This window comes from Hemiscyllium ocellatum, unplaced genomic scaffold (genome assembly GCF_020745735.1).
Source record: "Hemiscyllium ocellatum isolate sHemOce1 unplaced genomic scaffold, sHemOce1.pat.X.cur. scaffold_152_pat_ctg1, whole genome shotgun sequence".
Lineage (NCBI taxonomy): Eukaryota > Metazoa > Chordata > Chondrichthyes > Orectolobiformes > Hemiscylliidae > Hemiscyllium > Hemiscyllium ocellatum.
The window spans coordinates 1,653,981-1,726,069 of NW_026867800.1; the positions used below are offsets into that span (position 1 = coordinate 1,653,981).

The 72,089-nt window shown below is 47.4% G+C and overlaps 1 long non-coding RNA gene across 1 annotated transcript; it reads left to right on the forward strand.

Annotated features, from left to right (window-relative positions):
• The first annotated feature begins 9,150 nt into the window (after window positions 1-9,150).
• LOC132810130 (uncharacterized) lies at window positions 9,151-50,051 on the forward strand. Its single transcript, XR_009642735.1, has 3 exons — window positions 9,151-9,343; window positions 46,776-46,841; window positions 47,875-50,051. It is a non-coding gene; the product is annotated as an uncharacterized LOC132810130 (long non-coding RNA).
• Window positions 50,052-72,089: the final 22,038 nt, after the last annotated feature.

Consider the following 72,089-nt stretch of genomic DNA (forward strand, 5'->3'; position numbering starts at 1 on the left):
AAGGGGCAACGTTTTCAAGCTGAGTGTGGTGTGTGGATGGAATGAGCTGCCAGATGAAGTAGTGGAGACTGATACAATTACAACATTTAAAAGGCATCCGATTGGGTAAGTGATTAGGAAGGGTTTTGAGGAATTCAGACCAATATCCGGCAAGTGGGACTCCGTTAGTTTAGGATTCCTAGTTGGCATGGGCGAATTGGTCCATTGTTTCTGAGCTGTACATCTCAGCACAGATAATTCTTGGATCTGAGGAGGTTAAGCAGTGATTTCGACATGGGGGAGATTTGTTTCTAGGATATTTCAATTTGCAGAGAGGGGAATTGTTAACAATGTCACAATATGAGTAACTACTTTAAGTTAAATGGAAAATAATGTGAATATGTGACCTATATTTTACTGAGTCCATTCTGAGCATCTGGAACAGTCTGAACAGCGGGTGGACACAGATTAAGCAGGTGTTCTCAAACAGATTTGCAATTTTACTTTTTACGGAAAGATTGGGAAGCTGTGGGTAAATGCGAGGGGAGTTGGGACGGATTTGCAGCATCTCCAGAGGGAGAGCGTACAGCCCCAATGGACTGAATAGCCCCCAGCCCCTGTGCTCTGTGATACTGTCCCATTCACTGTGAATGATGAAGCTCATCCCAAGGCAGAGAGAGCGAGGAGCCCACCACTCGCCTCACAATGGGGGAATGGCTTGATTGACGGCAGCTCCAGACCAATGGGAGGATAGTCTGTGTGGTCCTGCAGCCAATGGGAGTGAATGAGGGGTGTGGCCAGCAAGACGACACCTGTCCATGAGCTGTGCAGGTGCAGTGTCACTGGGTGGGGGTGGGAGAGACAGCAGGGACTGGGACAGAGGCTGCTGGACCTGAATTACAAACTCCCGGTAAATTAAAACCAAAAGAACTGCAGATGCTATAAATCAGAAACAACAACCAGGAGGTTCTGGAGAAGCTCAGCAGGTCTGGCAGCATCTGTGACGAGAAATCAGAGTTAACGTTTCAGATCCGGTGTCCCTGCCTCACAGCTGATGTTACTGTGAGAACAAATGTTGGTTTATATGCAGAAGGTAGGGTTTAGGGGAGGATGTAAGGAGTAAAGGATAGGTAGGGATAGAGCGAGAAGAACGGTTGGATAAAGGAGTAGATAACGATCTGGCTGGGGGAGGGTGACTAGCTGTTAATGGAGACTATTAGTGGCTAACCATAGGTAGTGTGTAATGACAGGCTGTGAGACCAAGGCCTAGTGTGTGGGGTAGGGGGCTAGGACATGGGGTTGTTAAGCTATGGTTAACCACTAACTGTCTCCGTTGTAAGCTGTTCCCCACATACATCACTCCACGATTGGAGCTGCAGATGGGCGGCACAGTGGTTAGCACTGTTACATCACAGCGCCAGAGACCCGCGTTCAATTCCCACTTCAGGCAACTGTCTGTGTGGAGTTCGCACATTCTCCGTGTCTGTGTGGGTTTCATCCGGGTGCTCCGGTTTCCTCCCACAGTCCAAAAGTGTGCAGCTTAGGTGAATTGGCCATGCTAAATTGCCCGTAGTGTTAGATGTAGGGGATTGGGTCTGGGTGGTTTGCTCATTAGGGGGTTGGTGTGGGCTTGTTGGGCCAAAGGGCCTGTTTCCACACTGTAAGTAATCTAATCTTTAAAAAAAACTCTTGAATATCTTTCCTGATCCCCTCTGTCCTCCTTAAATATGTATCTTAAAGTTTTTCTCTTTAATCAATGTTTCCAGCATTCGTGAAACACTTTAGGAGAATTGTCAGTGTGAAAGGCTCCATACAATGCAGGGAGTTGTTGTTAATGTCTGACATCAGGAGAAACAGGAATGAACCCTCACTCTTATACCTGTTATAAGAAGATGGGGATGGGACTGGAAGACCAGGCAGTGCCTGTCGGTCCTCCAACCAATCGGAGTGAATGAGGGGCGTGGCTATAAGCAACCACGTGATCAGCTTCACTGATAGCACAGTGTGTGTTGTGACCAAGGCATTGGGAATGTGTGAAGGTGCAGGGCATGGTTAAGGAAAGACATATTGACCAGAAAGGGAAGGAAATTTTAATGGAACGTGCTGAGACATTTTACAGAACTTAGTGCACATCAGAAAACACAAATTTGAAAATCACAGGACCGTGTTTGTGGCAAACGGGAAAATGCTTCAAATGGTGAATGGTGCGAGTGAGCGCCGCCACCTTTATTGGGGGCAGTGATTCATGGGACAGGAGTGTGGCAGCCAACTTTGTGAGGGGCAAGCTGCAGGGGGACACATGGGCAGCTTTGCATGGCAGGGAGTGATAGGGCAGGGTTTACAGGGTGTCAGAGTCAGGGTGTTTTCAATGTCAGAAAAGCACAGCAGTTCAGGCAGCAGCCAATCGATGGGAAGGAAGATGGACAAGAAGGTGGTGCCGAGTTGGAAGGCTGGATCTGGGATAAGGTGGGGGGAGTGGAAATGAGGAAACTGGTGAAATCCACATTGATCCCATGTGGTTGGAGGATCCGAACACAGAAGATGAGGCGTTCTTCCTCCAGGCATCAGATGCCTGGGATTTGGCGGTGGAGATGGCCCAGGCCCTCCATGTCCTTGGTGGAGCGGGAAGGGGAGTTAAAGTGTTGGGAAACAGGGTGTTTGGGTTGTTCAGTGTTTTACTGTTACTTTCACAGACCTTTTGTGAGTTAATTTTCCTCTGCTGCCCAACCGCTGACAACGTACTGCTCTCTAAACGGACTGAATTTTCCACAGTATCTTTGCCAGTGAATCATTCCTTTTTACAACAAAAGAGGGCATTTCCCTTTCATGTCTGACCATCAAATTCTGCAACATTTTCATTCCCTATGATGCATTTAGCACTCCCTGAAACATCAACTGTGTTCCTCCTTCCACAGATCCCAGTGATTAATGCCAAAGCCCCATTGCCTGTGGAGAGGGTGATGTTTGACTTCCTGTACAGCTGCAGTTTCTGTGGTGAAGGTGCTCCCACAATGTGGTTGGGTAAGAGATGCTACAGATTATTCACTCAGCGACAGAGAAAAGTTGACAATGTATGTGCAACTCAACAACAGTTTGTATTTTTATCATTTTTATAATTTCGCAGAAATACTATTGATAATTTCTGACATTAGGCAACAGATGGGTATGTTAGATCAGGTGATCAAAAGAATTGCCAAATAAGCAGGTTTTCGGGAATACCTTAAAGGAGAAAAACAGATATGAAAGGGTTAGGATAGGAATTTCAGACCGTGTTGCCTTGGCAACAGTAGAAACAGCCAATCCAGTGATACAATGAATAAACACATCGTTGGGACTCTGAAAGAAAATGATTTGAGGTCTCAAAGGTTGTGTGGTGAAGGGAGACAGGGATGTTCACAGCCAGGAATTACATCAAGAGTGAGAATTTTAAGTTGCTTGTAAACGGAAGCCTTATGTTGGATCAAAAAGTTTTGGAGCAAGTGAGCACTCGGGCAGTAGAGTTTTAGATATTCTTGATATTATGTGTAAATTGAATGTGGGAGACTGGCCAGGAGTGTGTTTGGATAATGAAGTCTGGAGATAACACAGGGATGGACAAGTATTTCAGTAAATGAGCTGAGACTAGGGTGGGGTTGGATGAACTCACGAATGAAGAAATAGCAGTTTTGGAGTCAGGCTTCTCCTCCTCATCATCATCATCATCATCACTTCCCCTCACCGATTCACAGATATTGTTCCTTGTTCTGTCTGTCTTTTCTGGTTATGTCCTGCTCACACATTCTGCTACTAACTAATATTTGACTTCAAGGTTGTTGGAAAATCCTTCTCCATCTCCACTCTCCCTTTCCTTTCTGAATTCCTTGTATTTGGTGTCCCTCAAGGATCTATCCTTGGTCCCTCCAGTTTCTCACCTACATATTGCCAGGAGGTGACATCGTCCAAAAGTACTGTTAGGTTTCACATGTACACTGACAATGTCCCGCTCTCCCTCCCCGTCATCCCTCTCCATTGCTCCACTGTTATTCTGTTATCAAACTGCTTGCCACACTCCCACTACTCGATTAGCTGCAATTTCCTCCAATGAAACATTGCAATGGTTAAACCCATTGCCTTCAGTTGCTGTTACAAATTCCTTTCCCTTACTACTGGGCCCCCCTCTCTCACTGGGAACTGAGGCAGAACTACACTCTTCACAATATTGTTCTCCTATTCTGACCCCAAGGTGATCTTCTGATCAGACATCTACACAATCACCAGCACCAGGAATTCCAATCTGTAAAATGTTGCTTGTCTCCCCCTCGCCTCAGCTCCATTGTTACTGAAACCCCTTGCATTAAAGTTGACAAAACTAAAACAGAACCCTTGATTCTGCGACTGACCCAGAGCCTGGTTCTAGGTTCCCTCATGCTGGGACACATCCTGTCAGTCTTTACCTTGTCAAACCCCTGTTTGGTCTGCCTGTTTGGTCAGAAAGGTGACAACTTGCCCCTGAAACTACATGAGCCTTTCACCCACCCACCCCCGCCACCCCCTGTCTTATTGATGAGGCACAGCGGCAGCACAGAAGGAAAGAAGCAGCAACAAATCCTGGTCGCCACATCTCACTAACACTTGGAACATTCTCTCCCATGTGTCCAAGATCTGCCCTGTTTAGTCACATGAAGTCCCAAGATGGAAACTGATAGAAACCCACGTAGATTACCCCTTGTGGAGGTCAGCAGTCATTCAGGGGGCAATGTGTCCGGTCATCCTGGGCCAGGAGGAGGGGATGGTGTGAGTTTCTAACCTGATCTGACAGTGACGGATTTTATAAACTTGTATTACAGGTGGACATTCAGATGGTAACCTTAGTCATTGTAACACCAAACTCTGACAGAATTACTCAATTCACCAGGACCTGGATATTTGCATTTAGTTGTGAGTATTGTGTTCCAGCTCATTCCTATTTGATGCATAAAAGTTCTCCTTTGAATCAAACCATCCTGTCAACAGATCTCCCTCCAAGTCTTTCATATATGTCTTGTCAACAGTTTATGATGAGCTGATGACTGTAAGGTTGATTATTCTAATGTATAATTTCTGTAAACCCCTCTGTCACAGTGCAGCCACAATTTCCTCTGCTACAAGGAGAACAATCAGTTTCCCCAAACCCCTGATTCCCCAATGTCTGTTTGCTCTCTATAAGGCACACATCAGGATTGTGTTGGAACATTCTCCACTTGCCTGCATCAGTGCAGCCCTCAACAATATTAAAGAAAGTGAACATCCTCCAGGATAAGGCACTGTGCCTGAGTGGTGTCCCATCCCCCCACCCCTTCAGCATTCCCTCACCCCATCCCCGGGGTACAGTGGCATCACTGTGTAAAAGGGAAAGGCAGCATTGTCCTCCCAGACCATAGGGCTGCTCTCTCATTAGGGAGAGATGGCTGGTGGTGGGTTTAACCTGAAGGTTACCACAGCCCAGGCAAGGGGAGAGGTTAGAAAGGAGAGTCCATCTATTGTAGATGGATATTTTCTAAGTATTAAAATCACCAATATCATAAAAATGAATAGGATAAAAAAAAATCCAAAACGCACTACTAAAATCCACCATTCCTTGAACCATCCTGGTAAATCTCCTGTGCCCCCTCTCGGGGACCCTGCCATCCTTCCCAATGTGTGGGCGATCTCTGGTTTGCACAGACCCAGCTGCTCTGTGTTCCTGTGGGTGATGGCATCATCGAGCAACATTTGCACTAAACCTCACTGTCTGTCAGGGTGGGAGACACAGAAATCCCGAAAATATTTGGGATGTATTTAGGTGCATGCTTGTGATGCCATGATAGATGATGCGAATGACTGTGTATTGAAAAATGGATTAGGATCGTTCGGTGATAGTTTTCTTTACTGGAATAGACTCAATGGCCCACAGAGCCTTTTTCTGTGCTGTAAACCTCGAGACAATTAATATAGGGATATGACAGGCCACATGGCTTGGAAAGGGTGGATACTAGGAAATTGTTTCTGTTAGGCGAAGAGACTAGGACCCGTGGACACAGCCTTAGAATTAGAGGGGGTCAATTCAGAACAGAAATGCGGAGACATTTCTTCAGCCAGACAGAGGTGGGCCTGTGGGATTCATTGCCACGGAGTGCCCAGCCTGACCCTCACTACCACGCACTCACCGCACCCAGCCTGACCCTCACTACCACCCACTCACCGCACCCAGCCTGACCCTCACTGCCGTCCACTCACCACACCCAGCCTGACCCTCACTGCTGTCCACTCACCGCAGCCAGCCTGACCCTCACTACCACCCATACACCGCACCAAGCCTGACACTCACTACCACCCACTCACCGCACCCAGCCTGACCCTCACCACCACCCACACACCGCCCCCAGCCTGCCTCTCACTACCACCCACACACCGCACCCAACCTGACGCTCACTACCACCCACACACCGCACCCAACCTGACCCTCACTACCACCCACTCACCGCCCCCAGCCTGACCCTCACTACCACCCACACACCGCACCCAGCCTGACCCTCACTGCCGTCCACACACCGCACCCAGCCTGACCCTCTCTGCCGTCCACACACCGCACCCAACCTGACCCTCACTACCACCCACTCACCACACCCTGCCTGACCCTCACTGCCACCCACACACCGCGCCCAGCCTGACCCTCACTACGACCCACACACCGCCCCCAGCCTGACCCTCTCTACCACCCACACACCGCCCCCAGCCTGACCCTCTCTACCACCCACAAACCGCCCCCAGCCTGACCCTCACTACCACCCACACACCGCCCCCAGCCTGATCCTCACTGCTGTCCACTCACCGCCCCCAGCCTGACCCTCACTACCACCCACACACCGCCCCCAGCCTGACCCTCACTACCACCCACACACCGCCCCCAGTCTGACCCTCACTACCACCCACACACCGCCCCCAGCCTGGCCCTCACTACGACCCACACACCGCCCCCAGCCTGACCCTCTCTACCACCCACACACCGCCCCCAGCCTGACCCTCACTGCCTCCCACACACCGTCCCCAGCCTGACCCTCACTGCTGTCCACTCACCGCACCCTGCCTGACCCTCACTACCACCCTCACACCGCCCCCAGCCTGACCCTCACTACCAGCCACACACCGCCCCCAGCCTGACCCTCACTACCAGCCACACACCGCCCCCAGCCTGACCCTCACTACCAGCCACACACTGCCCCTAGCCTGACCCTCTCTACCACCCACACACCGCCCCCAGCCTGACCCTCACTGCCTCCCACACACCGTCCCCAGCCTGACCCTCACTACCACCCACACACCGCACCCAGCCTGACTCACACCACCATCCACACACTGACCTCAGCCTGACCCTCACCGCTGCCCACATCCTGGCACCAGCCTGGTCCTCACCACCATCCTCCCACTGCCCCCAACCTGACCCTCACCTCCAGCTAAGACCGTCCCCAGCCAGACCCTCACCAACGTACACACACCGCCCCAAGCATATCCCTCACCGTCGTCCACACACCACCCCAAACCTGATCTTCGCCGCCGTCTACACACCGCCCCCAGCCCAACCCTCACCAGGGGACTGGATGGAGGCAAATGTAGTTCCTCTCTTCAACAAAGGAATTAGGGAAATTCTGGGCAATTACAGACCAGTCAGTCTCACGTCTATCGTCTGCAAGGAGTTAGAAAGGATTCTGAGGGATCGGATATATGACCATCTGGAAGAGCATGGTTTGATTAAATGCAGTCAGCACGGCTTTGTGAGGGACAGGTCATGCCTCACAAATCTTATTGAGTTCTTTGAGGATGTTACTAGGCAGGTTGATGAGGGTCGAGCGGTGGATGTTGTGTATCTTGACTTCAATCAGGCATTTAAGGTTCCCCATGGTAGTCTCATTCAGAAGGTCAGGAGGAATGGGATACAGGGAAATTCTGTCTGGATACAGAATTGGCTGGCCAACAGAAGACAGCAAGTGTTAATGGAAGGAAAGTATTCTGCCTGGAAGGCTGTGGTGAGTGGTGTTCCACAGGGCTCTGTCCTTGGGCCTCTACTGTTTGTAATTTTTGTTAATGACTTGGATGAGGGGATTGAAGAATGGGTCAGCAAGTTTGCAGATGACCTAGAGGTTGGAGGTGTCGTTGACAGTATAGAGAGGGATGTTGTAGGCTGCAGCAGGACATTGTCAGGATGCAGAGATGGGCTGAGAGGTGGCAGATGGAGTTCAACCTGGATAAATGCGAGGTGATGCATGTTGGAAGGTCGAACTTGAAAGCTGAGTACAGGATTAAGGATAGGATTCTTGGCAGTGTGGAGGAACAGAGGGATGTTGGTGTGCAGGTACATAGATCCCTTAAAATGGCCACCCAAGTGGACAGGGTTGTTAAGAAAGCATATGGTGTTTTGGCTTTCATTAACAGGGGGATTGAGTTTAAGAACCGTGAGATCTTGTTGCAGCTCTAGAAAACTTTGGTTAGACCGCACTTGGAATACTGCGTCCAGTTCTGGTCACCCTATTATAGGAAAGATGTGGATGCTTTGGAGAGGGTTCAGAGGAGGTTTACCAGGATGCTGCCTGGACTGGAGGGCTTATCTTATGAGGAGAGGTTGACTGAGCTCGGACTTTGTTTCAGTGGAGAAAAAGAGGAGGAGAGGGGACCTAATTGAGGTATACGAGATAATGAGAGGTATAGATAGAGTTGATAGCCAGAGATTTTTTCCCAGGGAAGAAATTGTTAACACGAGGGGTCGTAGTTTTAAGCTGTTTGGCGGAAAGTATAGAGGGGATGTCAGAGGCGGGTTCTTTACACAGAGAGTTGTGAGAGCATGGAATGCGTTGCCAGCAGCAGTTGTGGAAGCGAGGTCATTGGGGATATTTAAGAGACTGCTGGGCATGCATATGGTCACAGACATTTGAGGGTTTGTACATTAGGTTTACGTTCCATAAGGATCAATGGTCGGCACAACATCGTGGGCTGAAGGGCCTGTTCTGTGCTGGACTGTCCTATGTTCTATGATCTATGAAGTGTATCTGTACCTTTCGACCATCTGCACCCTGTACTGACAGATAGTGCTCCCTCAATACCTTAGAAACCATCCCCCAGTATGTTTATCCCCAGAACACCTCGTAAACCTGTTTGTCAACTTTCAGCAGAAGCAGCCTCAGGGCATTGAGCACAGACTGAATGACTCAGTGACGCTTGGATCAGGTCAGATCAAATTCTCAAGCAAACAGATGGCTGGGGATATTCAGTAGCAACGGTGAGGAGAGAGAGGAACAATTCACATTTCAAGGGACCCTTCCTCAAAACGGTCTGTTCTGAAGGAGCTTTCCCGCAGAAATCACTGGATTGAAAGGTAAACTCTGTCTGTCTCTTTCTCCCTCTCCCATCAGAGATGCTGCCGGACATGCTTAGCTTCTTCAGCAATCTCTGTAATGATGTTTCAGGTCTCCAGCTGGTCCGTACAGATTGGTTTTAGTGTTGAATTCTCAAGCTTGCTCTGTTCAAGGGATTGAATCCCTCGGCTACAAAGTGGGGTCAGTTACCTCAGCTAACTGGATCGTGATGCCAACACTGTTGGTTCAATCTCTATCATGTCTGAAATTACCATGAAGGCCCCTGATTCTCAACCTCGCCCCTCACCTGAGGTGTGTGACCCACCAGGCCTCTCTCTCTGACAGGACAGCAGCTCTCGGGTCCTCCTGGTCTATACTAACTTCCCAACTTTAAAAAGGACACTCCAGGAAGAGAGCTCTTTACATGGTTCAGGTCAAAATCCTGGAGCTCCCTCCCTAACATCACTGTGGGACACCCAAGGACTGCAGTAAGGAGAGTACAGCTCACCCCCACCTTCCAGGTAACTATTAGAGGGGGTGGGAATCACATGCAAGCCCCATTTGAAAATAAGTTTATTACCGGGTGCCGGTGGATGGTCACTAAAACTGTTTCTGTACCTGTGCTGCAATCAGCATAACGATGAAGCAAAGGGTGGGTTGAAGATGACAATGATAGCCTTTTGTAGGTTGGTGTTTATTGGAGTTTGTATCGACAGTATGAATGTTTGAGCACTTATTCAAGGGCATGCAGGTAGCTGCCAGAGGAAGTGATGGGGGCTGGTACAACTGTGACATTTGAAAGCCATCAGGATGAGTATGTGAATAGGAAGGGTTTAGAGGGATATCAGCCAAGTGCTAGCAAATGGAATGAAATGAGATGAGAATATCTGGTTGGTATGGTCGCGTTGGACAGGAAGGACTGTTTCCAAGCTGAGTATCTCTGTGACTCTGTGCCTCTGAATAGACTATTACAGAGAGTTTCAGACAGGGCTTGGGTTCTGTGTCTCGCTCATACTTCCGCAGAATCTGCAAACCCTATGTCTCCACATTTCCACAAGACTCCATGAAATAGAAAAAAGAGGGTCAGTACTGAGGGGGTGCAGCACTGTCAGAGGGTCAGTACTGAGGGAGTGCTGCATTGCCAGAGGGTCAGTACTGTGGGAGTGCTGCATTGCCAGAGGGTCAGTACTGAGGGAGTGCAGCACTGTCAAAGGGTCAGTACTGAGGGAGTGCCGCGCAGTCTGAGGGTCAGTACTGAGGGAGTGCCGCGCAGTCTGAGGGTCAGTACTGAGGGAGTGCTGCACTGTCAGAGGGTCAGTACTGAGGGAGTGCTGCACTGTCAGAGAGTGAGCACTGAGGGAGTGCTGCACTGTCAGAGGGTCAGTACTGAGGGATCACCGCACTGTCGGACAGTCAGTAGTTAGGGACTGCTTCATTACTAGAAGGCCATTTCTGAAGATTACTACACTGTCAAAGGGTCAGTACTGAGGGAGCACCACACTGTCAGAGGTTCAGTCCAGAGGGAATGCGGCACTGTCTGAGGCTCTGTACTCTGAGAGCATTGCACCATCAGAGGGTCAGCACTGAGGGAGTGCTGCACTGTCAGAGGGTCAGCACTGAGGGAGTGCTGCACTGTCAGAGGGTCAGCACTGAGGGAGTGCTGCACTGTCAGAGGGTCAGCACTGAGGGAGTGCTGCACTGTCAGAGGGTCAGCACTGAGGGAGTGTTGCACTGGCAATGGGCCAGTAGTGAGGGAGTGCTGTACTGTCAGAGGGTCAGTGTGGAGGGAGTGCAACATTGTCAGAGGGTCAGTGTGGAGGGAGTGCAGCATTGTCAGAGGATCAGTGTGGAGGGAGTGCAACATTGTCAGAGGGTCAGTGTGGAGGGAGTGCAGCATTGTCATGAGGATCAGTGTGGAGGTTGTGCAGCATTTTCAGAGGATCAGTGTGGAGGGTGTGCAGCATTGTCAGAGGATCAGTGTGGAGGGTGTGCAGCATTGTCAGAGGATCAGTGTGGAGGGAGTGCAGCATTGTCAGAGGATCAGTGTGGAGCGAGTGCAGCATTGTCAGAGGATCAGTGTGGAGGGTGTGCAGCATTGTCAGAGGGTCAGTGTGGAAGGTGTGCAGCATTGTCAGAGGGTCAGTGTGGAGGGAGTGCAGCATTGTCAGAGGGTCAGTGTGGAGGGAGTGCAGCATTGTCAGAGGGTCAGTGTGGAGGGAGTGCAGCATTGTCAGAGGGTCAGTGTGGAGGGAGTGCAGCATTGTCAGAGGGTCAGTGTGGAGGGAGTGCAGCATTGTCAGAGGGTCAGTGTGGAGGGAGTGCAGCATTGTCAGAGGGTCAGGGAGTGCAGCATTGTCAGAGGGTCAGTGTGGAGGGAGTGCAGCATTGTCAGAGGGTCAGTGTGGAGGGAGTGCAGCATTGTCAGAGGGTCTGTGTGGAGGGAGTGCAGCATTGTCAGAGGGTCTGTGTGGAGGGAGTGCAGCATTGTCAGAGGGTCTGTGTGGAGGGAGTGCAGCATTGTCAGAGAGTCAGGACGGGGGGATTGCTATGCAGTGAGAGAGTCAGCAATGATGAAGTGAACACTCTGCAGGTCAGTGCTAATGGATGGCCTTGCTGTCAGAGTGTTGCACTGTGAGAGGGTTACTACTGAGGGAGCGCTGCACTGTGAAAGAGTTAGAAATGAGGGAACACCACACACTGACGGGGTAATTACTGCGGGATCAGCGCGCTGTGAGAGGGTCAGTACTGATGGAGCGCCACACTATGTGTCCGACAGTCAGTACTGAGTGATTGCTGCATTGCCAGAGGGTCAGTACTGAGAGAGTGATGGTCTGTCAAAGGGTCATTACTTAGGGAGCGCTACTTGGTCAGTGTGTCAGTTCTGAAGGTGTTGTTTCAGAGGGTCATTACTGAGGGAGTGCTGCACTGTCAGAGAGTCAGTACTGATGGAGTGCTGCACTGTGAGAGGGTCAGTACTGAGGGAGTGCTGAACTTTGAGAGGGTCAGTACTGAGGGAGAGCTGCACTGTCAGAGGGTCAGTACTGAGGGAGAGCTGCACTGTCAGAGGGTCAGTACTGAGGGAGAGCTGCACTGTCAGAGGATCAGTGTGGAGGGAGTGCAGCATTGTCAGAGGGTCAGTACTGAGGGAGTGCTGCGCTGTCAGAGGCTCAGTACTGAGGGAGTGCTGCGCTGTCAGAGGGTCAGTACTGAGGGAGTGCTGCACTGTCAGAGGGTCAGTACTGAGGGAGAGCTGCACTGTCAGAGGATCAGTGTGGAGGGAGTGCAGCATTGTCAGAGGGTCAGTACTGAGGGAGTGCTGCACTGTCTGAGCGTCAGTACTGAGGGAGAGCTGCACTGTCAGCTGGTCAGTCCTGAGGGAGTACTGCACTGTCAGAGGGTCAGTCCTGAGGGAGTGCAGCACTGTCAGCTGGTCAGTCCTGAGGGAGTGCTGCACTGTCAGAGGGTCAGTACTGAGGGAGTGCAGCACAGTCAGAGCGTCAGTACTGAGGGAGTGCTGCGCAGTCTGAGGGTCAGTACTGAGGGAGAGCTGCACTGTCAGAGGATCAGTACTGAGTGAGAGCTGCACTGTCAGAGTATCAGTGTGAGGGAGTGCAGCATTGTCAGAGGGTCAGTACTGAGGGAGTGCTGCGCAGTCTGAGGGTCAGTACAGAGAGAGTGCTACACTGTCAGAGGGTCACTACTGAGGGAGAGCTGCACTGTCAGAGGGTCAGTACTGAGTGAGAGCTGCACTGTCAGAGGATCAGTGTGGAGGGAGTGCAGCATTGTCAGAGGGTCAGTACTGAGGGAGTGCAGCACAGTCAGATGGTCAGTACTGAGGTAGTGCAGCACAGTCAGAGGGTCACTGCTGAGGTAGTGCAGCACGGTCAGAGGGTCAGTATTGAGGGAATGCTGCACTGTCAGAGGGTCAGTCCTGAGGGAGTGCTGCAATGTCAGAGGGTCAGTACTGAGGGAGAGCTGCACTGTCAGAGGATCAGTGTGAGGGAGTGCAGCATTGTCAGGGTTCATTACAGAGAGAGTGCTACACTGCCAGATGGTCAGTATTGAGGGAGTGCTGCACTGTCAGAGGGTCAGTTCTGAGGGAGTGCTGCACTGTCAGAGGTTCAGTACTGAGGGAGTGCAGCACAGTCAGAGCATCAGTACTGAGGGAGTGCTGCACTGTCAGGATCAGTGTGGAGGGAGTGCAGCATTGTCAGAGGGTCAGCACTGAGTGCTGCACTGTCAGGGTCAGTACTGAGGGAGAGCTGCACTGTCAGAGGATCAGTGTGGAGGGAGTGCAGCATTGTCAGAGGGTCAGTACTGCGGGAGTGCTGTGCTGTCAGATGGTCAGTAGTGAGGGAGTGATGCACTGTCAGAGGGTCAGTACTGAGGGAGAGCTGCACTGTCAGAGGATCAGTGTGGAGGGAGTGCAGCATTGTCAGAGGGTCAGTACTGAGGGAGTGCTGCACTGTCAGAGGGTCAGTCCTGAGGGAGTGCAGCACTGTCAGCTGGTCAGTCCTGAGGGAGTGCTGCACTGTCAGAGGGTCAGTACTGATGGAGTACTGCACTGTCAGAGGATCAGTTCTGAGGGAGGGCCGCACTGTCAGAGGGTCAGTACAGATGGAGTGCTGCACTGTCAGAGGATCAGTGTGGAGGGAGTGCTGCACTGTCAGAGGGTCAGTACTGAGGGAGTGCAGCACAGTCAGATGGTCAGTACTGAGGGAATGCTGCACTGTCAGAGGGTCAGTCCTGAGGGAATGCTGCACTGTCAGACGGTCAGTCCTGAGGGAGTGTTTCACTGTCAGTAAGTCAGTACTGAGGGAGTGCTGCACTGTCAGAGGGTCAGTACTGAGGGAGAGCTGCACTGTCAGAGGATAAGTGTGGAGGGAGTGCAGCATTGTCAGAGTGTCAGTGTGGAGGGAGTGCAGCATTGTCAGAGGTTCATTACAGAGAGAGTGCTACATTATCAGAGGGTCAGTACTGAGAGAGTGCTGCACTGTCAGAGGGTCAGTACTGTGGGAGTGCTGCACTGTCAGAGGATCAGTGTGGAGGGAGTGCAGCACTGTCAGAGGGTCAGTACTGAGGGAATGCTGCACTGTCAGACGGTCAGTTCTGAGGGAGTACTGCACTGTCAGAGGGTCAGTACTGAGGGAGAGCTGCACTGTCAGACGGTCAGTTCTGAGGGAGTACTGCACTGTCAGAGGGTCAGTACTGAGGGAGTGCTGCACTGTCAGACGGTCAGTACTGAGGGAGTGCTGCACTGTCAGACGGTCAGTACTGAGGGAGTGCTGCACTGTCAGACGGTCAGTACTGAGGGAGTGCTGCACTGTCAGAGTGTCAGTACTGAGCGAGCGTTGCACTGTCAGAGGGTCCGTACTGAGGGAGTGCTGCACTGTCAGAGGGTCATTAATAAGGGAGTGCTGCACTGTCAGAGGGTCAGTACTGAGAGAGTGCTGCACTGTCAGAGGGTCAGTACTGAGGGAGAGCTGCACTGTCAGAGGATAAGTGTGGAGGGAGTGCAGCATTGTCAGAGGTTCATTACAGAGAGAGTGCTACATTATCAGAGGGACCGTACTGAGGCAGCGTTGCACTGTCAGAGGGTCAGTACTGAGGGGGAGCTACACTGTCAGAGGGTCAGTACTGAGGGAGTGCAGCACTGTCAGAGGGTCAATACTGAGGGAGAGCTGCACTGTCAGAGGATCAGTGTGGAGGGAGTGCAGCATTGTCCGAGTGTCAGTACTGAGGGAGGGCTGCACTGTCCGAGGGTCAGTACTGAGGGGGAGCTGCACTGTCAGAGGGTCAGTACTGAGGGAGTGCTGCACTGTCAATAAGTCAGTACTGAGGGAGTGCAGCACTGTCAGAGGGTCAGTACTGAGGCCGTGCTGCACTGTCAGATGATCAGTTCTGAGGGAGAGCCGCACTGTCCGAGGGTCAGTACTGAGGGAGTGCTGCACTGTCAGAGGTTCAGTACCGAGGGAGTGCTGCACTGTCAGAGTGTCACCTCTGATGGAGTGCTACACTGTCAGAGGGTCAGTTCTGATGGAGAGCTGCACTGTCAGAGGTTTTGTCCTGAGATTGGGCCACACTGTCGGAGGGTCAGTACAGGGTCACTTCCACACTGTCAGAGAGTCAGTACAGAGGGAGTGCATCACTATCAGAGGATCAGTGTGGAGGGAGTGCAGCATTTTCAGAGGGTCAGTGTGGAGGGAGTGCTGCATTGTCAGAGGGTCAGTGTGGGGGGAGTGCAGCATTGTCAGACGGTCAGTGTGGGGGGAGTGCAGCATTGTCAGAGGGTCAGTGTGGAGGGAGTGCAGCATTGTCAGAGGGTCAGTGTGGGGGGAGTGCAGCATTGTCAGAGGGTCAGTGTGGTGGGAATGCAGCATTGTCAGAGGGTCAGTGTGTGGGAGTGCAGCATTATCAGGGGTTCAGTATGGGGGGAGTGCAGCATTGTCAGAGGGTCAGTGTGGGGGGAGTGCAGCATTGTCAGACGGTCAGTGTGGGGGGAGTGCAGCATTGTCAGAGGGTCAGTGTGGAGGGAGTGCAGCATTGTCAGAGGGTCAGTGTGGGGGGAGTGCAGCATTGTCAGAGGGTCAGTGTGGTGGGAATGCAGCATTGTCAGAGGGTCAGTGTGTGGGAGTGCAGCATTATCAGGGGTTCAGTATGGGGGGAGTGCAGCATTGTCAGAGGGTCAGTGTGGGGGGAGTGCAGCATTGTCAGAGGGTCAGTGTGGGGGGAGTGCAGCATTGTCAGAGGGTCAGTGTGGAGGGAGTGCAACATTGTCAGAGGGTCAGTGTGGAGGGAATGCAGCATTGTCAGAGGGTCAGTGTGTGGGAGTGCAGCATTATCAGGGGTTCAGTATGGGGGGAGTGCAGCATTGTCAGAGGGTCAGTGTGGAGGGAGTGCAGCATTGTCAGAGGGTCTGTGTGGAGGGAGTGCAGCATTGTCAGAGGGTCAGGACGGGGGGATTGCTATGCAGTGAGAGTCAGCAATGATGAAGTGCCCACTCTCTGCTGGTCAGTGCTAATTGATGGCCATGCTGTCAGAGTGTCGCACTGTGAGAGGGTTACTACTGTGGGAGCGCTGCACTGTGAAAGGGTTAGAACTGAGGGATCACCGCGCTGTGAGAGGGTCAGTACTGATGGAGCGCCACACTATGTGTCCGACAGTCAGTACTGAGTGATTGCTGCATTGCCAGAGGGTCAGTACTGAGAGAGTGATGGTCTGTCAAAGGGTCATTACTTAGGGAGCGCTACTTGGTCAGTGTGTCAGTTCTGAAGGTGTTGTTTCAGAGGGTCATTACTGAGGGAGTGCTGCACTGTCAGAGGGTCAGTACTGAGGGAGTGCTGCACTGTCAGAGGGTCAGTACTGAGGGAGAGCTGCACTGTCAGAGAATCAGTGTGGAGGGCGTGCTGCACTGTCAGAGGGTCATTTCAGAGAGAGTGCTACACTATCAGAAGGTCAGTACGGAGGGAGCGTTGCACTGTCAGAGGGTCAGTGTGGAGGGAGTGCAGCATTGTCAGAGGGTCAGTAGTGAGGGAGTGCTGCACTGTCAGAGGGTTAGTGCTCAGGGAGTGCTGCACTGTCAGAGGGCGAGTGCTGAGGGAGTGCTGTACTGTCAATAAGTCCGTACTGAGGGAGTGCAGCACTGTCAGAGGGTCTGTATTGAGGGAATGCTGCACTGTAAGAGGGTCAGTACTGAGGGAATGCTGCACTGTCAGACGGTTAGTACTGAGGGAGAGCTGCACTGTCAGACAGTCAGTACTGAGGGAGTGCTGCACTGTCAGAGGGTCAGTTCTGAGGGAGTGCTGCACTGTCAGAGGGTCAGTTCTGAGGGAGTGCTGCACTGTCAGAGGGTCAGTACTGAGAGAGTGCTGCACTGTCAGAGGGTCAGTACTGAGGGAATGCTGCACTGTCAGACGGTCAGTTCTGAGGGAGTACTGCACTGTCAGACGGTTAGTACTGAGGGAGAGCTGCACTGTCAGACAGTCAGTACTGAGGGAGTGCTGCACTGTCAGAGGGTCAGTTCTGAGGGAGTGCTGCACTGTCAGAGGGTCAGTACTGAGAGAGTGCTGCACTGTCAGAGGGTCAGTACTGAGGGAATGCTGCACTGTCAGACGGTCAGTTCTGAGGGAGTACTGCACTGTCAGACGGTTAGTACTGAGGGAGAGCTGCACTGTCAGACAGTCAGTACTGAGGGAGTGCTGCACTGTCAGAGGGTCAGTACTGAGAGAGTGCTGCACTGTCAGAGTGTCAGTACTGAGGGAGTGCTGCATTGTCAGAGTGTCACTTCTGAGGGAGTGCAGCACTGTCAGAGGGTCAGTCCAGAGGGAGTCCTACACTCAGAGGGTCAGTACTGAGAGAGTGCTGCACTGTCAGAGGGTCAGTACTAAGGGAGTGGTGCACTGTCAGAGGATCAGTACTGATGGAGTGCTGCATTGTAAGAGAGTCAGTACTGAGTGATTGCCACACTATCAGATGCCCTGAATGGCCTAATTTCTGCTCTCATGTCTTGTGGTCTACAAGGAATATCGGGAATTGTTCAGTACATTGCTGCTTCTGCGTCCTACAGACCCTGCTCAGCAATGATTCCCGTGTCCAGATTCCAGAGACTGTGTTCAAACAGACCGTCTTCATTTGGTTTTTGAACTTGAAGAGGTTACATCCTCTTTTCCCAGGGTTGGAGGGTTCGTTTCACGTGACTGACCTGCCAGCTCAAAGGGATATTTTCATGCTGCAGGGCTGAGGTTTATTCCTCAGCTTCCGTCTGCTCATCCCAAATGGATCCCACTGCCCCACACGCAGCACAGGCGTGTGTTTCTTATTTCTGAGCTTCCCAATGCTCATCCACTTCCAGAATGACATCCAACACTCCTCCAAATCGTATTGCAGGGTAATTGCCTGGGAGAGAGGAGGGCTAAGAGTGGAAATAAAAACCTGAAAGTTCCTTACAGTGACATTAAGGGTGAATTGATAATGAGAGAAAGAGTAGGTTGTGGAACACAGTGAGAGTTTGTGCATGGACCCAGAGGGTGTAGTGAATGGATGCACTTTGTCAGTGCTCACTGGGACAGGGTTGATAATAAATCGTGGAGATGCTCTGTGATATAATTAAATGAATTAGCATATATATAGAGAGAGATGGTTCTGAGTGGTCTGGCCTTCTTACAACCCAATAAATCTCCAAAGACGGTGGAAATGTATCTCAGTTTACCAAATGAGGTGATGGAGGAAGTAGCAGGTACACGAGCAAACATTTTCAAATCCCCTCTGGCCACAGGAGAGTTGTCTGCAGACTGACCATGTGTTACTGTTATTCAAGAGGGAGCATGGGATATACCAGGCAGCTCCAGGCCGGTCAGGCTAATATCGTGGGTGGGACGTCTGTTGGAAGCAATTTTGGGAGATAGAATTAATCAGCATTTAAAGAGACTGGAGTTCATGAAGAACAGTCAGAATGGTTCTGTTAAGTGGAGGTCAGGTCTGACCAATGGGATCGCACTGTTTAAGGAGGTGACCAGGTGTGTAAATAAGGGCAATACTTTCCTGTCGCCTGCTTGGAGGTTAGTGAGGCTTTTATCAGGATCCATACCGGAAACTGATAGTGAAAATAAAAACTCAAGATCCAAGGAATTTGGCGCAGAATGCTGAGTGGCAGGAAGCAGACAGTGATGGCCCAATGAGAAATCTCTGTCCGTTCATGTCTCACTGTTGGGGTCTTGCTGATGTGGCTGATAGAAAAGATGTAGGTTTGAATGGTGGATGGTTAATCATTGGGTTCATGAATGATATGAAGATTGGTTGGGTGATAAATACTGAGGAGGATAGCCTTAGGTTACAGAAGGATGGAGATGGCCTTGTCAGATGGACTGATCAGTGACAACGGGTGAGGGGCCTGAAGACTGGAGGGTGATTAATGATGGGCCATTATTGAAGTAAGGCTGCAAGGAACAGCCATTGAACTATGGAGCTGTGAGCCTGATGGCAGTGGTGGGTCAGCTGTTGGAGGGCATTCTGAGAGACAACTTACATACATTTGGAAAAGCAAGAATTGATTAGGGATGGTCAGCTTGGCTTTGTTTGTGGAAATGATGTGTCCAACTTGATGGAGCTTTTGAAGGGATGACCAAGGAGACAGATGAGATGTTTTCACATGGGAGACTGCTTAGTAAAAGGTTAGATGAGATGACATCCAGGGAGAGAGGACAGCACGGTGCCTCAGTGGTTTGATTCTAACTCCCGGTGACTGTCTGTGTAGAGTTTACACATTCTCTCTCTATCTGTGCGGGTTTCCTCCGGGTGATCCAGTTTCCTCCCACAGTCCAAAGATGCCATGGGAAATGCAGCATTACAGGGATAGAGTAGAGGATGTGAGTCTGGGTGGGATGCTGTTCAGACAGTCAGTGTGGGGCCAATGGACGGAATGGCTTGCTTCTACACTGTAGGAATTCTAAAATTAATCCACAGAGACAAGTCATGTTCTGGGAACATGGGCTCCAGTCTTGGACAGGAGTGGATGTGGGTCCTCACCGTCTGAAGGGGGGAGCTGGGCAGAGCCCTGAAGTGTTGAGGATGTGAATGTTTTGTGGAGCTACTGTCTGAGGGGCTTTGGGGGTTAAACACAACAAAGTGGTGCTTTCAGAGGTATTGAGGGGGTACTTTGAGGTACTGAGGGAGCACTCTCTGAGGTACTGAGGGAGCACTTTCAGAGTTATTGAGGGAGCACTTTCTGAGATATTGAGGGAGCACTGTCTGAGGTATTAAGGGAGTAATATCTGAATTATTGAGGGAGAAATATCTCAGGTATTGAGGGAGCACTGTCTGAAGTACTGAGGGAGAACTAAGCAAGGTATTGAGGGAGAACTATCTGAGGTATTGATGGAGCACTTTCTGAGATATTGGGGGAGCAATTTCAGAGGTATAGAGGGAGCAATTTCAGAGGTATAGAGGGACCACTTGCTGAGGAATTGAGGGAGCACTTTCTGAGATATTGAGGGAGCGCATTCTGAGGTATTAAGGGAGTACTATGTGAGTTATTGAGGGAGAACTATCTGAGGTATTGAGGGAGCAAAGTCTGAGGTACCGAGGGAGCACTTTCCGAGGTACTGAGGGAGCACTTTCTTAGGTGTCGAGGGAGCACTTACTTAGATATTGATGAAGCACTTTCTTAGATATTCAGGGAGTACTTTCTGAGGTACTGAGGGAGGACTTTCTGAGGTACTGAAGGAGTACTATCTGAGATATTGAGGGAGCACTTTCTGAAGTACTGAGGGAGCACTTTGAGATATTGAGAGAGCACTATCTGAGGAATGGAGGGAGTATTATCTGAGGTACTGAGGGAGCACTATCAGAGGTATTGAGGGAGAATTATCTGAGATATCGAGGGAGCACTTTTTGTGGTATTTATGGAGCATTATCTGAGGTACTGCGGGAGAACTTTCTGAGGTATTGAGGGAGCATTATCTGAGCTATTCAGGAATCACTTTCTGAAGTATTGAGGGAACATTATCTAAGGTATTGACGGAGCACGTTCTGAGGTACTGAGGGAGCAATTTCCGAAGTATTGAGGGAGCACTGTCTGAGGGACTGAGGGAACACTTTCTGAGGTATTGAGGAAGCAATTTCTGAGGTACTGAGGGAGAAATTTCTGAGATATTGAGGGAGCACAATCTGAGATATTGAGGGAGAATTATCTGAGATATTGAGGGAGCCCTTTCTGAGATATTAAGGGAGCACTTTCTGAGGTACTCGGAACACTTTCTGAGGAATTGAGGGAGCACTTACTTAGATATTGTTGGAGCACTTTCTGAGATATTGAGGGAGAACTTTCTCAGATAGTGAGGAAGCACTGTCTGAGGTACTGAGGGAGCACTGTCTGAGGTATTGAGGGGGAACTTTCTGAGGTACTGAGGGAGAACCATACGAGGTGTTGAGGGAGCACATTCTGATGAATTGAGGGAGCATTTTCTGAGGTACTGAGGGAACACTGTCTGATGTACTGATGGATCACTATCTGAGGTATTGTGGGAGCATTTTCTGAGGTACTGTGGGAGCTCTTTCTGATGTGCTGAGTGTGCACTCTCTGAGGTATTGAGGGAGCACTCTCTGAGGTATTGAGGGAGCACTCTCTGAGGTATTGAGGGAGAAGTATTTGAGGTATTGAGGGAGAACTATCTGAGGTACTGAGGGAGCACTTTCTGAGGTATTGGGGGATCAATTTATGAGTATTGAGGGAGCACTTTCAGACGTATTGAGGGAGAACTATCTGAGGTAGTGAGGGAGAACGATCTGAGGTACTGAGTGAGCACTTTCTGACGTATTGAGGGAGAACTACCTGAGGTACTATGGGAGCACTTTATGAAGTATTGAGGGAGCACTGTCTGAGGTATTGAGGATGCACTTTCTGAGGTATTGAGGGAGTACGTTCTGAGGTAATGAGGGAGAACTATCTGAGGAATTCAGGGCGCACTTTCTGAGGTATTGAGGGATAACTATTTGAGGTATTGAGGGATAACTATTTGAGGTATTGAGGGATAACTATTTGAGGTATTGAGGGAGAACTATTTGAGGTATTGGGGAGCACTTTCTGAGGTACTGAGGGAGCACTGTCTGAGGTATTGAGGGGCACTTACTGAGGTATTGAGGGAGAGCTATCTGAGGTACTGAGGGAGAAATATCTGAGATACTGTGGGATCACTTTCTGAGGTACTGAGGGAGCACTGTATGAGGTATTGAGGGGACATTTTCTGAGGTACTGAGGAAGAACTATTTGAGGTACTGAGGGAGAACTATCTGAGGAATTGAGGGAGCGCTTTCAGAGGTACTGAGGGAGAACTATCTGAGGTACTGAGCGGGAACCATCTGAAGTATGCAGGGAGCACTTTCTGAGGTATTCAGGGAGCATTTTCTGAGGTACTGAGGGATCACTATCTGAGGTATTGTGGGAGCACTATCTGAGGTACTGAGGTAGGACTTTCTGAGGTATTGAGGGATCACATTCTGAGGTATTTAGCGTGCAGAATCTGAGGTCCTGGGGTAGGACTGTCTGAGGTATTGAGGGAGCACTTTCTGTGGTACTGAGGGAGAATCATCTGAGGTATTGTGGGAGCTCTTTCTGATGTACTGAGGGAGCACTTTCTGAGAAATTGTGGGAGCATTATCTTAGGTATAGTGGGAGAACCATCTGAAATATTGAGGGAGCAATTTCTGAGGTATTGAGGGAGCACATTTTGAGGTGCTGAGGGAGCACTTTCTGAGGTACTGAGGGAGCACTTTTTGAGGTGCTGAGGGAGCACTGACTCAGGTATTGAGTTGGCACTTTCTGAGGAATTCAGGGAGCACTTTTTGAGGTACTGAGCGAGAACTATCTGAGGTACTGAGGGGCAAATATCTGAGGAATTGAGGGAGCACTTTCTGATGAACTGAGGGAGCACTTTCTGATGAACTGAGGGAGCACTTTCTGATGAACTGAGGGGGCACTTTCTGATGAACTGAGGGGGCACTTTCTGATGAACTGAGGGGGCACTTTCTGATGAACTGAGGGGGCACTTTCTGAGGTGCTGAGGGAGCATTATCAGAGGTACTGAGGGAGCACTTTCTCAGGTACGGAGGGAGCACTTTCTCAGGTACGGAGGGAGCACTGTCTGAGGTACTGAGGGAGCACTGTCTGAGGTACTGAGGGAGCACTGTCTGAGGTACTGAGGGAGCACTGTCTGAGGTACTGAGGGGGCACTGTCTGAGGTATTGAGCGAGCACTGTCTGAGGTATTGAGCGAGCACTTTCTGAGCTACTGAGGGAGTACTATTTGAGGTATTGAGGGAGAACTATTTGAGGTACTGAGGGAGAACCATCTGAGGTACTGAGGGAGCACTTTCTGAGGAATTGAGGAACACTTTGAGGTTTGGAGGGAGCATTTCTGAGTACTGACAGAGCACAGGCTGAGGTAATGAGGGATCACTATCTGAGTAATTGTGGGAACACTATCTGAAGTACTGAGGTAGGACTTTCTGAGGTATTGAGAGATCACTTTCAGAAGTATTGAGGGAGCACTTTCAGACGTTTTAATGCAGCACTTTAACAGGTATTGAGGGAGAACTATCTGAGATATTGAGTGAGCATTTTCTGAGTTATTGAGGGAGCACTTTCTGAGGTATTTAGGGAGCACTTTGAGGTACTGAGGGACAACTATCAGGGGAATTGAGGCAGCATAATCTGAGATATTGAGGGAGCAGATTCTGACGTACTGAGGGAGCACTTTCTGAGGTACTGAGGGAAATCTTCTGAGGTATTGATGGAGCAATTTCTGAGGTACTGAGGGAGAACTATCTGGGGAATTGAGGGAGCATTATCTGAGGTACTGAGGGAGCACTTTCTGAGGTATGGAGGGAGCACTTTCTGAGGTATGGAGGGAGCACTTTCTGAGGTATGGAGGGAGCACTGTCTGAGGTATTGAGGGGGCACTGTCTGAGGTATTGAGCGAGCACTTTCTGAGGTACTGAGGGAGTACTATTTGAGTTATTGTGGGAGAACTATTTGAGGTATTGAGGGAGAACTATCTGAGGTACTGAGGGAGAACCATCTGACGTACTGAGGGAGCACTTTCTGAGGAACTGAGGAACACTTTCTGAGGTTTGGAGGGAGCATTTCTGAGTACTGAGAGAGCACAGGCTGAGGTAATGAGGGATCACTATCTGAGTAATTGTGGGAGCACTATCTGAAGTACTGAGGTAGGACTTTCTGAGGTATTGAGGGATCACTTTCAGACGTATTGAGGGAGCAATTTCAGACGTATTAATGCAGCACTTTAACAGGTATTGTGAGAGAACTATCTGAGATAGTGAGAGCATTTTCTGTGGTATTGAGGGAGCACTTTCTGAGGTACTGAGGGAGAACTATCTGAGGTACTGAGGGAGCACTTTCTTAGGTACTGAGGGAGAGCTATCTGAGGTACTGAGGGAGCACCGTCTGAGTTATTGAGGGGCACTTTCTGAGGTATTGAGGGAGCACTTTCAGAGGTACTGCGGGAGAACTATCTGGGGAATTGAGGGTAAATTATCTGAGGTACTGAGGGAGCTCTTTCTGATGTACTGAGGGAGCTCTTTCTGATGTACTGAGGGAGCTCTTTCTGATGTACTGAGGGAGCTCTTTCTGATGTACTGAGGGAGAACTATCTGAGGTACTGAGGGAGAACTATCTGAGGTACTGAGGGAGAACTATCTGAGGTACTGAGGGAGAACTATCTGAGGTACTGAGGGAGAACTATCTGAGGTACTGTGGGAGCGCTATCAGAGGTATTGAGGTCATACGTTCTGAGGTATTCAGGGAACACTTTCTGAGGTATTGAGGGAGAACTATCTGAGGTACTGAGGTAGCAGTTTCTGAGGTACTGAGGGAGCACTTTCTTAGGTACTGAGGGAGAGCCATCTGAGGTACTGAGGGAGCACCGTCTGAGTTATTGAGGGGCACTTTCTGAGGTTTTGAGGGAGCATTTCTGAGGTACTGCGAGAGCACTTTCTGAGGTACAGAGGGATCACTATCTGAGGTATTGTGGGAGCACTATCTGAGGTAGGACTTTCTGAGGTGTTGAGGTATCACTTTCTGAGGTATTGTGGGAGCACTTTCAGACGTTTTGAGGGAGCACTTTAACATGTATTGAGGGAGAACTATCTGAGATATTGAGTGAGCATTTTCTGAGGTATTGAGGGAACACTTTCTGAGGTGCTGAGGGAGCATTTTATGAGGTGCTGAGGGAGCACTTTATGAGGTATTGAGTTGGCACTTTCTGAGGTGTTCACGGAGCACTTTCTGAGGTACTTAGGGAGAACTATCTGAGGTATTGGGGGAGCACTATCTGAGGTATTGGGGGAGCACTATCTGAGGTATTGGGGGAGCACTATCTGAGGTATTGTGGTAGCACTTTCTGAGGTAATGAGGAAGCACTTTCTGAGTTACTGAGAGAGCGCTTTCTGAGGTTATTGGGGGACACTATCTGAGGTTATGAAGGAGCACTTTCTGAGGTACTGAGGGAGCACTTTCTGAGTTATTGAGGGAGCACTATCTGAGCTATTGAGGGAGCACTACTTGAGGTATTTAGGGAGCACTTTGAGGTACTGTGGGAGAACTAGCAGGGGAATTGAGGGAGCATAATCTGAGGTATTGAGGGAGCACTCTGAGGTACTGAGGGAGCACGGTCTGAGGTATTGGGGGGCACTTTCTGAGGTATTGAGGGAGCATTTTCTGAGGTACTGAGGGAGCACGGTCTGAGGTATTGGGGGGCACTTTCTGAGGTATTGAGGGAGCATTTTCTGAGGTACTGAGGGTGCACTTTCTGAGTTACTGACGGAGAACTATTTGAGCTATTGAGGGAGAACTATCTAAGGTATTGAGAGAGCACTTTGTCAGGTACTGAGGGAGAACTGTTTGAGGTATTGAGGGAGAACTACCTGGGGTACTGAGCGAGAGCCATCTGAGGTATTGAGGAGGCAGTTTCTGGGGTATTGAGGGAGCACTTTCTGAGGTACTGTGGGAACACTTTCTGAGGTACTGAGGGAGCACTATCTGAAGTAAGGAGAGCACTTTGAGGTAATGAGGTAGCACTGTCTGAGGTATTAAGAGAGCACTTTCTGAGGTTTTGAGGGAGCACTTTCTGAGGTACTGAGGGAGAACTATCTGGGGAATTGAGGGAGCATTATCTGAGTTACTGAGGGAGCACTGTCTGAGGTATTGAGGGGACACTGTCTGAGGTATTGAGGGGACACTGTCTGAGGTATTGAGGGGACACTGTCTGAGGTATTGAGGGGTCACTTTCTGAGGTATTGAGCGAGCACTTTCTGAGGTACTGAGGGAGCACTATCTGAAGTAAGGAGAGCACTTTGAGGTAATGAGGTAGCACTGTCTGAGGTATTAAGAGAGCACTTTCTGAGGTATTGAGGGAGCACTTTCTGAGGTACTGAGGGAGAACGATCTGGGGAATTGAGGGAGCATTATCTGAGTTACTGAGGGAGCACTTTCTGAGGTATTGAGGGGACACTGTCTGAGGTATTGAGGGGACACTGTCTGAGGTATTGAGGGGACACTGTCTGAGGTATTGAGGGGACACTGTCTGAGGTATTGAGGGGACACTGTCTGAGGTATTGAGGGGTCACTTTCTGTGGTATTGAGCGAGCACTTTCTGAGGTACTGAGGAAGTATTATTTGAGGTATTGTGGGAGAACTATCTGAGCTACTGAGGGAGCACTTTCTGAGGAACTGAGGAGCACTTTCTGAGGTTTTGAGGGAGCATTTCTGAGTACTGAGAGAGCACATTCTGAGGTACTGTGGGATCACTATCTGAGGTATTGAGGGATCACTTTCAGACGTATTGAGGGTTTACTTTCAGACGTATTAATGGAGCACTTTAACAGGTACTGAGGGAGATCTATCTGAGATATTGAGTGAGCAATTTCTGATGTATTGTGGGAGCACTTTCTGATGTATTGTGGGAGCACTTTCTGATGTATTGTGGGAGCTATTCTGATGTACTGAGGGAGCACTTTCTGAGGAAATGAGGGAGCACTTTCTGAGGAAATGAGGGAGCACTTCCTGAGGTATTCAGAGAGCACTTTGAGGTATTGAGGGAGTACTATCTGAGGGACTGAGGGAGAACTATAGAAGGTACAGAGGGAGTGCTATCAGAGGTATTGAGGTGGTACGTTCTGAGGTATTCAGGGAACACTTTCTGAGGTACTGAGGGAGAACTATTTGAGGTATTGAGGGAGAACTATTTGTGGTACTGAGGGAGCACTATTTGTGGTACTGAGGGAGCACTATTTGTGGTACTGAGGGAGCACTATTTGTGGTACTGAGGGAGCACTATTTGTGGTACTGAGGGAGCACTATTTGTGGTACTGAGGGAGCACTATTTGTGGTACTGAGGGAGCACTATTTGTGGTACTGAGGGAGCACTATTTGTGGTACTGAGGGAGCACTATTTGTGGTACTGAGGGAGCACTATTTGTGGTACTGAGGGAGCACTATTTGTGGTACTGAGGGAGCACTATTTGTGGTACTGAGGGAGCACTATTTGTGGTACTGAGGGAGCACTATTTGTGGTACTGAGGGAGCACTATTTGTGGTACTGAGGGAGCACTATTTGTGGTACTGAGGGAGCACTATTTGTGGTACTGAGGGAGCACTATTTGTGGTACTGAGGGAGCACTATTTGTGGTACTGAGGGAGCACTATTTGTGGTACTGAGGGAGCACTTTTGTGGTACTGAGGGAGCACTATTTGTGGTACTGAGGGAGCACTTTTGTGGTACTGAGGGAGCACTATTTGTGGTACTGAGGGAGCACTTTTGTGGTACTGAGGGAGCACTATTTGTGGTACTGAGGGAGCACTATTTGTGGTACTGAGGGAGCACTATTTGTGGTACTGAGGGAGCACTATTTGTGGTACTGAGGGAGCACTATTTGTGGTACTGAGGGAGCACTATTTGTGGTACTGAGGGAGCGCTATTTGTGGTACTGAGGGAGAACTATTTGTGGTACTGAGGGAGCGCTGTTTGTGGTACTGAGGGAGCACTTTTGTGGTACTGAGGGAGCGCTGTTTGTGGTACTGAGGGAGCGCTGTTTGTGGTACTGAGGGAGCACTTTTGTGGTACTGAGGGAGCGCTGTTTGTGGTACTGAGGGAGCACTTTTGTGGTACTGAGGGAGCGCTGTTTGTGGTACTGAGGGAGCGCTGTTTGTGGTACTGAGGGAGCGCTGTTTGTGGTGCTGAGGGAGCGCTGTTTGTGGTGCTGAGGGAGCGCTGTTTGTGGTGCTGAGGGAGCGCTGTTTGTGGTGCTGAGGGAGCGCTGTTTGTGGTGCTGAGGGAGCGCTGTTTGTGGTGCTGAGGGAGCGCTGTTTGTGGTGCTGAGGGAGCGCTGTTTGTGGTGCTGAGGGAGCGCTGTTTGTGGTGCTGAGGGAGCGCTGTTTGTGGTGCTGAGGGAGCGCTGTTTGTGGTGCTGAGGGAGCGCTGTTTGTGGTGCTGAGGGAGCGCTGTTTGTGGTGCTGAGGGAGCGCTGTCTGTGGTGCTGAGGGAGCACTTTTTAAGATACCGAGGGAGCAATTTCAGCTGTACTGAGGAATTGAGGAAGCACTTCCTGAGGTACTGAGGGAGAACTATCTGGGGAATTGAGGGAGCATTATCTGTGGTATTGAGGGAGCACATTCTGGGGTACTGTGGGAGCACTTTCTGAGTATTGAGAGAGCACTATCTGACGTACTGGGGGAGAACAATCTGAGATACTGAGGGAGAACCATCTGAGATACTGAGGGAGAACCATCTGAGGTGTTGAGGGAGCACTTTCTGAGGTACTGAGGGAGCATTTTCTGAGGTACTGAGGGAGCACTTTCTGAGGAACTGAGGGAATACTTTCTGAGGTATTGTGGGAGCACTTTCTGAGATACTGAGGGAGCACTTTCTCTGGCATTCAGGGAACATTTTCTGAGGTACTGTGGGAGCTCTTTCTGAGGTACTGAGGGAGCAGTGTCAGAGGGATTGATGGGGCACTTTCTGAGGTATTGAGGGAGCACTTTCTGAGGTACTGAGGGCACACTATCTGAGGTATTGCGGGAGCATTTTCTGATGTATTGTGGTAGCACTTTCTGAGGAACTGAGAGAGCACATTCTGAGGTTATTGGGGGAGCACTGTCTGAGGTTATGAGGGAGCACTTTGAGGAACTGAGGCAGCATTTTTGAGGTATTGAGGGAGCAGTATTTGAGGTACTGAGGGAGCAGTATTTGAGGTACTGAGGGAGCAGTATTTGAGGTACTGAGGGAGCAGTATTTGAGGTATTGAGGGAGAACTACCTCAGGTACTGAGGGAGAGCCATCTGAGGTATTGAGGAGGCAGTTTCTGGGGTACTGAGGGAGCAATTCTTGCGGTATTGAGAGAGCATTTTCTGAGATACAGAGGGAGACTTTCTGAAGGATTGAGGGAGCACTTTCTGAGATATAGACGGAGCACTTTTTTAGATATTGAGAGAACACTTTCTGAGGTATTGAGGGATCATTGTCTGAGGTACTGAGGCAGCACTTTTTGAGGGATTGAGGGAGCACTTTCTGAGGTAGTAAGCGAGCACTATCTGAGGTACCGAGAGAGCACGTTATGAAGTATTGAGGTAGCACTGTCTGTGGTATTAAGTGCGCACTTTTTGAGATACTGAGGGGGCACTTTCTGAGGTACTGAGTGAGCAATTTCAGGTGTACTGAGGAATTGAGGAAGCCCTTTCTGAGGTACTGATGGAGAAGTATTTGAGGTATTGAGGGAGAACTATCTGAGGTATAAAGGGAGCACTTTGTGAGGTACTGAGGGAGAACTATTTAAGGTATTGAGGGAGAACTACCTGAGGTACTGAGCGAGAGCCATCTGAGCTATTTAGGGGGCAGTTTGTGGGGTACTGAGGGAGCACTTTCTGAGGTACTGAGGGAACACTATCTGAGGCATTAAGAGATCACTTTTTGAGGTACTGAGGGGGCACTTACTGCGTTACTGAGGGATCAATTTCAGGTGTACTGAGGAATTGTGGGGGTACTTTCTGAGGTATTGAGCGAAAACTTTCTGAGGTACTGAGGGAGAACCATCTGAGGTACTGAGGGAGAACCATCTGAGGTACTGAGGGAGAACCATCTGAGGTACTGAGGGAGAACCATCTGAGGTACTGAGGGAGCACTTTCTGAGGAACTGAGGAACACTTTCTGAAGTTTTGAGGGAGCATTTCAGAGGTAATGCGAGAGCACTTTCTGAGGTACAGAGGGATCACTATCTGAGGTATTGTGGGAGTACTATCTGAGGTAGGACTTTCTGAGGTATTGTGGGATCATTTTCAGTCGTATTGAGGGAGCACTTTAACATGTATTGAGGGAGAACTATTTGAGATATTGAGTGAGCATTTTCTGAGGTATTGAGGGAACACTTTCTGAGGTACTGCGGGAAAACGATCTGAGGTGCTGAGGTGGCACTTTCTGAGGTATTCACGGAGCACTTTCTGAGGTATTGTGGTAGCACTTTCTGAGGTAATGAGGAAGCAATTTCTGAGTTACTGAGAGAGCGCTTTTTGAGGTTATTGGGGACACTATCTGAGGTTGTGAGGCAGCACTTTCTGAGGTATTGAGAGCACTTTCTGACGTATTGAGGGAGCACGGTCTGAGGTATTGAGGGAGATATACCTGAGGTACTGAGGGAGAACTATTTGAGGTATTGAGGGAGAACTATCTGTGGTATTGAGGGAGAGCCATCTGAGGTATTGAGGAGGCACTTTCTGGGGTACAGAGGGAGCACTTTCTGAGGTACAGAGGGAGCATTTTCTGAGGTACATAGGGAGCACTTTCTGAGGGATTTAGGGGGGACTTTCTGAGATACTGTGGGAGCACTTTCTGAGATATTGAGGGAGCATTGTCTGATGTACTGAGGCAGCATTTTCTGACGAATTGAGGTAGCACTTTCTGACGTATTGAGGGAACACTTTTGGAGATATTGCGCGAGCATTTTCTGAGGTATTGAGGGAGCACTGTCTGAGGTATTGAGGGAGCACTGTCTGAGGTATTGAGGGAGCACTGTCTGAGGTATTGAGGGAGCACTTTCTGATGTACTGAGGGAGCACTATCTGAGGTACCGAGAGAGCACTTTATGAGATATTGAGGTAGCACTGTCTGTGGTATTAAGAGAGCACTTTTTGAGATACCGAGGGGGCACTTTCTGAGGTACTGAGGGAGCAATTTCAGCTGTACTGAGGAATTGAGGAAGCACTTCCTGAGGTACTGAGGGAGAACTATCTGGGGAATTGAGGGAGCATTATCTGTGGTATTGAGGGAGCACTTTCTGAGGAACTGAGGGAGCACATTCTGGGGTACTGTGGGAGCACTTTCTGAGTATTGAGAGAGCACTATCTGACGTACTGGGGGAGAACAATCTGAGGTATTGATGGAGAACTATTTGAGATACTGAGGGAGAACCATCTGAGGTATTGAGGGAGCATTTTCTGAGGTACTGAGGGAGCACTTTCTGAGGAACTGAGGGAATACTTTCTGAGGTATTGAGGGATCACTATCTAAGGTATTGTGGGAGCACTTTTTGAGATACTGAGGGAGCACTTTCTCTCGTATTCAGGGAACATTTTCTGAGGTACTGTGGGAGCTCTTTCTGAGGTACGGAGGGAGCACTTTTTGAGGTACTGAGGGAGTAGTGTCAGAGGGATTGATGGGGCACTTTCTGAGGTATTGAGGGAGCACTTTCTGAGGTACTGAGGGCGCACTATCTGAGGTATTGCGGGAGCATTTTCTGATGTATTGTGGTAGCACTTTCTGAGGAACTGAGAGAGCACTTTCTGAGGCTATTGGGGGAGCACTGTCTGAGGTATTGAGGGAGCACTTCCTGAGGAACTGAGGCAGCATTTTTGAGGTATTGAGGGAGCACTATCTGAGGAATTGAGGGAGCATGATTTGAGTTACTGAAGGAGAACTATCTGAAGTACTGAGGGAGCAGTATTTGAGGTACTGAGGGAGCACTATCTGATGTTCTGTGGGATCATTTTCTGATGTACTGAGGGAGCACTTTCTGAGGTATTGTGGGAGAACTATTTGAAGTATTGAGGGAGAACTATCTGAGGTATTGAGGGAGTACGTTGTGAGGTACTGAGGGAGAATTATTTGAGGTATTGAGGGAGAATTACCTCAGGTACTGAGGGAGAGCCATCTGAGGTATTGAGGAGGCAGTTTCTGAGGTATTGAGGGAGCATTTTCTGAGATACAGAGGGAGAATTTCTGAAGGATTGAGGGAGCACTTTCTGAGATATAGACGGAGCACTTTTTTAGATATTAAGAGAACACTTTCTGAGGTATTGAGGGATCATTGTCTGAGGTACTGAGGCAGCACTTTTTGAGGGATTGAGGGAGCACTTTGAGGTAGTAAGCGAGCACTATCTGTGGTACTGAGAGAGCACGTTATGAGGTATTGAGGTAGCACTGTCTGTGGTATTAAGTGCGCACTTTTTGAGATACCGAGGGGGCACTTTCTGAGGTACTGAGTGAGCAATTTCAGGGGTACTGAGGAATTGAGGAAGCCCTTTCTGAGGTACTGATGAAGAAATATTCGAGGTATTGAGGGAGAACTATCTGAGGTATAAAGGGAGCACTTTGTGAGGTACTGAGGGAGAACTATTTAAGGTATTGAGGGAGAACTACCTGAGGTACTGACGAGAGCCATCTGAGGTATTGAGGAGGCAGTTTGTGGGGTACTGAGGGAGCACTTTCTGATGTGCTGAGAGAGCACTTTCTGAGGTACTGTGGGATCACTTTCAGACGTATTGAAGGAGCACTTTCAGACGTATTGAGGGAGCACATTAACAGGATTGATGGAGAACTATCTGAGATATTGAGGGAGCATTTCCTGATGTACTGAGTTCGCACTTTCTGAGGTACAGAGGGAGCACTATCTGAGGAAATGAGGCAACATTTTTGAGGTATTGAGGGAGCACTTCCTGATGTATTGCGGGAGTACTATCTGAGGGACTGAGGGAGAACTATCTGAGGTACTGAGGGAGCGCTGTCAGAGGTATTGAGGTGGTACGTTCTGAGGTATTCAGGGAGCACTTTCTGAGTTACTGAGGGAGAACTACCTGAGGTAGTGAGGGAGAGCCATGAGAGCTATTGAGGAGGCGGTTTCTGGGGTACTGAGGGAGGTCTTTCTGACGTGCTGAGAGAGCACTTTCTGAGGTCCTGAGGGAAAACTTTGAGGTATTGAGGGAGCACTATCTGAGGTACTGAGGGATCACGTTCTGAGGTACTGAGGGAGAACTATCTGAGGAATTGATGGAGCACATTCTGTGGTATTGAGGGAGCAATTTCTGAGGTACTGAGGGTGCACTATCAGAGGTATTGAGGGAACACTATGTGAGGTACTGAGGGAGCACATTCTGAGATATTGAGGGACCAATATCTGAGGAATTGAGGGACCATTATCTGAGATATTGAGGGAGCATTTTCTGGTGTACTGCGGGAGCACTATCTGAGGAATTGAGGGAGCATTATCTGAGGTATAGTGGGTGAACTTTCTGAAATATTGAGGGAGCAATTTCTGAGGTACTGAGGGAACACTATCTGAGGTACTGAGGGAACACTATCTGAGGTATTGAGGGAGCACTTTCTGAGGTATTGAGGGAGAATTATCTGAGGTATTGAGTGAGCACTTTCTGAGCTACTGAGGGAGAACTATTTGAGGTATTGAGGGAGAACCATCTGCGGAACTGAGGGAGCACTTTCTGATGTCCTGACGGAGCATTTTCTGAGATACTGAGGGAGAACTTTCTGTGGTACTTAGGGAGCACTGTCTGAGGTATTGAGGGAGCACTTTGAGATACTGAGGGAGAACTATCTGAGGTACTGAGGGAGAACTATCTGAGGTACTGAGGGAGAACTATCTGAGGAATTGAGGGAGCACTTTCTGAGGTACTGTGGGAGACCTATCTGAGGTACTGTGGGAGTAATTTCTGAGGTATTGAGGGAGAACTACCTGAGGTACTGAGGGAGAGCCATCTGAGGTATTGAGGGAGCACTGTCTGAGGTACTGAGGGAGCACTTTCTGAGATACTGAGGGAGCACTTTCTGTGGTTCTGAGGGAGCACATTGAGGTATTGAGGTCGCACTGTCTGAGGTATTAAGAGAGCACTTTTTGATGTACCGAGGGGTCACTTTCTGATGTATTGAGGGAACAATTTCAGATGTACTGAGGAATTGAGGTAGCACTTTCTGAGATATTGAGCAAACACTTTCTGAGGTACTGAGGGAGCACTTTCTGAGGTACTGATGGAGAGCCAGCTGAGGTATTGAGGAGGCAGTTTCTGGGGTATTGAGGGAGCACTGTCTGAGGTATTGAGGGAACATTTCTGAGGCACTGAGGTAGCACTTTCTGAGATACTGTGGGAGCACTATCTGAGTTATTGAGGGAGCACAGTCTGAGGTATTGAGGAAGCACTTTCTGAGTTATTGAGGGAGCACAGTCTGAGGTATTGAGGAAGCACTTTCTGAGTTACTGTGGGAGCACTATCTGAAATATAGGAGGAGCACTTTCTGAGGAATTGAGGTAGCATTTTTGAGGTATCGATGGAGCACTATCTGAGGTATCGATGGAGCACTATCTGAGGTATCGATGGAGCACTATCTGAGGTATCGAGGGAGCACTACCCGAGGTATTGAGGGAGCACTACCTGAGGTATTGAGGGAACTCTTTCAGAGGTACTGAGGGAGCATTATCTGAGGTATTGTGGGAGCACTTTCTGAGGTATTGTGGGAGCACTATCTGAGGTGTTGAGGGAGCACTATCTGTGGAATTAATGGAGCATTATCTGAGATATTGATGGAGCATTTTCTGAGTTATTGAGGAATAACCTTCTGAGGTACTGAGAGAGAACTATCTGAGGTATTGAGGTAGCACTGTCTGAGGTATTAAGAGAGCACTTTTTAAGATACTGAGGGATCACTTTTTGAGGTACTGAGGGAGCACTTTACGAGGTTCTGGGGGAGCACTGTCTGAGGTATTGAGGAGGCAGTTTCTGGGGTATTGAGGGAGCACTTTCTGAGGTACTGAGGGAGCACTTTCTGAGGTACTGAGGGAGCTCTTTCTGAGGTACTGTGGGTGCACTATCTGAGGTACTGAGGGTGCACTATCTGAGGTATTGTGGGAGCACTTTCTGAGATAGTGAGAGAGCGCTTTCTGAGGTTATTGGGGGAGCAATGTCTGAGGTTACGAGGGAGCACTTTCTGAGTTATTGAGGGAGCACTTTCTGAGTTATTGAGGGAGCACTATCTGAGGTACTGAGGGAGCACATTCTGAGATATTGAGGGAGCACTATCTGAGGTATTAAGTGAGCACTTTCTGATGTATTGTGGGAGCTCTTTCTGAGGTTCTGAGGGAGCACTGTCTGATGTATTGAGGGAGCACTTTCAGAAGTATAGAGGGAGCACATTCTGAGGTAGTGAGGGAGAACTATTTGAGGTATTGAGGGAGAACCATCTGCGGAAATGAGGGAGCACTTTCTGAGGTACTGTGGGAGCACTTTCTGATGTCCTGACGGAGCATTTTCTGTGGTACTTAGGGAGCACTGTCTGAGGTATTGAGGGGCACTTTCTGTAGTATTGAGGGAGCACTTTGAGATACTGAGGGAGAACTATCTGAGCTACTGAGCAGGAACTATCTGAGGAATTGAGGGAGCACTTTCTGAGGTACTGAGGGAGAACTATCTGAGGTACTGTGGAAGCACTTTCTGAGGTATTGAGGGAGAAATATTTGAGGTATTAAGGGAGAACTACCTGAGGTACTGAGGGAGAGCCATCTGAGGTATTGAGAGAGCACTTTCTGAGGTACTGAGGTAACAATTTCTGAGGTACTGAGTGAGCACTTTCTGAGATAGTGAGGGAGCACTTTCTGAGGTATTGAGGGAGCACTTTATGAGTTATTGAGTTCGCACTGACTGAGGTATTAAGAGAGCACTTTTTGAGGTACTGAGGGGTCACTTTCTGATGTACTGTGGTAGCAATTTCAGATGTACTGAGGTATTGAGGGAGAACTTTGAGGTATTGAGAGAGCACTTTCTGAGTTACTGATGGAGAGCCAGCAGAGGTATTGAGGAGGCAGTTTCTGGGGTAGTGAGGGAGCACTTTCTGAGGTATTGAGGGAGCACTTTCTGAGGTATTGAGGGAGCACTTTCTGAGGTATTGAGGGAGCACTGTCTGAGTAACTGAGGGAGCACTATCTGAGGTACTGTGGGAGCACTATCTAAGGTATAGAGGGAGCACTTTCTGAGGAATTGAGGCAGCATTTTTGAGGTATTGAGGGAGCACTATCTGAGGTATTGATGGAGCATTATCTGAGGTATTGATGGAGCATTATCTGAGGTATTGAGGGAACACTTTCTGAGGTACTGAGGGAACTCTTTCTGAGGTATTGAGGGAGCACTATCTGTGGAATTAATGAAGCTTTATCTGAGATATTGAGGGAGAATTTTCTGAGGTATTGAGGAAAAACATTCTGAGGTATTGATGGAGCAGATCTGTGGAATTGAGGGAGCAATATCTGTGGAATTGAGGGAGCACTATCTGTGGAATTGAGGGAGCACTATCTGTGGAATTGAGGGAGCACTATCTGTGGAATTGAGGGAGCATTATCTGAGGTATAGTGGGTAAACTTTCTGAAATATTGAGGGAGCAATTTCTGAGGTACTGAGGAAGCACTTTCTGAGGTATTGAGGGAGAACTATCTGAGGAATGGAGGGAGCAGTTTCTGAGGTACTGAGTGAGCAATTTCAGGTGTACTGAGGAATTGAGGAAGCCCTTTCTGAGGTACTGATGGAGAAGTATTTGAGGTATTGAGGGAGAACTATCTGAGGTACTAAGGGAGCACTTTGTCAGGTACTGAGGGAGAAACATTTGAGGTATTGAGGGAGAACTACCTGAGGTGCTGAGAGAGCACTATCTGAGGTACTGAGGGAACACTTTCTGAGGTATTGAGTTCGCACTGTCTGAGGTATTGAGAGAGCAGCTTTTGAGATACTGAGGGGTCACTTTCTGATGTACTGAGGGAGCAATTTCAGATGTACTGAGGAATTGAAGTAGCACTTTCTGAGGTACTGAGGGAACACTTTCCGAGGTATTGAGGGAGAAATTTCTGAGGTACGGAGGGGGCACTTTCAGATGTACTGAGGAATTGAGGTAGCACTTTCTGAGATTGAGCGAACACTTTCTGAGGTACTGAGGGAACACATTCTGGAGTACTGATGGAGAACTTTCTGAGTTACTGAGGGAGCACTATCTGAGGTATAGAGGGAGCACTTTCTGAGGAATTGAGGCAGCAATTTTGAGGTATTGAGGGAGCACTATCTGAGGTATTGAGGGAACACTATCTGAGGTACTGAGGAACACTTTCTGACGTACGGAGGGAGCATTATCTGAGGTACTGAAGGAGCACTTTCTGAGGTCTTGTGGAAGCACAGGGCGGCACGGTGGCACAGTGGTTAGCACTGCTGCCTCACAGCACCAGAGACCTGGGTTCAATTCCCGACTCAGGCGACTGACTGTGTGGAGTTTGCACGTTCTCCCCGTGTCTGCGTGGGTTTCCTCCGGGTGCTCCGGTTTCCTCCCACAGTCACAAAGATGTGCGGGTCAGGTGAATTGGCCATGCTAAATTGCCCGTAGTGTTAGGTAAGGGGTAAATGTAGGGGCATGGGTGGGTTGCGCTTCGGCGGGTCGGTGTGGACTTGTTGGGCCGAAGGGTCTGTTTCCACACTGTAAGTCTAATCTAATCTCACTATCTGTGGAATTAATGGAGCATTATCTGAGATATTGAGGGGAATTTTCTGAGGTATTGAGGAAAAACCATCTGAGGTACTGACGGACACTTTGAGGTATTGAGGGAGCACTTTCTGAGGTAGTGAGGGAGAACTATCTGAGGTACTGCGGAGGCAGTTTCTGGGGTATTGAGGGAGCACTTTCTGTGGTACTGAGGGAGAACTATTTGAGGGAGAACTATCTGAGGTACTATGGGAGCACTTTGTGAGGTGCTGAGGGAGAAATATTTGAGGTATTGAGGGAGAACTACCTGAGGTACTGAGGGATAGGTATTGAGGAGGCAGTTTCTGGGGTATTGAGGGAGAACTTTCTGAGGTACTGAGGTTGCACTATCTGAGGTATTGAGGGAGCACTTTCTGATGTACTCAGTTAGCACTATCTGAGGTATTGAGGGAGCACTATCTGAGGAACTGAGGGAACAATTTCTGAGGTATTGAGAGAGCGCTATCTGAGGAATCGTGGGAGCATTATCTGAGATATTGAGGGAGCATTTTCTGAGGTACCGCGGGAGAACACTCTGAGGAAGTGAGGGAGCATTATCTGAGGTATAGTGGGTGAACTTTCTGAAATATTGAAGGAGCAATTTCTGAGGTACTGAGGGAGCACCATCTGAGGCACTGAGGGTAAATATCTGAGGAATGGAGGGAGCTCTTTCTGAGGTACTGAGGGAGAACTATCTGAGTTACTAAGGGAGCACTTTGTGAGGTACTGAGGGAGAAATATTTGAGGTATTGAGGGAGCACTGTCTGAGGTGCAGAGAGGGCACTTTCTGAGCTACTGAGGGAACACTTTCTGAGGTATTGAGGTCGCACTGTCTGAGGTATTAAGAGAGCACCTTTTGAGGTACTGAGGGGTCACTTTCTGATGTACTGAGGAAGCAATTTCAGATGTAATGAGGAATTGAGTAGCACTTTCTGAGGTATTGTGGGAACACTTTCTGAGGTACTGAGGAAGACCTATCTGGGGAATTGAGAGTGCATTATCTAAGGTACTGAGGGAGCACTTTGAGGTTTTGAGGGGGCATTTTTGAGGTACTGAGGGATCACTATCTGAGGTATTGTGGGAGCACTATCTGAGGTAGGACTTTCAGAGGTATTGAGGTATCACTCTGAGGTATTGAGAGAGCACTTTCAGACGTATTGAGGGAGCACTTTAACATGTATTGAGGGAGAACTACCTGAGAAATTGAGTGAGCACTTTCTGGTTTACTGAGGGAGCACTTTCTGAGGTATTGAGGAAGCACATTCTGAGGTACTGGGGGAGAACTATCTGAGGTGCTGAGGGAGCACTGTCTGAGATATTGAGGTGGCACTTTCTGTCCACCCTCCCTGTCCCCCTGTCGTCTGTCCCCCCTCTCTCTGTCACCACTCTCTCTATCCCCCCCTCTGTCCCCCTCTCTCTGCCCCCCTGTCTTCTGTCCCCCCTCGCTCTGTCCCCTCTCTGTCCCCCTCTCTCTGTCCCCCCTCTCTCTGTCCCCCCGCTCTCTGTCGCCCCCATCCCCACGTCTCTCTGTCCCCCTAAGTCTGTCCTCCTCTCTCTGTCACACCCCTCAATGTCCCCCTCTGTCTGCCCCCTCTCTCTGTCCCCCTTTCTCTGTCCTCCTCTGTCTCTACCCATCTTTTAGTCCTCTTCTCTCTGTTCCCCTCTCTCTACCCACAACTCTGTCCCCTCTCTCTTTGTCACCCTCACTCTGCTACCCCCAGTCTCTCTGTCCCCCACCTCTCTGTCCACTCCGGCCCCACGTCTCTCTGTCCCCCTAAGTCTGTTCTCCTCTCTCTGTCACGCCCCTCTCTGTGTCCCCCCTCACTCTGTCCCCTCGCTCTCTTTTCCACTTTCTCTGTCACCCTCACTTTTTCCCACCCCCTCTGTCCCCCCTCTGTTCTCCTCTCTGTCCCCCGTCTCTGTCTCCCTCCCTCTATCCCCCCTCTCTGTTCCTCTCCCTCTATCCCACACTCTCTGTCCCCCTCGCTCTGTCCCGCCCCCTCGCTCTGTCCCGCCCCCTCGCTCTGTCCCGCCCCCTCTGTTCCACTCTCTCTGTCCCCCCTCGTTCTGTTCCCTTCCCTCTGTCACCTTCTTTCTGTTCCCTTCCCTCTGTCCCCCCTCGTTCTGTTCCCTTCCCTCTGTCACCTTCTTTCTGTTCCCTTCCCTCTGTCACCTTCTTTCTGTCCCCCCTCTCTCTGTCCCCCCTCTCTCTGTCCCCCCTCTCTCTGGCCCCCTTCTCTCTGGCCCCCTTCTCTCTGGCCCCTTTTCTCTGTTCCCCCTCCTCGTCCTCCCCTCTCTCAACCTCTCCCTCTGTCTCACTTCTCTCACTCTCCCCCTCTCTCGCCCTTCCCACCCTCCCTCACTTCTCTCGTACTCTCCATCCCTCTCGTCCTCCCCTCCCTCTCCCCATCTCTTGCCCTCCCTCTCACTCGTGCTTCCCCTCTCTCCCATCCCCTCTCTCACCCTTTTTCTTCCTCTGACCCTCCCCTCCCTCCCTCATCTCTCTCACCCTCCCCTCCCTCCCTCCCTCCCCCTTCTCGCCCTCCCTCTCTCCTTCTCGCCCTCCCTCTCTCCTTCCCCTCACTCGCCCTCCTCTCTAGCCTCCTCCCTTCTCTCTCCTCTCTCGCCCTCCCCTGTCTCACTCCCCTCTCTCGAACTCCCCTACCTCTCCCCCTTGTCTCGCTCTCCCCTCTCTCGTCCTCAATTTCCTGTCCTCTCTCGTCCTCCTCTCTCACACCTTCACCCTTCTGTCGCCCTCCCCTCCATCCCTACCCTCTCTCAGCCGCTCCCTCCCTCTTGCCCTCCCCTCTTAACCCTCCCCGCTGTCTTGCCCTCCCCTCTCTCGCCCTCTTCTTCCCTCTCACACTCACCTCCTTCACTCCCCTCTTTCGCCCTCCCCTTTATCGCCTTCCCCCTCACTCGCACTCCCCTCTCTCGCCCTCCCCGTGTCTCACCCTCCCCCTCTCTTGCCCTCCCTACTTTCTCGTCCTCCCCCCGTCTCGCCCTCCCCTCCCTTCCCTCTCCTCACTCGGTCACCCCTCTCTCGCCCTCCTCCTCTCTCGCACTACAGTCTCTCGCCCTCCCCCCTCTCTCCCCTCCCCTCTCTCCCTCTCCCTCCCTCTCGTGCTCCTCTCTCTTGCCCTCCCCTCCCTCACTTCCCTGTCTCATCCTCCCCTCTCTCAACCTCTCCCCTCTCTCTCCCTCCCCTACCTCCCTCCCCTCTCTCGCCCTCTCCCTCTCCCTTTTCCTCCACCTCTCTCGCTCTTCCTCTCTCTCCCATCCCCTCTTTCGCCCTCTCCCTCCCTCTTGACATTCCCTCCCCTCCCTCCGTCCCATCTCTCGTCCTCCCCTATCTCTCCCTATCTCTCCCTTGCCCCCTCTCTCTCCCCCCGTTCCTTCACTCTCCCTCCACCTTCTCTCACTCTTGACCCCCCTCAATCAGTGTCTCTCTCTCTCACTCCCCACCTTCCTCCGTTTCTCTCTGACTGAATCGCTCTCCCTCCTTCCCTCCCTCCCCCTGTCTCAGACACATTCTGTCTCCCTGGTCCTTCCCTCTCCCTCTGACCCAGAGACTGGGGGGTGTGGGGTTGGTTGGTCGTGAGGCTGTGTGTGTGGGGGGGTGAGATGTGGAAGGTAGGAGGAGGGGAAAATGGGGTAGAGATGGAACTGCTGGAGGGAGACAGAGACAGCAGGACAGAGAGAGTGAGGGTGAGGGGATAGGGAAGATGTGGGCAGGTGGAGAAACCGGGGTTGGGGGGATTGTGTGTGAGAGGGGAAACGAGGGAGTGTGAAGAGGAGAGATGATGAGACAGAGAGAGAGAGAATTGAGGAGAAAGAGTAGGGGAGAGGTAATGTGGAGCCAGGCTGCAGTGCTGGGACTGAGGGCGTTAACCCCAGCTCCTGAGCTCAGGGCGCGGTGCCCTCCCCTTCCCTTCCCTGAGGACCAGGACTTGGGGCTGAGTCTGTCTCTCTCCAGCTCAGCTTCTCCAACACAAAGACACACAACAACATCGGTCCCTCTGCTGCTCGGCACGCTGTAATCAGCATTTTTATTGGTTACAAATGGAAGTGATGGATATAGTCAGTGGGATGGTGCCTTTTCTCACTGGCCCCTGAGTTGTGAGAAACATTGAAATGTTTCCCTGTAACCCCCCTGTGGGATAAGGAGGGACAAACCAGCGCTCCCCTCAGTCTGTTACCATAGCGACAGGCTGCTCCATCGCTGAAACACTGAACTGAAATGAGAAAATCCCGGATGGTGTGATTAATGAGGGAATTTGATGGATGGATGGATTTGGGTGAAGGGATATTTCAGCACATTCTTCAGCTGCTGCCTGAACTTAGTCTGGGTCACGGCATAAATCGCGGTGTTTGTGCAGCAACTGAGGAGCTGCAGCATGAAGCCCAATTCCTGCACAAAGGCATCGAGATACAGAGGGGTATCCACAATCCAAGACATCCGGTACCATATAGAATACAGCATTAACGTTGACCATAACAGGATGAAATTGGCCGAGATCACATACAGTAAAATGATGGATTTTTTTCGGTTTCTCATTTCAGTGTCAGACTGAGCGTCCCCATTGGTGTGAGCGCGGAGTCTCCTGCGGGCTCTGCTGGTCACTAAAATGTGTCTGACGGTGAGAACATTGAGCAGCAGAATCAGGAGAAATGGGACACCCGGGGTTAGAATGTGGTGGAGGGACTCGATTGTGACCCAGACACTGGAGAATCGAACAGCGACTGTTACATCACAAAACCAGGGGTCGTTCCCCAGCCGATACCGAGCCGTGAGCATAAAATACCAGAAAATGTTCTTTAAACAGCTCAGCACAGTCACTGCTCCCAGAACCACAGCCGCCGTTTTCTCACTGCAATATTTACTTTTCAGCTTCTGGCAACAAATGGCCACAAACCGATCAAAGGTGAAAGTGACGGTGAACCAGACAGAGCAGTCAGTGGCTGCATAAAGCAGGACGGCGTGGATATTACACACGGGGACGGAGTACAGGAAATAAAACTGTTCCTTATAAACAATGGGAATGTGTCTCAGGATCAGGTCGAGGATAATGACCAGGAGATCCGCCGCAGCCATTGCCCCCAGGTAACGTCTGACACATGGAGACAATCCACAATCTTTATAAAGCAGGACGTAGATGGTCACTACGTTAACTGTGAGGAAGGAAAACAAACCCATTATCCATCAGCCTGGAGGCAAAGGGACCCGTTTGATCAGGGACCCAGTGAGATTTTCAAATGCGTCCCTGTATTCAGGGATTTATTAAAATAATTGGAGCTGGAATAACAAATGGGAAGGTCGGAATTACTGACAAAAATGTGACATAAACCACAAGAAACCCTCCCTCCCCAAACACACAGAGACACATCCATAAGGACAGATGGTTTCTAGAACATTCCCAAACACTCGATCACTCGAGAGCACACACAGGTCACTCCTTCCCAGTTCCTAATACGGAGGGTGGGAACGTTGCTGTCCTGAAGGATTCTCTCCCAGTTTCCTGAAGACAAACGGAGTTTGGGAATTTCGTATATTTTGGTCTAAATTGTGGCCGATCCAGTGTCGTGGAGAAATGTAAACGCAGGGAAAACGTATTCCCCCCTTTAACTGCCTGAGGGGCCTTCGGAACAGTGTCTCCTTCTCCCTGGAACGGGATCTCTTCCCTCGGGATCTTATCGTTTGTTCAATTCACTGACGTCCGGCCGTTCACAAACAAACAACGTCAGGGGCAGAACGTTCCGGGGAATGTCAGTTATAGAATGTCAGGGGCAGAACGTTCCGGGGAATGTCAGTTATAGAATGTCAGGGACAGAACGTTCCGGGGAATGTCAGTTATAGAATGTCAGGGACAGAACGTTCCGGGGAATGGCAGTTATAGAATGTTGGGGACAGAACGTTCCGGGGAATGTCAGTTACAGAATGTCAGGGTCACAACGTTCCGGGGAATGTCAGTTATAGAATGTCATGGACAGAACGTTCCGGGGAATGTCAGTTATAGAATGTCAGGGACAGAACGTTCCGGGGAACGTCAGTTATAGAATGTCATGGACAGAACGTTCCGGGGAATGTCAGTTATAGAATGTCGGGGTCAGAATGTTCCGTGGAGTTTCGTGATCTGTCCATCACCTTTCTCCCCGACCCACCACCACCATGATGTACTGTGCACAGGCTACATATCCATCCAGCACCGGGAGCTGCACTGACCACATCATTGCATTGTCCATAAACGGCAACCAGACAGTCTGACCAGCACAGAGACCTGTGCAGTGATCACCCGTGAATTAATCTGTAATCCTGGAGCAGTTACCCTCCCAGCATGTAGGACTGTGTACCCCACCCCAGTGCATTGATCTGTAACCCAGGAGCAGTTACCCTCCCAGCATGTAGGACTGTGTACCCCACCCCAGTGCATTGCCCAGTAGCACTATGTTAGATCCCTGCCCAGTGTGGGGAAACTTGCAGCCCGTGCTGGAAGTGACAGGACGTACAGCTCCCACCCATTTCCAGCTCCATCTCTATATTGTGCCATGACAAGGGGGTACTGTGGGTGTGAACATCACTGTCAGAGAGAGATGGCGGGGGAATCAGTTTAAATATCACCACATGGGAGGGGTTTTGGGGTATAGACAGAGAGGGGGAGACTGAGAGACAGTGTCATGGAAGGATGTGTTCCCAGGTGTCAGAATGCTGAAATGTAGACACTTGGATAGCATCCTGTAACATGAGCCAGTCTTCCCAGGAAAGATGGGAAAAGGGAGATTGGTGTGAGGTCAGATGAAACAACAGCTGCTGTGTGGTTTTGAAATTACGTTTATGTAATTTTAATAAGTGTCTTATTGAAACAGTATATTGCTGTAGAGTTGGAGTAGGGTAATAAGCAGTTAGGAGAAAGAGGGTCCCAGAGTTGTGAATAGTTGATGTAAAATGTTCACTTTCAGAGTTAAAAAAATACATTGATATTTTTTGTTTAAACACTGGAATTTGGGAGTTCTCTATCACTCATATTTCAACAGTTTACAACCTAAATTGAGCATTTATTTATGTTTAGTTTAAATTACCAGATGGGATCTATGCCGTGCCCTAACAATTGCTGTGTGTGTATCTGTGTGTCTCTGTGTGGGGCAGGTCTGGCAGTCTCTGTGGTGCTGAAAGTGATGCAATGCCACCCTCTGCTGGCCTCTCCAAGCCACTGCACAGGCATTGGGAGAGGGTGAAAACCAACAGGGATTCATTCAGAGAGGGGCAGGGGGAGGGAGAGGGAGAGGGCAGCTGCTCACAGCACCATCCAAACTGATGTCTTATCCATGTACTGATCTAAATGTCCTTTAAAAATTGTAACTGTCCCTATTTTCACCAGTTCCTCTGGAAGTTCATTCCACACAAAAGCCAGCTTCTGTCTAAAATAATTACCTCTCCTGACTTTTGTAAATCTTTTTCCTCACGCCTCAAAATATCCCTCAGTTTTAAATCCCCAACTCTCTGACTGGACACAGTATTCCAGAAGAGGTCTCACCAATGTCCTGTACAGCCACATCATGACATCCCAATTCCGATACTCAAAGGTCTGACATATGAAGACAAGTGTGTTAAACACCTTCTTATCCACTTTCTATATCAGATGCAAATTTTAAAGAATTAAACCTGACAGCCTAGGTTTCTGTACTACAACACCACCAAAAGACCCTACTTTTAATTGTATAGGTCCTGTTCTTGTTTGATTTACCAAATCCAATGCCTGGCATTAATCCAGACTATCCTCCATCTGCCACCCCTCAGCCCAGTGTGTGATATGACTGCCACCTCCCCCTTCAATTTTAAAATGCCCACCCCTCTCCAGGAGGCCTGCACACTCCGGCCTTGATTTTCACAAAGACCCTGACCTTGGGTTGCCTTGTGTGGTTAGAGGGAGGAGGGACGGATTGCAGACACAGTCAGTGGGGAGGAGAGGCTGGACAGTAATCAGCGGCCTGGTATCATTTCATGGTATTAGGAAGAGGGCAGACACATGTTAGAGTGGGTAAGATTGATCGGTGTTTTGGGGTCAGAAATTAATCCCTTCCTTCGCCTCTGGTGTTCAGTAATAAATATCTATTTGAGACCCTTCATTGGGCAGAGTGTTTCTGTGGGATTTCTTTCCCTAATATTGCAGACTACAGATAATAGCGATTAAAGATGGTCATAGTTAATTTCAATATTCAGCAAGTACACTCAATATCCTACAGTTGAGACAAATATCTTGCATTTGTTTAATAATACAAAGTGTTGTTTGTAATTCAGTAATAGTAACCTGATTATAATCAATCCACACTGAGCTGAAAGAGGGCACTAAAATATGACCCAAAATCTGGGTATGGTAGTATAGTGGGCAGTGTCCGTGTCTCTGAGCCAGAGCTCTGGATTTGATTCCAATTCCTGAACTTGTGTGGTAGTGTTCCTAGCTCTGGACCAGAAGGTGTGGATTCATGTCCTGCCTGTTGCAGAGGTATGTCACAGCATGTCATAACAGGCTGATGAACAAACACACAGGAGAATAATGTTACAGCTTTATGGGTATTGCTGAGTGGTGCTCGTGTCCCTCCCTCCGGGCACAAAGGTCTAGGTGTAAATCCCAAAGAAGTGTCACCTAATATATCTGAACAAACCGATTAAAGTGGTTTTATAATTGTGACTTGATGGAGAAAGAACAGGTGTCGGTGTTGAATTTCAGCATTTCGGCCTGGGATTATTGAAAGTACAGCCATTCCTGTTGATTGAAGTCACATTTCACAGCAGGAAAGGTTTATAAAATCAGAACGGTCATGGATAGGGTTTGTAGTCAAGGTTTTTCCCCAGGTTAGGGGCGTTCAAAACTAGAGGACATTGGTGGAAAGTGAGAGGGGAAAGATTTTGAAGAGACCTAAGGGGCACCTTTTCACGTAAAGGGTGGTGCGTGTATGGACTGAGCTGCCAGAGGAAGTGGTGGAGGCTGGTACAACTCCATCATGTAAAAGTCATCTGGATGCTGACAGACCTGCCGAGCTTTTCCAGCAATTTCTGTATTTGTTAAAATAAAACATTCATTTTAACACAGGTATCTGTGTTACCTGTTTGGATACAGGATTGGCTGGCCAACAGAAGACAGCAAGTGGTAGCGGAAGGAAAATATTCTACCTGGAAGTCTGTGGTGAGTGACGTTCCACAGGGCTCTGTCCTTGGGCCTCTACAGTTTGTAATTTTGTTAATGACTTGGATGAGGGGATTGAAGGATGGGTCAGCAAGTTTGCAGATGACACGAAGGTTGGAGGTGTCGTTGACAATGTAGAGGGCTGTTGTAGTCTGCAGCGGGACATTGACAGGATGCAGAGATGGGCTGAGAGGTGGCAGATGGAGTTCAACCGGGATAAATGCGATGTGATGCATTTTGGAAGGTCGAATTTGAAAGCTGAGTACAGGATTAAGGATAGGATTCTTGGCAGTGTGAAGGAACAGAGAGATCTTGGTGTGCAGGTACATAGATCCCTTAAAATGGCCACCCAAGTGGACAGGGTTGTTCAGAAAGTATATGGTGTTTTGGCTTTCATTAACACGGGGAATTGAGTTTAACAGTCGGTGAGATCTTGTTGCAGCTCTTTAAAACTTTGGTTAGACCGCACTTGGAATACTGTGTCCAGTTCTAGTCATCCTATTATAGGAAAGATGTGGATGCATTGGAGAGGGTTCAGAGGAGGTTTACCAGGATGCTGCCTGGACTGGAGGGCTTATCTTATGAAGGGAGGTTGACTGAACTCGGACTTTTTTATTTGGAGAAAAGGAGGAGGAGAGGGGACCTAATTGAGATATTCAAGATTATGAGAGAGATAGATAGTGTTGATAGCCAGAGACTATTTCCAAGGGCAGAAATGGCTAACACGAGGGGTCATAGTTTTAAGCTGGTTGGAGGAAAGTATAGAGGGGATGTCAGAGGCGGGTTCTTTACACAGAGAGTTGTGAGAGCATGGAATGCATTGCCAGCAGCAGTTGTGGAAGCGAGGTCATTGGGGACATTTCAGAGACTGCTGGATATGCATATGGGTCACAGAAATGTAAGGGTGCTTACATGAGGATCAATGGTCGGAACAACATCATGGGCTGATGGGCCTGTTCTGTGCTGAACTGTTTTATGTTCTAAGTTCTATGTATTCTGAATACATTAAACATTTTATGTTTTCATGACGCAGGGACATATAAACATATCTTCAAATCAATCAAGACCATTTTCTGCTCAGGGTATGGCTCTGTGTATGGCAGCAGCAATGATGCACCGACATGGAATAGGGAATGTGATGGAGACATCGTTTGGACAATGTACAAGGAGACCTCACATGGTCCAGTTTGGGAGAGAATGACATTATTGTGTGATCCAACTCAGAGAGGGAGAAAGTGTCATCTGCCCGGGAAGAAGCGGCCTATTGCACTCTCTCTCCTTCATTACTCCCCATCACAGTAACGTGTATGAGCTAAAACAAAACTCTACTGTTATTGTTACCATTCTTATTTTTATAGAATCCCAGCAGTGTGGAAACAAGCCCTTCGGCCCAACAAGTACATACCAACTTTCCAAAGAGTAACCTTGCCATGCCCTCACAGTTACCACTGACTAATGCACCTAAAGTAGAAATCGCGGAACACGATGGACTATTTGACCAATTCACTTGAATTATACAGCTTTGGGCTGTGGGAGGAAACGGGAGCACCCATTAGAAGCTCACACAGACACGGAGAGAAGATGCAAACTCCACGCAGATAGTCGCCCGAGGCTGGAATTGAACTCACGTCTCCCTGATGCTGTGATGGAACAGTGCGAACTACTGAGCCACTGTGCTAACCTGGAACCTCCTGCCAGCCTAAAGCAAAGGGAATTCAGCCAAATCCAACTCTCCCAGGATAAAATTCCCATTGCTAGCAGCTGTGTGAGTGGAATACCTTCAGAAGCAGAATAACATTTTGGAGAATCTCACAATTTTTCCTTTTGTCATGAGTTACACTAATATTTGGATAAGGTTCTTTCAACGTGAAATTGCACAGATTTGTGTGTGTGTGTGTGTGTGTGTGTGTGTGTGTGTGTGTCAGTGTTTTTAGAATGGGAAATATCGAGTCTTTATTTGCAATACGCAAACAGTTTGCCATCCATCTTTCCATCATAGTTGGAGTAACATTGATCTGGATCGGAAACGTGTTGTTTTAGCAGATTACAGAAACTAGCCTGACTTGTTCCTAAAACTGACCCTGACCCAGTCTGAGACCGATATCATCGGCCATATCACCGACCTGGTTACATTTAACATTTGTTGTGAGCAGTGGAGGAGTGGGACAAGAAAAGGAAACAGTGACCCAAAAAGCCGGGGAACTATAGACCGGTGAGCCTGATGTCAGTGGTGGGTAAGTTGTTGGAGGGGATTCTGAGGGATAGCATTTACATACATTTGGGAAGGTAAGGGCTGATTGGGGTAGACAACGTGGCTTCCTGCATGGGAAATCATGTCTCATTAATTTGGTTGCGTTTTATGAAGAGGTGACAAAGAAGATTGATGAAGGCAGTTTGGTAGACATTGTCTATGTGGACCTCAGCAAGGTGTTCATAACATTCCGATCGGTAGGCAGATTAGTAAGGTTCGGTCACATGGGATACAGAAGAAGCTCATCACAATTGGCTTGAAGGAAGAGGGATATTTTTCAGACTGGAGGCTTGTGAGCAGAAATTATACACTTAATGGTAAGGGCCTGGGGAGTGTTGTGAAACAAATGGACATAAGGCTGCAGGTACATTGTTCCTTGAAAGTGAAGTTGAATGCAGACAGTGCGGTACTGAACACATTTAACACATTTGCCTTAATCAGTCAGAGCATTGTGTATAGGAGTTGTGGTGGAGGGAAATGGGGTTAGCGTGGATGGACATTTACAAGGTGGAGTCGAACCCTTCTGTTAATTAAAACCAAACACCCAGAAAAGCTCACCTCACCTCGTAATCTGTTAAAATATGAGCGACACAGATCTCCCACATTCCACTATTTAAACAAAGATTAACAAGTTTATTTCTTAACTTTATTAGTGAAAACTAAACAACAGCTATTCACAAATACAAGCCCCTCTTTTCTTAGCTACTTACTATCTGACTCCAACTCTGTAAAAAGTATGTTGTTCCAACAACCCACACATTAAACATTACAATCTCAAGACCATACAGTCTCTATCTTCCCCGCTGTATTAACTCTTTCAGCTGCTGATCTCCTTGGTTCATTTTTTTTATTGCAAAGAGGTTTGCATGAACATGTGTCTTTGATAGAGTGTGTTTGAGATGGTCAGTTAGCACTCCTGCTCTACAGCAGTTGCTCTACTGTTGGATGGCAGTAGCTCTCTCTAGCGTTCAAAATGCTGGGTTTATATACTCCCCATGATATAATAATTCTCATAATTTGATTGCTTACCAGGCGTCCAAACAATAATATTCAAATTCTGTTGGCTTCTGGTATCCTGAGTGTTATTTAAACTCTTTGGTTACATTTGTATGGCTGTCAAAACAGCAACCAAAACTCAGGAATCCATTTCTCAGCTAATGGTGACATGTGGAACAGTGTGACCTTCAGCTGGCATCTGTGGCTTTAATTTCTATTCAGCAAAACCCGATCTGTTTTAAAGTGTCCATATATGTTTTTGTCTTCATAACATCTCCCCGCTTCAGAAAATAAAATGAACTAGCTGAATGAAAAGATGGCAACATTTGTTTTCCTCTAACTCTTAATCCCAATTTTATGAAATACCAAAGTGTTAATCTCAGTTATATCATTCATATTAATTCTGCACACCAATACAACACTGGAATAAGTCAAATATTATCTACACTTTTTCCTTTAAATCCGCGAAAACACATCTGCTATCACATTATAGGAGACACAGCATGAACACTTTGTAAGTTTAAAGTTGGTGAGGTAAGACTGCAATGAAATAGTCTCATATTCTGGTCTTTAAATATTCCAAAAAATGCGAGAGATTTGTCGTTGTCCACAACCATCTCCGACAATTTGTTTGTCATATACACATTAAAATATTGTCAGGCCAGTGTGGAACATAATAATTCTTGTTCAATAATGGAGATTTTCTATTTTTTTTCTCTGTTGGATATTGAGTTTTTTCGACAAGTAGCCAATTAGCCATTCAATTCCATCACCTTTTTCCATATCAATACATCTCTGACCCCTATATCCCGAGCATCAAACACAATTTTCAAAGGGTTTCAGAATATTTGGTGCAGCTAAAACTGGTGTAGTGATTAAACCTGCTTTAAAATTCTCAAATACCTCCTGGCATTGTTCTGTCCACCACAATTCTGTGTTCTTCTTCATTAAATCCATCAGTGTTGCCAAGACGCTGCTGAAGTTTTGAACAAACTTCCGATAGAAACCACTCAGTTCCAAAAATCGAAGCGCCTCCTTCTTCGAGGATGTTCGTGGAAATTCCTCAAAGCCCTTCGTTTTTGTGTTCCATGGGGTCAACCTTCCATGTCCAATGTAATGTCCCAAGAACGTCACCTCTGCCTTTGCGAATTCTGTTTTCTTTAAGTTTATTACCAAGTTTGCTTCTTGTAATCGTTCAACATGCTCTGCCAACTGTAACATGTGAGCTTTCAATCACTTGCTGAAGATCACTACATCATACAGATAAGTTGCACAATTTGTTCATGTGGCCACCCCTCTATTCTTGAGTGTTAAATGTGACTGGTGCATTATACATCCAGATGAAATACTCGATAAAGTTTTTTTTGTCATCTCCGGTATCTTTACCAGGTAGTTTAACTGACTTCACACTTTTTTTTAATTTGAAAGGGGCCTGGCTTTGAATGGTTTTCTTACCATTGGTGGCAAAACTAATACGTCATCCCCACGAGAAATCGTCAAAGTTTCAGAGTTTTTATCTGCCACCTGCGTCACTCTACACTGTGCCCTCTTCATGTGCTGTTTAACTAACTCACTTACTCCATCCAATCTCTCCCTCACCTCTGATACATAATCCAAGTGTGAGATGTCTGACTTTGGTCCTGTCAATTTATATTTAATTAATTTCTAAGGACCTGTCACTTCATGTACGAATGTTACGTCAAATGAAGTAAAGTGAGTAGATTTATTTGGGGCATCTCTAATGGCAAACAATTTAATGGGGCACCTTTATCCCAACCATTCGGGTAATTCTGACAGTACGCTGTATGCATGATCCTCAGTGTCTGATGCTAACTTTCCAAGGCTCCCTGGGATTCAGGATGGGACGCCCTTTATTTGAAGTGCTGTATGCCTAAGATATCCATGACTTCCTCAAACAGCTGAGCAATAAAATGAGACCCTTGGTCTTACTAAATCTCTCTGGGCAGTCCACAGCGAGTAAAGAAAGCTACCAACCCCTCCACCTTCATTTTTGCCTTAACACTCCAATAATGGAATTGCCTCTGGAAATCTGGGAGACACATCCATTATGGTCAGCAAATATTGGTTTCCACTTTTACTTTAGAAAGGGGAGCTACACAATTAATCATAACCCTCATGAAGGGTTTTTCGAATGCAAGAATTCGCAACAAAGCTGCTGGTTTTATTACTGCCTGGGACTTACCTACCATTTGGTATGTATGTCACGTACAACAAAAATGAACCGCGTCCTTGTGCATTCCAGGCCATTAGAAATGCTTCTGTACCTTAGCCTGAGTCTTCTGTACACCTAGGTGACCGCCTGCAGAGAGTTTATGTGCGACCCAAAACACTGTACATTACTGCTAACACAATCTGGTGCACTTCGGCCCATTTCCCTTCTGCAGTAACCTATCATAGTCTCCATTTTAATTCTATGATTCTATGTTTAAGTTAATAACGTTCAACAATATATTTTGATTCCTTTTCTGTGTGTGTGCATGTATATGTGTGTGTGAATGTGTGTGTATATATCTGTTGTAAGTCCATTAGACTTTCTGGACTAAACACCTCTGCCTGATCCTCTGCCTGTTCAGGTTTTTCCTGCACCGTTACATCAAACAGGGTGTCAGTTCACTGAGCATCAACTCATTTGTCTTTTGAGTTCATTTCTTCTTCCTGCTGTAACTTATGACAGTGGGATCTTGTTACTACACAGTCTGGAAAATATCCTGGGTAATTTTCCTTTAACTCACCAATTCCCTCATCTTCCTTTGTCTTCTCCACCACAAGAGGTGCCCCTCCCAACTTGCTTCCTGCTAAATCGTTCCCAAGAACAAGCTCTATTCCTAGAACTGACACTCTGTTACTCACTGTCACTGTTACTTCCCCAAACTTGATTTGGCATTCCATCCTGATGTTACACAAGGGAATGCTTAATTTCTGTCCCCATTCCACAAGTTATCACGTTCTTGATTATAATGCCAGAAAGAGTGAAAAAAAACTTTCAACTCTTACTATTAGAGGGTGAGAGAAAGTGAGGGTGGCAGAAGCTGGAGATCAGAGTTGAAAAGTGTGGGGCTGGAAAAGCCCATCATGTCGGCAGCATCCGAGGGGCAGGAGCGCTGACGTTTCAGGCATCAATCCTTCATTAGGAAAGTGGGGCATAAGGGAGGGGGAAGGAGGTTGAGAAATAAATGGGAGGGTGGGGGGTGGAGCTGGGTGAAAGGGAGCTTGGAAGGCAATTAGTAGATGCAGGTGCATTGTGATGGTGAGAGGTCGGAGAGGAGGGTGACAGGACACCTATCGGTGGTAGGACAGCTGGAACCCTCAAACTGTACAGCATCAACGTTGCCTTCACCAAATTCCAAATCTCCCCTCCACCAACCTCTCCTAGATCCAACTGTTCAACCTAGCATAGCCCACTTGAACTGCCCTAACTGTCCATCTTCCTTTCCACCTATCGATTCCACCCTCCCCTCCGACATATCACTGTCACTCCCACCTACATCTTCTTATTGCCTTCCCAGTGACCCTCCCACCAGCCCAGCTACTACTCTCGTATTTATCTTCCAGCCCCCTTGTCCCCCCACCACGTTCCGGACAATGGGTTTCTGCCTGATATTCGATTGTCCTGCTGTTCGGACGCTGCCTGATCTGATATACTTTTCCGGCGCCTCACTTCCCAACTAATAGAGAGTGAGCAGATCCCTTACCTCACAAAATTATAATTTCTTATCCTTCTCCCCCTGTTCTTTCTGAGTAAACTTTACCTACAGAGGCGAATTCTTTAGTGAGATCAGGCACTGCCTCCATACCCAGCCCTTGCCGAGGCTGTGCAATGTCCTGCAGCTCCTCGGCTGCACTTGGGGTTTCCTTTACCAGTTTTACAAATGCCACTGGCTTAGCCTCTTCTACCGCATCTTTCGCCAAAATGTCTTCCTTTAACGCCCAGCATGGTGTGTCCCAGCTAACTGTAGTGAAAACAACTTTTTCCCTGTGCCCTTCTTAAACCATCGGCACTGTAATATCATGTGTTCCACTCCCTTATAGTGAGAGCACCTGAGGCCTTTCACCACCTTTCAACCCCCTTGGGCTCCTTTCTTCACCTGTGGTAAACTATTATGAGCTACTGTTCGCTGTGTAATGTGTGATCTTCCCTTCTCCCAATTTCTATCCCTCACAGGATGAAATTCTTGCCAGAAGCTAAATTGCATCACATGCCACAATGCATAGTTACCTGCCATTTCTGCGAGCTTCTCACTTCTTGAACTTTCTATTCATTCACATGACTTTTTCCAATCTCTGGAAGTGAGTCTTTTAACTTCTCCAGCTGATTAATCTTCCTTCAAGCCTCACAGGTCTTATCCATTTTTAAGGCCATAACCCACCTATCAAAATGACTGTGGTTAATTCTTTCAAACTCAATATAAGTCTGACCTGGTTCCGTCTTTATTTTTCCGAATTTCTGTCTATATGCTTCTAGTACCAATTCATAACTAATCAAAATAGCCAATTTGACATCTTGATAATGTCTGGATTCCTCGTCTGACAGCGCTGCACATACCTCACTAGCTGTGCCCACCAGATTAGTCTGAACTAGCATTACCCATAAGTTCACTGGACACGTCATCTGCCGTGTCATTTTTTCAAATGAAATAAAAAAAAGATCTTATTGCCTTCCCAGTGACCCTCCCACCAGCCCAGCTACTACTCTCGTATTTATCTTCCAGCCCCCTTGTCCCCCCACCACGTTCCGGACTAACCTAGTTGAATACATCCCTACGTTCTCCCTTCATCTCCATCTTGTTAATTTAACTTTCTTACCTAATTCCCAACTTCTGAATTTCAATTGCCCTCTCTAATTCTTTCTCTTCGCTTTCTCTTTTTTCTCTCTCTGTTTCCGCCCCTTTACTTATCTTCTAACTCCAGTTGCCACATTTGCAATTTAAGTTTTTATAACTCTACTGCAGTTGCCTATTTCTCTGATACATCAAAGTGCTTGACCAACTCCATTACAATTCCAGCTTCCCTTTTCTCCCAGGTTAAACCCAATTCCAACCTATTGGCTAATTCTAAAAAATGTCCTCCTTCTGTCTTTCTAAATTTCCTTGGAAAATTCGGGAACCTCTTCAGTAATGTTAAAAGCCATTTCCCTCACTTTTCATTTAACCAACCACAAGTAACAAAATTAAACGAATTTTCCCAATGGTTTCATTTGAAGTTCAAAGTTGCAATGAGTTGTAATTTGCTAGGATCTGTTGTATCACAGATCTGTTCAAGTCTGTCCAAATGCCATATGGCAAGGCCCCAAACTGTTATAACATCAATGCCAAACCCCTCTGTTAATTAAAACCACATACCCAGAAAAGCTCACCTCACATCATAATCTGTCAAAATGTGAGCGACAGAGAACTCCTAAATTCCACTAATAAACAAAATAAACCAATTTATATGGATGCAAGTTAGCTCACTGAGCTTGACGGTATGTTTTCAGAAGTTTCGTCACCATGACTATGTTTCTTACATTGGGTGATGCCATTTCCGGTTATTTTAACAATAGTATGTAGACAGAATCTAAATTGATGAGTTTATTGATGGACTTCTGGTTAGAATACCATTTCTCTAAGAAGGTCCTTGCGTGTCTTAGTATGTGTGTGTGCTTTGTCCCAATCAAAGTGGTGCCCTTCTTTGTCTGTATGTATGGAACATAGTGATAGTGCGTTATGTCTTTTGATGACGACTTGGTGTTCATGTATCCTCGTAACAAGACAACAGGACAGTTTCAATGGTGGAAAAAAGATTTTATATACACTGTTTAATCAATGTGTGTGTGTGCAGATAAGTCACAAATGATGTATAAAATTTATAAAATATTAAAACATTATTTGATCCTCTCAACGTTCCCTCTTTTTCTGGGATTCCCAACTCTAATTTCTCATTCTTACCAGGATGTGTGCTCCAAATTCTTGATTCTGGTGTCCCAACTTATTTCAATATGTTGGCCTGCTGGGTTCTTTCCAAAGCTAGTGTCTGTCATATCATTGCAGACAAATATTCTGGCATCAGACTCAGCATTTGAACATATGACTCTGTTGTACGTGCACTGTACAAAGGACCACAGCACACAGGCATTGCCAAAACATTGGGGGACGTTCATCTGCTTCTTTCGAGAATGTGGTTTTCTCATTTTCCATATCTCCATATCTATATCCTCTCTCTCTTGTTCTCCCTTTGTAGCTGGTTTAGAATTCCACCAATTATTCTTCGTGTCCCATCTCTCAAAGCTCCTTCTTTTAGTTTACATCTGTTCAAGATGTAATGTAATTATAATTAAGCAATGTCACTACAAAGACATGCGGGAGGAACTGTCCAGAGTTAATTGGAAGGGGAGCTGAGCAGGAAAGACCATGGACCAGCAATGGGCGGAGGTTCTGGGGAGAATTTGGAAGATAATACAAGAAATGCAACCCCAAGAACATGAAACATACTCATGGGAGGACAAGGCAGCCATGAGTGTTAAGGCATCAATTCAAAAGAGAAAATATACAATGTGGTGTAGATGATTGGGAATCCAGAGAATTCATTGGCTCTGAAACTACATAACTCTGGTATCACTGACACTACAGAGATCTTAATCATGATCAGGGAAAGAAACAGAGGAAAAATAATCACTTAAACACAGACGATTGTATTTCTCAAGGAAAAAGACTCAGGTGAATTAAACATTTGAATTAAGATAAGCTAAGTACTTTTGCGGAATGTGTCAGATTGGAAGCAAGACCCGGGGAGACAGACCCTCAGCAGAATGAGAGTTTGAAAATTGAAGTATTTCTACATCAGAAACCAGGTTAGGTCACTGAGTGCAGGGCTGATGGGTGAATGGGTCCCAGTGAGAATTGGGGAACAGACAGCAGAATTGCATTGCAGATATTGCAGCTCCAAACTGCGTATTCATGTAGTGCTTTAGACCACAGCAGCGGGAGAAGCAGAACAGCATTCAACCACAACCTGTAACTTTTTTGCCAGGATAACACCTCAGTCTGTCATTACCATCAACAGCATCTATGGCTCAGTGACGAGTGTGGGTGAACATGTCAGAGTCAGAATCACATGAACCTTAACCTGATGCTAACACATTAAAGCTACCGGACTTGACCAACAGATCTGAACGAAGCCCTGCAGTCCTGTCACATTCAGGTATAAATGGTGATGGACGATTAAACAAATAGCTGGAGGAGAGGGCTCCACAAACATCCCCATCCTAAATAATGGAACAGACCTGCACATCAGTGTAAAAGAGAAGGATGTTTTATCTGCACCATCCTCTGCCAGAAGTGTTGAGTCGATGATAATCCTCACTCTCGCCATGATGCCCACAAAATCACAGATGCCAGTCTTCAACTAATGTGATTCGCTGCACGTGACATGAAGAAACAGCTGAACACAGTAGATATGACACAGGCAATGGGCCCTGACCCCATTCCTGCAATAGGACTGAAGCCTTGTGCTGCGCAACAAGCCGTGTCCATGGGGGAGCTTTTTCATTCCAGCTCCAACTCTGACATCTCCCTGGCAATGCTGAAAATTACTCAGCTTAGTCCCGTTCCCTAAAACGGGAATAATTACAATCTGGTCATTTACCACCCCCTCCGTCCCATCACCACAGTCAAATTGGTGGGAGTTCTTTTTGACAGAGGTGCCAAGCAGCACAGAAATATCCTGCTCAGTGTTGTCTCTGACAGGTCCCCATCTGGAGATGGTGCTGTTGTGGAAATGTCACTGGATTACTAATCCAGACCAGGCTAATGCTCTGGCAGCAGGTGGAAGTTAAAGACAATTATTAAAATATCGAGATCTAAAACCTGGGTTCAGTAACAGCGACCTTGAAGCCAATATCGATTGTAAACAGAATTTCCTTCTCCAATGTACTTTTAGGAAGTGAATCTCCAGGGATTTCCTGGGCTGGCCTAAAACTGACTCCAAAGACCCTGACATGAGATAAACATTTCAATGGTCTCTGAAACGGCCAATCAAGGCACTCACTTGTATCAAACTGCTCCGAGGTCTGAAAGGATGAAACCGGACAGAACACCCGGCCACAGCATCAGTGTCGGAAAAGGGAATGGGAACACCGTCCTGTCGACCCTGCAGAGACCTCCTTCTTAACATCTGAGAACTTGTGACAACATTTACCGAGCTTTCCCACAGACTGCACAGAAACAGCGGGAAAGGAGTAGGTCATACAACACATTGAGCCTCCCCATTCTAGTTCATAGAAAAAAATCTCCTCAATGCAATTACCCCAGATGATATACATATCCGTTAATGTGAGTAACCTTTGGAAGTTATAAAATAGGAAATGCAGTAGCACCTTTGGTCCATTGAGTTTGCTAACCAATTCCATGTAATGATGGTTGGCCCTTCATTTCCGCCCCGTACTCCTGCTTTCCCACCATCCCTTTACTGTCTCTGAATCCTTATTTATAATCAGTGTCTTGGTTTCCAGGTGCAAGCCAATTCCCCAGGGTCACCAGTCAGTGAGTGCAGACATTTATTCTTATCTCATTGCAGAGTGACCTGCCTTACCTAATACTGTGGTTCCTTGTTTTAGTCATCCCAGCCAGGGGAATATCATTCCTGCTGTTAATCTGTCTCACCCTGTCAGAGTTTTGTATATTTCACTGAGATCTCCACTCATTTTCCTAAACCCTATGGAATATTGGCCCAGTCACCCCAAACTCTGTTCCCACAATAAGCTCGTCATCCCAGAGATCAGTCTGGTCATCCTTCACTGCTCTCCCTCAATGTCCGGTTTGCCCTTTATTAGGTAAGGAGACCAAGCCTGCACACAATATTGCACAATAGTCGAGATGGGATGTCTCCAAAGGTCTGTACATATGCAGTAAGACACCCCTTCTCCTGGACTCACATCCCCCTGAAATGAAGGTCAACACACCATTTATCTTCTTTACTGCTTTCTGTTTCTGCAATATTGCTTTCAGCGGCATATGTACAAGGATATGCAGATCCTTTTCCGTGTTATAGCTCCCCACTTGGTGGGTCTGTGTACACTGGTCAGCGTGTCAATGCCATGCCCAGTATTGACTTCTGGTTACAGAACTCACTGCGCTGCAGGGACCTCAGAGGTTGATGCAAAAGGAAACAACAAAAAGGAGCATATGTCCCTTTGTAAAGCAGCGTATTTCAACCAATCCCTTTCAAATTGTAGGATTCCAGTTTAACATTTCCACCAAAGGGCACACCGTCACCTCTATCCACATTGTTTTCCATCTGTCACGTATTTACCCATTCACTCCATTTGTCTTAGTCTTCTTGGTGCTTTTTTACATCCTCCGCACCCACTCACAATCCCACATCCATTAGTGCTGTCAGCAGGCTGGGATGTATTGCATCTGATTCCAGCAACCAAATGTTTAAAGGACATTGTGAACAGCTGGGCCCCAAACACCGATCTCTGTGATACCTCAGCAACCGTCCTCTGTTAATTTCTATTTCTGTATTTCGTCAATCTGGGTGTCACTGGCTGGGCCAGCATTTATTGCCTGTCCCTAGTTGCTCTTGAGAAGGTGGTGGTGAGCTGCCTTGTTGAACACTGCAGTCCACCTGCTGTGGTTGACCTCCAATGCCATTAGGGAGAGAATCCCAGGATTCTGACCCAGCGACTGTGAAGGAGCTGTGATATATTTCCAAGTCAGGATGGTGAATGGCTTGGAGGGGAACCTAAAGATGATGGTATTTCCATACATCTGTAGCCCTTGTCCTTCTAGATAGAAGTGGTCGTGAATTGGGAAGATGGTTTCTGAGGATCTTTGGTGAATCATTTCATTGCAGCATATGGATCGTAAAACACTGCTGCTGCTGCGCGTTGATGGTGGAGCATTGTGGGTGAAGGGACAGTCAAACTTGCTGCTTTGTCCTGGATGGTATAAAGCTTCTGGAGTGTTGTTGGGGCTGCACTCATCCAGGCAAACTGGGAGTCTTCTGTCACACTTCTGACCTATATTGTATTGACATGCATTGTAGATGATGGACAGAATGTGAGTTACTCACCGCTGCATTCCTAGCTTCGGACTTGCTCTTATAGTTACAGTGTTCATGTGGGGAGACCAGTGAGTTTCTGAGCAATGATTACCCACCAGGACTTTGATACTGGGGGATTCAGTGATAGTACCACCATTGAATGCCAAGGGGCAGGTTAGATTGTATTTTATTGGTGTTGGTCATGGTCTGGCATTCGTGTGGGCTGAACATTACTTGCCACTTGCCAGCCTGGATACTGTCCAGATCTTGTCGTGTTTGAACATGGACTGCTTCAGTATCTGAGGAGCCACAAATGTTGCAGAACATTGTACAATCATTGGCGAACATCCCCACTTCTGACCTTAACATGGAGGGAAGGTCATTGATGAAGCAGCCCTGAAGAAGTTTCTGTTCACTGCTCGAGGGACTCCTACAGACATCGAGCTGAGTTGACTGTCCTTCATCAACCATGACCATCTTCCTCCGTGTCAGGTATGATTCTAACCAGCGGGGTGTTTGCCCCGATACCCATTGATTCCAGTGTTTCTAAGGCCCCTTGATACCACACAGGGGCGAAGGCCGCCTTGATTAAAGGGCTGTCATTCTCACCCCACCTCTGGAATTCATCTCTTTTGTCCATGTTTGAACCAAGGTAATGAGGTCAGGATTTGAGTGACCCTGGGGGATCACAACCTGCGCGTCATTGACAGGGTATTGATGAGGAGGTTGCTGCTTCAAAGCACTGAGACCTTCCACCACATTACTGATGATCAAGAGTAGACTGATGGAGTAGTAATTGGCCGGATTGGATTTGTTCTGCTTTTTATATACAGGAGATACTTGGGGTAATTTTCCACATAATCAGGAAAAGCCATTGTTGTAACTGTTTTGAAACAGTTTGGTTGGGGAGTGGCAAGTTATGGAGCACAAGTTTTCGGTACTATTGCCCGAATGTTGTCAGATTATGGACCCTATGGAGTTTCCCGTATCTCCAACCGCTTCTGGATATCGCGTAGACTGAATCGAATTGGTTGATGACTGGTAACTGAATCGCTGAGGACCACTGGAGGAGGCTGAAATGGATCATTCACTCAGCATTTCTGACTGAAGATTGTTGCAAGTGCATCAGCCTTATCTTATACACTGACGTGCTGGGCTCTTCCATCATGGAGGAAGGGGTTATTTGCAGAATCTCTTCCTCCAGTGAATTGTTAAATTGTCCCCAAGTCGACTAGATGTGGATGGACTGCAGAGCTTAGATCTGATCCTTTGCTTGTGGGATCGCTTAGCTCTGTCTATCACTTACTGCTTATGCTGTTTGGCCCACGAGTAGTCCTGTTTGGTGGCTTCACCAGGCTGACACCTCATTGTCAGGTATGCCCAGTGCTGCTCTTGCCATCCTGCACACTTCATTGAACCAATGCTGATCCTCTGGATTGATGGTAATTGTTGTGAGGGGGATATGCCAGGTCATGAGGTTGTGCGGGTGTACAATTCCGCTCCTATAGATGACCCACAACACCTTATGGACATCCAGATTTGAGCTGCTAGATCTGTTCGAAGTCTGTCCTATTTTGCACCGTGATAGCACCACCCAAAATGGTGAATGTTATTCTCAATGTGCAGGTGGGACTTTGTCTCCACAATGACTATGCGGTGGCCGCTCTTACCGATACTGTCATGGACAGATACTTCTGCACCTGGCAGATTAGTAAGGCTGTGTCAAATATACATTTTCCTCTTGTTGGTTCCTTCACCACCTGCCGCAGAACCACTCTAGCAGTTATATCCTTTAGGACCCAGCCTTCTTGATCAATAATGCTGTAGCTGAGATACTGTTGGTGGTGAACATTGAAATACCCTACCCAGAGTACATCTTGCATCCGTGCTACCCTCAGCGCTTCCTCCAAGTGTTGTTCAGCATGGAGGAGTACTGATACATCAGTTGAAAGAAGCTGGTACATGGTAAGCAGCAGGAGGTTTCCTTTCCCATGTGTAAACTAATGCCATGAGACTTCATGGGATACGGAATCATTGTTGAGGACTCCAAGAGCAATTCCCTTCCAACTGTATCCCACTGTGCCGCCACTTCTGCTGTGTCCGTCCTGCTGATGAGACAGGAGATATCCAGGGAAGGTAATGGGGTGTCTGGGACATGGCCATACTCACAGAATCATACCTTACAGACAATGTCAGGCTGCTGCTTCACGAGTCTGTTTATTTCTATTCACTGTTTCCTGCCAGCTGTCCCATTCTCGAAACATGCCCATATATTCGCCCCTATCCACTCAGATTTGATATGACAAATTGGGCTTGGAGCTTTCCCAGCATTTTCCTAAAAATCAAAATGTTTTACATCCATTACTGCTCTTTCATTTGTCAGCCAGTCTGCTTCTCAAACATAATTCCCATTTCATAAATCTATGTTAGTGTTGTCTATGACTATTACTTTCAGCCACAATAATTTCTGCTAAACCATTTACTTACTATGTTCTATGTTCCACGTACTCTATCATTTTCCCACATCAGACTTGGTTTTCCTTATATTGTTAGAAAGTTTTGTGAAGACAGAACTGAAGTAGTGCTTCATAGTTCTGCCATTTCCCTGTTCCCCATTCTCCATTCTCTGTTTCCAAACTGTAAGGAAACTACACTTGTTTTCTCATATTTTTCACATTGACATAATTTAACAAGCTATTACAGCTCACACTTATAACCCTTATGAATATAACTCTTCAGAAACCCATCAATTCCTGCCTTAAAATGTTCCAATAATTGACCTTCCACATGGTACACTTACTGGAGCAAAGACTCTGTGCCAACAGAAGTACAGCGCGATCTATATTAGTCCCACTTTCTACAGAAGTCCCATAGCCTGGAATGTTACGACACTTAAAACTGCTTATCCAAGCACTTTTTAACGATTGTGAGGTTGCTCGTGATAATTCCCCTCTCAGGAAGTAATCCCAGAAGCCCACACCTCGAGGTGAAAAAATGTTTAAATCATCTCTGAACCTCAAACTTTTCACTTTAAAAGTGTGCTCCTTTGTTCTTGGCCCTCTGACTAAAAGGAACAGCTGCTGTCTATCCACCCTGTCCGTGTCGCTTATAATCTTATGCTTCTGAATCACTGACTCCTCAGCTTTCTCTGCTCCAAAGTAAACAACCTAAGATTATCCAGCCTCTCTCCATAGCTGATATGCTTTACCCCAGGGAACATCCTGGTGAATCACCTCTGCACCCTCTCCAGTACAATCACATCCTTCCTGGAATGTGGCTCCCAGAGCTACATGCAGTATTCCATTTTGGCCGAACCAAAGCCCTGTATAGGTCTTATATCTCCACCTTGATTAGGAAACACAATACTCAAGGTCCAATTCTTAACTTGTCCATTAACCTGCCCAGCAGAAAGTGAGGACTGCAGATGCTGGAGATCAGTGCTTTAAAAATGTGTTGCTGGAAAAGCGCAGCAGGTCAGGCAGCATCAAAGGAGCAGGAGAATCGCCGTTTCGAGCATAAGCACTTCTCAGGAATCTGCCCGAAACGTCAATTCTCCTGCTCCTTTGATGCTGTCTGACCTGTTGCGCAATTCCAGCAACACATTTTTAAGCATTAACCTGTCCAGTCACATTCAGGGATGTGTGGAGAAGCACAGTCTGAGCTTCCCAGTGTGCTGCCATTCATTGAGTCCTCCCCTACCTGGTTCCTTCTCCCAATGTGCATCCCCTCATATTTATCAGGGTTACATTCCATCCGCCATGTATCTGCCTATCTGACCATTTCATCTGCATCTTCCTGTAACTTAAGGCCTTCCTCCTCACTGCGAACCAACCGGTCAATCTTTATGTCAAACGTACACTTACTTATCACACCTTCCACACTCTCCACCGAGCCCCCTCCACATTCACATTTGTTTTTGTTATGAATAACACAAACAATAAGGGACACATCACTGATCCCTGTGGTACACCAGGGGGCACTGGTCTCCAGTCACACAAACAGCCTTCTCTCACTACCCTCTGCCTCCTGCCACTAAGACAATTTTCGTTGTAACTTGTCAAGTTATCATTTATATTGTGAGACTTTACATTATTTTTCAGTTTCCCAGCTGGAAATTTGTCAAAGGCTTTCCTATAAAGCTAAACAATCGACCTCCTCAAACTAATTCAATCACATCCATTAGATGTCACTTCCTTCTGATAAAGTCATGATGGATTATCCCTGATCAGACCTTGAGACTCTGAATGGAGTTCAATTTTCTCCTTCCCTATTTTCTCCAGTAGTTTCCTTAACAGTGACCTAATACCCGCTCGTCTATAGTTCCCTGGTCTATCTCTCCCACCCGAACTGTGAAGTGGAATCGTGTTAGCAGTTTTCCAGTTCTCTGGCACCTCCCCTATGGTCAGATCCTAATTAAAATATTCAGTCAGGGTCTTTCCTCCATTCACCCCAACCGCCGCCTGTGATACAACTCATTCAGACATGGAGATAGGTCCAAATTTATACAGAACAAAGTCTCAAATCCTTTCTCGTATTTTACATCAATCTGTTCAAGAGTTTCCCCATCCATCTCCTTGAATTCTGTACTTGGCTTCTCCGTCTCTAAAGTAAAATAGATGTGAAGGTCTCATGTAACAATCCATCAATGCTCTCCAGCTTGACACACAGATTGCCCCTTTGGTTTCTAATGGACACTAACTGTTTGCTGATTATTCTGCTCTACTTGTCCGTGTAGAATATCGTGGGATTCTCCCAGATCTCGCCTACTTGTACTTCTCCATGTCCCTGTTATTCAGTCGCCTCTGTGTTTCGAAGTTTCACTGCAACCACCTCTCATGTTTCAAAACTCGAGATCACAGGGTGAGTTTCCAGATCAGAAAATCTTGCCGTTTTAGGGAGGAATCTGAATAATACCTTTTGCAGTTCCTCTGTAGTCAATATCTTATTTCTTAGATTGGGACTCCGAACAATACAAAATACTCTCATGAACACTCGATACAACTGGTGCATGACGTCTTCTATATTCCAATTACAATCACCTGAATGTAAAACTAATTTTTTCTTTGCTATTTTCATATGTTCTTCCTAATACCTCTCGCTTTAACCTTTCTTATGAGCTTACTTTGTGAGTTTTTTAAAAAAATCTCATGAATATTCAACTCTACGTTATCCATTGCTTCTTCATTACCTATGTCCACAAGAATCATCTTCAAACCATTCCAAAAAAAATGTTTGCCAGTTCTGGTTTTCCTTTCATCGGTATATTCTCACACTCCCAAGTGATGTTATTACCTTCTACATGTCTAGTCGCATGTTCTTTGTAATCGACTCCAACAGACAACCGACGGCAGATGACAAGATAACTGCTCTGTAGTTCACCCCTCCCCATCTTCATCTTTTCTTAAATGGTTGGATAATATTTGTAACCTTTGCCTTATACAGATTGGCTAAATGACTTTCGAGAATGTGTCGGAAGATAAAGTAAAAATCCACGATGCAATCAACATGTCTATTGCTGCTTCCTCATAAATCCTTGTATGAAGTACACCTGGTCTGTCAGATTTATAAATATTCAATCCAGCTTTCTTTACAAAGATGACCTCAACATTGATAAGAATAATCTTAGACTTTACTTACACAAGTCCCATGGTCACTTGGTATTTCTGGAAGAATTTCTGGACATTCTTCCAATGAAGATAGATGCAAATAAACTGTTTCTTTTCCCTGAGATTTCTCTGTTCTCTGCAATAAACTATCCTGAACGCACACCAACTGTTCCACATTTGACCTTGTTTTTATTTTTTTTCATACCTTGATAGATGCTTTTTAGCAGTTTTATGTTTTTCTTTCGTTTGCATGCTTTTTCTCTTTTCGATTTTCTTCTCAGTTTCTTGGTCATCCTTTGCTGGGTGCTATATTTCTCTGAATGCACTGAATTGCTACAACTTGTCATTTTTCTAAGCTGCTTCCATTCATCTAATGTGTAAGTGAAGGTGGGGTTGAAAGTGATACTCGGAGAGGAGGGTGGACCAGATTGATAGCAAGGAAGGTAGACGCATAGGAATGTACAAAAGGGCGATGCTGACTTGGAAGGTTGGAGTGGGATAGGGTGGGATTAGGGGAAATGGGGAAATCCACTATGATCCCCTGTGTTTGGAGGGTCCCAAGGCAGAAGAGGAGGCTTCCTTCCTGCAGGCTTCTGGTGGCTCGGGTTTGGCGATGGAGCAGGTCCAGGACCCTCATGTCCTTGGCAGAGTGGGAAGGGGAGTTAAAGTGCTCAGCCACAAGGCGATGAAATTGTTCAATGAGGCTGTCCCAGAGATGTTCTCTGAAATGTTCCACAAGTTGACCTTCTGCCTCGCCAATGTAGAGAAGAACACATTGGGTTCAATGGATGCAGTAGATGAGGCGGTCTGTCTCCCTTCATCACCTATCACTTTCAACCCCACCTTCATCTACCTCCCGCAATCCCTGCTAATCTCCCCCCTGCCTCACCCCCTTCTCATTTATCCCTCAGCCCCCTTGGCCCATAAGCTTCATTCCTGATGAAGGGCTTATGCCCGAAACATCGATTTATCTGCTCTTAGTATGCTGCCTGACTGTGCTTTTCCATCACCACACTCTTCGCCTCTGATCTCCAGCATCAGTAGTCCCGACGTTCTCCTCACACCTTGATGGCTTGCATGACTCAGATTTATAAGAGTTACTTCAAATAAAACAAAAACTGCCGTGTACTCAAACATCATAAACGAAACCCAGTGCATTGTGGGCACTGTTCCCAAAAGGTCCTTTCTGGCAAATTTTTAAATTAGCTCTTCTGATCACTCAACACCAATTCCTAAATAACATGATCTCGAGCTCAGTGCTTAACATAATGCTCATGTAAACCATCTCACACGTGGTCTTGAAATCCATTTTTCCCAGCATTAGCGTTCAATTGGGTTAACACAGTTTAGATATAATTTAAACAGTACATTATCACTGCAGTAGCCACAAATGTGTATATCTCATTTCCTGTTTTATAACATACTCAACATTTGTATTGCAGCTTTCAATTTGATATATAACTCCCATCAATGTTTGCTCCTCCTTGCTGTATTTGCGATCCACCTTACTAGATTCTGTGGAATCTGAGCGATGTGGGCTCTGGGGAGATTGATGGTAGAGATCATCTCGTCCCATCATTTATGATCTTCTCAAACTTTAATTACTCCAGATCTCCCATTATGCAGTGGAGTAGAGAAGGACAATGATCTTCCAACAATGCTCTGTATTCCCCCAGAGAGCTGAGACTGCTCTAACCTAGGTGGGAACCTACCAGCAGGCCGGGAATGAACACATTGGGTTCAATGGATGCAGTAGATGAGGCGGTCTGTCTCCCTTCATCACCTATCACTTTCAACCCCACCTTCATCTACCTCCCGCAATCCCTGCTAATCTCCCCCCTGCCTCACCCCCTTCTCATTTATCCCTCAGCCCCCTTGGCCCATAAGCTTCATTCCTGATGAAGGGCTTATGCCCGAAACATCGATTTATCTGCTCTTAGTATGCTGCCTGACTGTGCTTTTCCATCACCACACTCTTCGCCTCTGATCTCCAGCATCAGTAGTCCCGACGTTTGCTGCTGCTGTTGTACGGGCTCTTAGTGAGATCGTATCTAGAGTAGTGTGTACAGATTTAATCTCTTCAATGAAGAAAGGATGTTGTTATATTGGAAGCAGCTCAGAGATGGTTCCCTCAACTGATTCCTGCAATGAAGGTGCTAGCTTATAATGAAATGATGATCAGGTTGACCCAGTAGCCATTGGAGTTTACAAAGATTCAAGACGATCTTATTTGAACATAAATGGCAGAAGGAGTGAACGAATGAAGTGAATTACACAGATAGTGGAGGAATCCATTCCGTTCTCCAGCCTGTTACACAGGAACAGCAGGAGGATATTCAGACCTTCGACCCTGTTACACCAAAACAGGATGAGGCTATTCAGCCCCTGGAGCCTGATATACATTGAGAGAAGGAGGCCAATCAGCCAGTCGAGCCTATAACAGTAGGCCATGCTGCACCAGTATCCTGTTAAACAGCAACAGGATCAGTCCATTCAGCCTCCTCAAGTCTGTAACATAGGAACTGGAAGAGGTCACACAGTGACTGGAGATTGTTACACTGGGATAACAGGAAGCCATTCAGACCCACCGAGCCTATTGCGAGGGAATTGGATAAGGATTAAAAACTATCTGACACTTCTTTCATGAGAAAGGAAGAGGCAATTTAGACACATGTCTGTTGTGTGGGAAGAAGAGAAGACCAATCAATCCCTCGGTCCCATCTCCGGGATACATGAGGAGACCGTTCAGTATTTCCACCTGTTATAGAGAAGTATGAGAAGACCCATCAGCCCCTCAAAATGTTACACAGCAACAGTAAGATTCCATAATCTCCCAATCCTCTAAAGCATCAACAGGAGGATGTCATTCTGGCCTTGGAGATGGTAACATGTGAACACCAGAAAGACGTCAGCCCATCGATTTTGTACACCAGCAGGATGATGAGTCCATTCAGCCACACATGGCTCTTACACAGCATTTGGACCAAATCCCTTAAAAACGTGTGCCTTTTAAACAGGAATTCAAAGAAAACATAAAGCTTTTCGAAAGGGAAGAACTTGTAATAATGGTATACATTAGGGACGAAAGTGTAAGAATAAACTATTGTAATTTAAGGCAAATTGTTAGAGTCCATTGTTCAGGATATTTGCAAAGTTAAACCACAATCCATCAGAGTCAACATGGTTTCCCGAAGGCTAAACCGTGTCTGAATTGTTTGCTGGAGTTATTTGAAGATGTCACAAACAAGGTGGGTCGTGGGAATCCTGGAGATGGAACATATCTGGCCTTCCTGAAGGCATTGGATGTGTCGCTTCTCCAAAGAGTAAGTGGTAAGATCAGACAACATGGGTCTAGGAGTAATTTATTAGCTTGGATGGAGGATTGGTTAACCAACAAAATGGAGTCAGATGGAATAAATGTATAATTTTCTTTTGGCAAATGCAATTTGTGGGGTGACATTGATTTCAGGACTCATGCCTCAACCATTTGCGATCGATGGACTGACTGTACTCTGTTGATGGGATGGAAAATACGATGCCACATTTTCAGATGACACTAACATCGGTGGGAAATTACTTCAGAATGATGGTGCAAGAGATTTTAAATCTATATGGATAGGTTGGGTGAATGGGCCAACATTTAGCAAGGAAAATTAAAGTGAAGAAATATGGGGCTTTTAGGGTGTATGTTCGCTCGCTGATCTGTGGGTTTGATATCCAGACATTTCGTTACCTGGCGAAATAACATCATCAGTGGCGACCTCCAAGTGAAGCGAAGCTGTTGTCTCCTGCTTTCTATTTATATCGTTCTCCTGGATGGGGTTCCTGGGGTTTGTGGTGGTCATTTCCTGTTCGTTTTCTGAGAGATTGATCGATGGCACCTAAATATATATGTTTGTTTCTGGCGTTGTATTTTGAGTGCCACCACAAAGAAAAACCACCATTTCGACTGGGACAACACATCTATCCTGGGACAGGCTAAACAAAGACATGCCAGAGAATTCCTAGAGGCCTCGCACTCCAACCACAACGACATAAACAAACACATAGATCTAGTTGCCATCTATCAACTCCTCAGAAAACGAACCGGAAATGACATCACCACAAACCTCAGGAACCCCATCCAGGAGAAAGATAGAAATAGAAAGCAGGAGACAACAGCTTCGCTTCTCTTGAAGGTCGCCACTGATGATGTTTCCTAGCCAGGTAATGAAACGTCTGTATATCAAACCTGCAGCTCAGCCAGCAAACCAACATCCTAAATCTCAACCTGAGCTACAAACCATCACAAACCTTGCAAAAGCCATGAGCGCAACACGCTATAACTTGCCCGTAGATGGGAAAAGAATGCCATCCGAGAGAGTTCCACTCACGAACAACTGTACTTCCTGCATGAATGTTTAAGAAAACAAGTACTGCCAAAATGTCTGCGATATAAACGCCGATAAAAACATCTCAAGCCAGATGTTTAACAGAACAAAACGGCCGCAGAATGCTCCGAGAATTAATCAATGATGCCCACCACAGACTCTGAAAATACAAACGGGAAATTGCGGGCCGAAAGCCGTTATTTAAACAAGCAACAAACCAAGTATGGTCAGACGTGATAGAACAAGCTATCAACACCAAACAACGACAAAGACAGATAAAGAAAAATAGGGACTTGAAGAAAAAACTGGACAAACTCACAAAAAAAACACAAAACCGCTAACACAGGGGCATGGATAAAGAACTTATCAGACCGGACCCTATCAGACACAGAAAAAGCACAACTAGCCAAAGGATTAAATTTCAATTACCGAGACACTGACAAGAAGGAATTACTAGCAGCATTAGAAACCATATTGAAGGGCAACAATCTCATGGAAGAAACACAACAAACGATCAGACAGACAGTTGCACCTATTCTCAGCCGAAAGAGGGAAGGAAACAAACTGACCACACGAGAAAAGAAAGCCCTAGAAAATCTCAAAAAAGACAAAAACATTATTATATTACCTGAAGACAAAGGTCGCTCACAGTCATCCTGAACAGAAGGGACTACATAGAAAAATCTAATGCACTACTCGCAGGCACCAACACCCACCAACAGGTGGCGCTTGACCCGACCACACAACTAGGAAACAAAATTACTTATCTCCTAAGAAAATTACACAATTCCGGACAATTAAACAAGACAGAATTCCAGAAAATGAAACCCGATGGGACCAATACCCCACAATTCTACGGACTACCAAGAATCCATCAAACCATGAGCCCCCCTCAGACCTATAGTCGCACTACCCGGAACACCAATTTACAGACTAGCCAAAGAACTACACGCAAGACTAAAATACATAGTAGAAGAGTCACAACACTCAATCCACTCCACCCAGGAAGTCCTAAAAATCATCAAAAACGCCAACATAGAGGAAGACGAAGCAATGTTCTCATTCGACATAACAGCACTGTTCACCTCCATTAACATCGACCTGGCAACGGAAAAACTTACCACACGTTTAGAAGAAACAATCACACACACACCAACCACCATCACTCACATTACCAACGAAAACATCATGAAGATAATGGACCTGTGCCTCACCACCCACTTCACCTTCAAAAACATAGTGTACAAGCAAACCAACGACACACCCATGGGATCTCCACTTTATCAGGATTCATAGTAGAAGCGGTAATGCAAGGACTAGAACAAACAGCCCTACCAATCGTCAAACCAAATATCTGGGTTCGTTATGTAGATGACATTTTTGGCATCACAAAATGAAACAAGATAGAAGAGACATTTAACGTCATTAACAACACTCTCACAGGCATAAAGGTCACCAAGGAGGAAGAAACCGACAACAAACTCGCATTCCTGGACGTCACAGTCGAAAGAAAGGACAATGGAGAACTACAAACCTGCATATAGAGAAAACCGACAAACACTGACCAAATACTTAACTACACCAGCTATCATCCCAACACACACAAACGAAGCGGTATCAGGACACTATTCCAACGAGCCACCACACACTGTAGCTCAGACGAGATACGCAAAACAGCGGAGAACCACCTATACGACGTATTCAAGACGAACGGATACTCAAGAAATACATTGCGCAGATTCCTCAAGGACAAACCACGACAATCAGACCAAACACAGCCAGAACCCTAACCACCTTACTATACATCAAAGAAGTTTCAGAAATGACAACCAGACTACTGAGACCCCACGGAATCTTCGTAGCACCCAAACCCACCAACACTCTAAAACAAAAACTAACAAACTTAAAAGACACAGTACAACCCATGGACAAAACCAATGACATCCACAAATTCCATGCAAGGACAGCCACAAACACTACGTAG